At 37.1% G+C, this 72,089-nt stretch overlaps 3 protein-coding genes and 1 long non-coding RNA gene across 6 annotated transcripts; all 4 read right to left on the bottom strand.

Annotated features, from left to right (window-relative positions):
* Window positions 1-43,154: 43,154 nt before the first annotated feature.
* Window positions 43,155-43,571, bottom strand: LOC143623226 (uncharacterized). The gene has a single exon (XM_077094182.1). The coding sequence runs from the start codon at window positions 43,569-43,571 to the stop codon at window positions 43,155-43,157; it is 417 nt and encodes a 138-aa protein (XP_076950297.1).
* Window positions 43,572-43,615: 44 nt separating this feature from the next.
* Window positions 43,616-44,356, bottom strand: LOC143623215 (uncharacterized). Its single transcript, XM_077094174.1, has one exon. The coding sequence runs from the start codon at window positions 44,354-44,356 to the stop codon at window positions 43,616-43,618; it is 741 nt and encodes a 246-aa protein (XP_076950289.1).
* Window positions 44,357-50,203: 5,847 nt separating this feature from the next.
* LOC143624472 (uncharacterized) lies at window positions 50,204-58,294 on the bottom strand. Its single transcript, XM_077095118.1, has 15 exons — window positions 58,195-58,294; window positions 57,819-57,936; window positions 54,690-54,893; window positions 54,437-54,618; window positions 54,227-54,353; window positions 53,930-54,127; window positions 53,736-53,831; window positions 52,680-53,645; window positions 52,484-52,594; window positions 52,335-52,408; window positions 52,218-52,269; window positions 52,055-52,144; window positions 51,934-51,980; window positions 51,785-51,859; window positions 50,204-50,714 (listed from the first exon to the last, which is right to left on the bottom strand). The coding sequence occupies exons 2-15, from the start codon at window positions 57,918-57,920 to the stop codon at window positions 50,408-50,410; spliced, it is 2,631 nt and encodes an 876-aa protein (XP_076951233.1). The 5' UTR covers window positions 57,921-57,936; window positions 58,195-58,294; the 3' UTR covers window positions 50,204-50,407.
* A 3,996-nt stretch (window positions 58,295-62,290) lies between these two features.
* On the bottom strand, window positions 62,291-63,986 carry LOC143624004 (uncharacterized). 3 transcript variants are annotated; one of them, XR_013152014.1, is made up of 5 exons: window positions 63,647-63,986; window positions 63,342-63,415; window positions 63,212-63,255; window positions 62,503-63,109; window positions 62,291-62,377 (listed from the first exon to the last, which is right to left on the bottom strand). It is a non-coding gene; the product is annotated as an uncharacterized LOC143624004 (long non-coding RNA). The 3 variants fall into 3 exon arrangements; XR_013152016.1 differs by lacking the exon at window positions 62,291-62,377 and having other exon boundaries at window positions 62,421-63,109; window positions 63,212-63,276; XR_013152011.1 differs by lacking the exon at window positions 62,291-62,377 and having other exon boundaries at window positions 62,421-63,109.
* Window positions 63,987-72,089: the final 8,103 nt, after the last annotated feature.

The following is a 72,089-nucleotide window of genomic DNA, read 5'->3' as shown; positions in this document are numbered from 1 at the left end:
TCGGACGATGACATTCTCGAATGGTTCCCGTTGTTATATAACGAACTTGAAGGCCCGATCCGTCCAAAGAAAAAAATGGTGGAGCGTAATCGTATACATGCCCACGAAGTGCTAATGAACGACTATTTTGTGGAGGAACCGAAATACAATGACGAGACGTTTAGTGAACGCTTTCGTTTGCCGAAATCTTTATTTTTAAATATTGTAGCCGACGTCGAAGCAAACGAAGAATGGTTTCAAGAATCTTACGACACGAGGGGCAAACGAAGTTTTACGGCGCTTCAAAAATGCACATCTGCTATTCGTCAATTAGCGACAGGTAACCCACCCGACCAATTCGATGAATACTTACAAATGTCTGAGAGAAGTTCATGTGAATGTCTACAATTCTTTTGTAACGCGATTATAAAATTGTATGCCAAAGAGTTTCTACGAAAACCAACAAGACACGACATTACACGTCTTTACTTCACGCACGAGGCTAGATGACATTTTCCAGGAATGCTCGGTAACATCGATTGTACACATATCGAATGGAGGACTTGTCCACGGGAGTTGCGAGGGGCGTATCTTAGGGGTGATATCAAACGACCGACCATCTCACTAGAAGTGGTTGCGTCAAATGATTTATGGTTTTGGCATTCATATTTTGGTGTTCCCGGCTCAAACAACGACATCATTGTTCTGTACACATCACCGTAGCGTAATAGATGGTACCGCACCTTTCTATCCGTATTTTGTCAACGGGAGATATTACAGATGTGGCTACTATCTTGTCGATGGTATCTACCCACAATGGTCTGTTTTTGTGAAAGCCTTTTCGTTTCCTGTCGAGGAAAATGAAAAAGCGTTCAAAAAGTTGCATGAATCGGCAATAAAAGATGTCGAGAGAGCTTTCGGTGTTTTAAAGGGTAGATGGTGCATACTTAGTCGACTTATTCGTGCAATGAAAAAAACCACGATCTCTAGCTACGTGTATGCATGCATCATATTACACAATATGTTAATAAAAGAATATGGAAATGCAATTTCTCTAGATTGGGTACCAGATCCTCCTACTCAAGTTCCCATTCCCGATGATGTGCAATTAGACTTGCAGGATGAAGATATTCACCATTGGTTGAGATGGGATCTAGTTGAGCTTATAGGTTCTTTAGGTTTGGAATTTCCGGATTCAGACGAGCAGTAGACGTTAATTGTAACTTTTATTTTTTAATTCTAATTTTTAAGTTGAATTATGTTCCAGTAAACTATTGTTTTTATTTTTTAAGTTCTAGTAAAATATTGTTTTCATTTTTTAAGTTTCAAAAAAAAACAAAAAAATTCCTATCACACCACACCACACCACCACCCGTACCAAATTCCATCAAAATGTGATGGATTTGGGGTTGGTGATGTGGCACATCACCATTGGGTTTGGTGTGTGAGGAGAATACCACCACCCCCTCCCCCCTAAGCATGCATTTGTGTAATTTGTTTTGCAAGCGGATGATATTAGAAAAAAGGGAAAAGATATTATGTAGTCAAGATTCGAATCAATTAAGAAGCGGGTTACCCATCAAGAACTTGGCTATGTTAAGTTAAAATAATTTAATTTGAGATTTTAATAAGGTGATTTGAGTGGGTGCAATCTTGATGCAGCGGTAAAACGATAACAGAGATCGGGTCACGTTGATTCAGCGAATTCCCGTGATGATATTCCAAAAACCCCCAAATCTCACCCAAAGGTCAGGGAAAATGAATAGAAAAATAATTATTATCAAATTCAAGTCTAACTTTTCATATTACATTACCAGCATATAAAAAGACTTCCAAATACGAAATGGGCCCTAAAAAGGTCATGGGCCAAACACAAACCCAAAATAAAAAATGCAAAAACTGACAAAAAAACATAAAAAGGCTCATAACTTTATTTAGGATGCGTTTTTGGGCTTAGGATGGGGGCCAAACCGCCGTAGACATTTGTTACAATGTGCTCTTCGTCTCAAGCTTCGATTTGACTGGTAATGGGCTTGAAACGGACCTTCGTGTGCCAATTTATGCCCATTTTCATGGGCCACCTTTGGAAGCATGATCTTGGGCCTCCAAATACAACATGACACGTTCTTCAATACTTGGGCCTCCATCATTCCCTCCTGGATAGACAAAATTTAACCTCGAATCTGCAGTGACCTCATCATCAGACGAATACCCATGAAATGGCAGCAAGTTTTTGACATTTAAAACATCCGAACAATTAATATGACTTGGTAACTTCAAACGGTAGGCATTCGAATTTATTTTCTGCATAATCTCCACTGGCCCGATTTTCTTGGCTGGCAATTTATTATACTCCCCAACTGGAAAACGATCTTTAGTCAAAACAGCCCACTCAAAATCACCCACTTTAGAATCAACTTGCCTAAGATTTTGGTCTACAGCTCGCTTGTACTTTGAATTAGCGTTGGCCAAGTTTTCCTGCACAGCTGCATAAACTTCATGTAACCCCATAACAAAATCTTGTACCTTCTTGGGAACAGAACCCGGAAAAGGAAGTGACATCAAATCGAGAGGACCCCGGGGCTTAGCAGAATAGACCACCTCAAACGGGCTAAAACCAATACTCCAATTAATCGCGTGATTATGAGAAAACTCCGCCTGACATAACTTTTGATCCCAAGACTTCACATAATCACCCACAAGACATCGTAAAATATTACCAAGTGGCCGATTAACGACCTCCGTTTGCCCATCCATTTGAGGATGGTAGGCACTGCTGAAGTTAAGCTGAGTGTTCACCATCTTCCACAGGTTGCGCCAAAAATGACTCAAGAAACGAGTGTCCCGATCAGAAACAATAGAAGATGGTAAACCATGTAAACGATAGACATCCTAAAATAATAACTGAGCCACATTAACTGCATTAGTCGTCTTCTTGCAAGGAATAAAGTGCACCATCTTAGAAAACCGATCAACCACAACAAAGATCGAATCATTTCCCCTCTGATTCCGAGGCAACCCCAACACAAAATCCATACTAATATCAGTCCAAGGCTGTGAAGGGACAGGCAAAGGCATATAAAGACCAGCATTAGTAGACGTGCCCTTGAGACTTGGCAAATTCGACACCTTTTAACATAACAATCTACCTCTTTCCTCATAGTAGGCCAAAAGTAGGAAGACTGCAGCAAATGTAAAGTACGGTCACGACCAACATGACCCTCCCCATGTAACTCCTGAATGATTTTCAACCGAAGAATGGAGTCAAGATTACATAGTTGATTCCCTTTGAACAAGAACCGTCATGCAAAAGAAAGTCTGACTTTTGACCCGCTTGCACATCCTGCAACACAGCTGAAAAATATAGGTCAGTGGATAACTGCTCATGAATAACTTCCAACCCCATCACATTGACTCTCACAGAAACAAGCAGATTCCCCTCCTGCTCAAGGTATCAACAACTCGGTTTGAAACACCACTCATTTGTTTAACCACAAAAGTAAACTTTTCAAGAAATGCTAACCAACGTTCGTGTTTATGAGATATCTTGTCTTGCGTGCGAATATGCCTTAGAGAATCATGATCAGTGAATAAAACAAACTCTTTATGAAACAAATAGTGACGCCAATTATTTACAGCTTGGACCACTGCATAAAGCTCCAGGTCATAAGTACTATATCTCAATTTTGCCCCTGTTAACTTCTCGCTAAAATAAGCAACAGGTCAACCCCCTTGACTGATAACCCCGCCAATCCCAACCTTCGAGGCATCAGTTGAAGTTCAAAAACTTGCGAAAGGTCAGGCAATACCAAAATTGGTGCGGTGGTGAGCTTTTCCTTTATAACATGAAAAGCTAACTCTGCCCCCTCTGTCCATACAAACGTCTTTCCCTTCATTCAATCTGTAATAGGGGCCATAATGGAACTGAAGTGTGGAATGAACCGTCTATAAAAAGAAGCAAGCCCATGAAAACTGTGGACTTCAGTGATGGTGGTAGGAGTTGGCCAGTTTTGAACAGCTGCAACTTTAGACGCATCCATCTGTATCCCGTCACCAGAAATAACATACCCCAAGAACAAAACTTTAGGGGTCATGAACACACATTTCTTTGTTGCTGCATAGAAATTGTCTCAACAGAGTAAGGCCAAAACCTTCCTGACATGCACGACGTGCTCACTAAAAGAAGCACTATAAATAAGAATATCATCAAATATACCACCACAAACTTCCCAATAAAAGGCCTGAGTAACTGATTCATCACAAACATAAAAGTAATAGGCGCATTTGATAAACCAAAAGGCATCACCAACCATTTGTACAACCCTTCACGAGTCTTGAAGGCAGTTTTCCATTCATCCCCAGGTCTAAGACGAATCTGGTAATAACCACTCTTCAAATCCAACTTTGTGAAAATAGCAGCACCACTAATCTGGTCAAGCAAATCATCAAGTCGAGGAATAGGAAACATGTTCCTCACAGTAATCTTGTTGATGGCTCGACTATCAACACACATCTGCCAGGTGCCATACATCTTTGGAGTTAACAAAGCAGGAACCGCACAAGGGCTCATACTTTCACGAACATGACCCTTAGAAATCAACTCCTCAACCTGTCTACGCAACTCTTCATGCTTTCTCAGGCTAATCCTGTAATGTGTCCTATTGGGCAATTGTGAACAGGCTCCAAATCAATATGATGTTGGATGTCATGCAAAGGTGGCAGCCCATCCAGCAACTCATCAGGGAAAACATTAGAAAATTCCTCAAGTAAAGGAATCATAGCTTTAGGAATCTCAACCTCCTCGGGCACCAGCTTCCCTAAAAAAACAAAAAAAAAACACTTTATGCCTCCACCAACTCATCTTCAAACTGACTAATGGTCAACAGGTTACCCAAATGCTTTGAGGCTAACTGCTTGGGCTTGCTAGGAACAAGAGTTATCTTCACCCCACCAAACAGGAAGCTATAAGAATTGGACCGCCCGTTATGTTCTATATGTCGTTCATACTCCCAAGGTCTACCCAAAAACAAGTGACACGCATCCATAGGAACCACATCACATCATATATCATCTTTATATGTTGTACCAACAGAAAAAGAAACAAGGGCCCTCTTAGAGACCGTTACCTCACCACCCTTTTTAAGCCATTGAAGCTTATAAGGTTTCGGGTGACTCTCCGTCTTCAAGGCTAACTTTTGGACTGCCTCTTCAGAAATCAGATTGTCACAACTTCTAGAATCGATAACAAACGTGCAACCTTACCCAGAATGGTACATGTGGAGTGGAAGATGTTATGCTTAAGCCATTCGTCCCCATCAGCCTTTGGTGTATAGCATGAGCGCTTGGCCACCAAGTTCACCCCCACATCACCGGTCACAACCTCCTCCTCATACTCGGGTTCATCATCATATTCTGGGGCCTTTTCATATTCTTCATACTGTTCATCCTCATATTCAGCAAACAAATGCATCTTACCCGCTTGTTTATAGTCAACTTGTCGATGGCATGTCTCACCACACTTGAAACACTTAACCCCGCTGCTAGTAGCCCCTTTAGAAGTTGACCCGGTTTGTTAACCCCCGGACTCTGCTGACTAGGCCCGCCACGAGGTCCTCCACCACTCGACCCTGAATTTCCTTCAGCAAGGGCTGGTGAATACGAACCGCCCACCCGACGGTTTTATTTTTCAAAAGCCAAGGCCCGTTGGTGCACCTCGGAGACTGATAACGGATCAAAAAGATTTACAGAGTCCATGATCTGAACCCTTAAACCCTCAATATACCGGGCAACGATTTGCTCATCGGTTTCTTGAATATCATTTCGAGCAACCAAATGGTAAAACTTGGTCGTATATTCTTTGATCGATCTGGATCCCTGCTTCAGATTCTGCAACCGTTGATACATCAACCGTTGAAAGTTGTGAGGCAAAAAGTTGGTCCGCAAACACTTTTTCATCTTGGCCTATGTCACGATCCGTGACTTCCCGATTCTATTTCTTGTCAACTTCAATTGTTGTCACCATGCTGACGCCCTCCCACGTAGTCTGGTAGCGATCAAAGGTACCCCGCTTATTTTTAGGAACCTCTCGGAATTCAAACACCTCTTCCACAATAACCAACTAATCAATGAACTCTTCCGGATCCAAACTAGTCCCATCAAATTCTTGGATATCAGTTCGGATAGTTCGGGTCCCAGCATCCCAACGTCAGTTGCCATCTCCATGTTCTTGCCTTGGTCCCCTCTCATACCCCTCTTCGGAAGACGAACCATCATGACCAAAAAATGGATAATCAAAGTCACACCCCTCCCTGTTTTCAGGGGCCTGTTTTCTACGATTCATCAAGTCAGCCATTCGATCAGTGAGTTGATCAACCACTTGATCCAATCATTGCACCACTCGTGCCATAAATCGTTGTTCCAACTCTCGTTTGTAAACCTCATCGAGCGGTCTCTATCTCCTTGGAGGCATTTTGAGCCAGGAATTCGACTTTGATACCAACTGATACAACGGTAAAACGATAACAGAGATCGGATCACGTTGATTCAGCGAATTCCCGTGATGATCTTCCAAAAACCCCAAAATCCCACCCAAAGGTCAGGGAAAGTGAAGAGAAAAATAATTATTATTCAAGTCTAACTTTTCAGATTACATTATCAGCGTATAAAAAAACTTCCAAATACGAAATGGGCCCTAAAAAGTCCATGGGCCAAACCCAAAATGAAAAATGCAAAAACTGACAAAAAAACATAAAAAGGCCCATAAATTTATTTAGGAGGCGTTTTTGGGCTTCGGACAGGGGCCAAATAGCCATAGGCTTTTGCCACAATGTGCTCCTCGTCTCAAGCTTCGATTTGACTGGTAATGAGCTTGAAACGGAGCTTCGTGGCCAAGTTATGCCCATTTTCTGAGCCACATTTGGAAGCACAATTTTGGGCCTTCAAATACAACATAGCACGTTCTTCAATACTTGGGCCTCCATCAAATCTGAAGTGGTTCATTAAATAGTAGGCAGATAGTGTAGCTAACAATGGCTTAAGTATTGGGTGTTAAGAGATGTACGCAACTAACAAAGCCAAAATTCACATTGTTTTTCATGATGTTATGTATGTGTGTGTAAATTAATAAAATGAATAAACAGTCTTAAAATAAATTAACAAATTTAACGACCGATAGGATCAACGCGTATAAACGTGTAAGAATGATATCTACTCTCAAAGTCTCAATGATATGTGCGGAATCCATAATCAAGATGAAAAACATAATATATCTCTTTAACTCTTCTTTTAATCATTGATAGCAGTGATAGTACATCATGATATGAAAATATAAGAACAGGTATAAAATGGACTAAAGTCAAATGAACGAATAAGCCTACCAAACTATTTATAGACATGACAAAGCACATATATGGCGTGTATGTGTATACGGCACATAACTTATGCGACCATGTATAATGTATTACAAGTTTACATTTTATTAGAAAACTTTCTTTTTTTACTTTCAGATTATGGGTTACTTTTGAAATAAGTCAAAACTTTGGTTAGTGTTGTTAAAACCTTCGGGTTGATTTAAGTGTATATAAGTGCGGATTATTTGGCCAACAAAAATTTTGTATATTTCAATGCGGGTGCTTTATGTATTTAGAGAGCCAACGCCACAGCAAGAAAACAAAGGTCTAACCACTGCAGCATAATGGGCCCAATCACTATTTTTTAACTATCACAAGCCGACACCAAAACGCACAAAAGACTTCACAAAGACTTTTTTTTAACAGAGTTAGGCACACTTGTCAAACAACTATGGGAAGCAAGATTCAGTCACAAACCACTCAAGACCGTCCAAATAAAAACATGCACCAGCGAAAACATCTTGAAACTAAGCCATGTAGGCTTTAACTGCAAGTAACAAGATGAAAAAAAAAACATGTATGCTTCAAGTACGTACCAATCAACTACGTAGGTTCATCAAACAGTTTGAAATGAAAATTTATATATACTTTTGATACTTTCTTGTAACACCAACTCACAACTGCATGCCCCAGCGATAGAGTGCGGGCAGGGGCGAAGCTCTTTGGGGACCCGGGTGGCCCCGGTCACTGCCGTTTTCTCCGTTAGTAAGGTAAATTTCGCGATTTTCCCGAAACTTTTTATAGGTATATAGCGCGGTCACCCCCAATGTATTTTTCCAAAATGCTACCGGTCACCACTGATTTTTTTAAGAAATATAATACCCTATCGTGTGGTTTTTTTATGAAACCTCGCAGTATTTATAAACAAAAGTGACAATTTAAAGTAGTAGCCGAATAGTAAAAAAAATGTTTTTATAAATATTTTAGGTCTTTGCAATTCTTCTTCTAGGTACTCACCCTTAGGGATGAGATCGGTACCGTTCCGGTACCGGCACCGAAATCCTGATCCTTAAAATCACAAATTTTTGGTATCGGTACCGATACCAAAATATCCGGTTCGGTACCGGTATTGAAAGTAAAATTTGGGAAATACGGTACTGAAACTCAAACCTTTGGTACCTATTCAGTACCAACGGTACCAAATCAGTACCACTTTTGATACCGGTACCAATACCGAATTTGTTAATCCTTACGCATCTTTCCTCTCACATTATCCGAATAGTTTAGGTCTTTGTTGGTTAAATTTTCTGTTTTTGTTTTTTTATTGTAAGAACAATCGTTTGAATAAATGAAGAAAAAATAGATATATAGATATCATATTATTTGACCCTACCCGATCGACCCGACCCGAATCACCGACACGAACCGAATCGTCGACCCGAAAATTTTTTAGTCCGTGACTTCGTTAACCCCCGTGGTTAAGCCCAAGCTTCGCCACTGAGCGCGGTTACACAGTCTAATTCTCATGAAAATAAATCTTTTATAAACCACCATTATTAAATTTACAAAAGGTTTCTTACATAAAGATAGCTAAGTTATCAAACATTCAAACTCCATACAAAAACTTTAAACAAATTTTCATGTTTTTCTCTTTTCAAACAAACTCTTTAATTGTCGGTTCGCTATATAACAATGTTTTCAAGCTTCACAGTTAGGATGAAGGACTGTTTAAATTCCAATATCATTTGTTTCAACAAAACACTAAGAAAGATGTATGATCGATAATAACTGTAGGTTCCCAGCCGGATCTACACGGAAGTATCTTGTAGTACGTAGGTGCGGAATCCCTACGTAAGACGATACGAGCGTAGGAAGCGATATACGTTAATACCGACCACAAACACACGTTACAATACTCAAAAGACACGTTGTATTGCAACTCTTAACACGTGACTTTCAAATCACAATTACACGTACTGGAAAACTTACTTACAAACAAGCCGTAACCTAACACTTATATCATTCGACAACTTCGCCTAACATACTAGGCGAAGTTGTCAATAACTTCGCTTGTCCACAAGTTCGCTTATATCAGGCGAACTTGTGAGACAACTTAACTAAAACAAAACAACACCAACTAACACAATTACAGACACTAGATATTAAACTACTGACATCATGTACCAACAGACTCCCCCTTGGCAGTAGCTTCATATCTCTATCTTCAATCACGTGTCTTGTAAGCCAAAAATCTTGTCTCTCCCGTCTTCAAGCATGAACTCCCTGTCTTACACAGACAGAGACAACTCTCTGGTATTTCTTGGCTTCTTCTTTCCATGCAGGAATATAGAATATCTTTTTCTCGTTCAGCACCTGCAAGTCAGCTTGAGACAAATTCACCAAGTGCATAGGATCATACACTCTCAGCACCTCTTGTTCATCCTCATCCTCCATAACCGCTTCAGCTGTTTGATTGTCAACATACCACCATTTCAGATCCTTTAGAACATCCTTGGGCATTTGTTTCATCGGCACTTCTTTTAAACACCGGATCGGCTTATACTTCATTATCATCCAAGGTTTGCCATCAGCTCTCATACCTCTGTCTTTATCTTTAACGAGCTTTCCTTTCTGCGGTTTTAACAATTCTAACTTTTTATCTTTTATACTTTCTTTCCAAACGATCTTCCCAATAATCCTAGCCATATTATCATCACTCCTGTTTATCAACCCCAACTTGGCTAAATCCTTCACCTCACACTCCGGCAAGGTATTCAATGATCTCAACAACCTTTTGACGTACTGAACTCCGTCAAAATGTTTAATCACAAACAGTCTCAACTGCTCATCATATAACCAGCATATAATCCCCTTCTTCGATTCAGCATACCCTTTGATATTATAACTCTTCTTAAACATAGTTGGGACCGCTGATTTCTTTGTCTTTACGAACCATTGAGCGTAGCCTTCTTTCCATCTCGGCTGCTCTTCCCATTCAGTCTCATCACTTCCCATATCATGACCCACATTTGTCTTATCAACTTCCGGAATCTCATGCTCAACATTTTCCTCCACAATATCTCCCTCTTCAATCTCACTATCAATCACAATCTCAGCTCCTATTTTCTCAATCTCTTCAAACGGTAACACATCGTCGTCACCCACAGTATCATCATTCAACATCTCCTCATCCTCCACTACCACTACATCATCACCCCCTGATCCACCTGTTGCACCAGCTGACTACCCGTGAGATGTGGAAGTCCCAAGACTTTGTTCAGTTCTTGGAAACTCACCACCTGCATCTTTCGATGCATTGGGATCATCGTCTCCTCGATCATTTCTCTTCTTCGTCCTCAACTCATCGCCCTTGCAGCTCGTCTCCCCCTGAGATGCTAAGAACTGTTTTAAAGCATCAAAAAGTTTACCGTGCTCAATCAGGAGGGACGACTGAATCTGATTTTCTGCAACAAGGCGCTGGATAGCATGAGTCTGGATCAGGTTGATTCTTGACTGTTCTGCCATGACCCTTTCAAGAGCTGCTATCCTGTCTGAGTCAGATAAAGTTGCATCAAAATCAAACCTCATATGAGAAGTGTCTTGAGCATACAGTGGAGGGATTTCCAAGGTAGCCGGAACATCAGAAACAGGTTGAAAAGTAACCGCAGGTGGTATTGTAACAGATAACCCTGCAGTGGCAACCAGTGTCGACTCAACGAATCTTGCAACAACCTCCGATGGAGTAAGTGTAGGAGGTGGAAAGGAAACAATTTCTGGAGCCGAAAGTTGAAATGTGGTAGGTGGAATGCCAAAAGAAGATGATGTTGTCAACACGGGGGCACCTGAGATGATCGGTCCTGACACAGACAACGATGCAGGGACCATAGTCATACCAGATAAAGCGGGTGGAGAGAACGAACCACCCTTGAGCTTTCACCAGCTCCCGATCCTTCACCAGTTCTAACCCTTTTAGATCGACGAACCAACCGATCTAACTCCTCCTCAAAATCAGATTCACTGTCATCTGTATCTTTCTTTATTTTTCCATGAATCCTTTCTTGAGCGACCAGTATCTGTCTTGCTTCAGCAACATCATCAGCTGAGGAGTCAGAGTCGGTTCTTCCAGAATCAGCTACCGACGTAGCTACCAACGGCACATCAGCACTATAAACCTCTGCTACTGAGACCTGAACCTCTGCCTCAGGATCAACTCATTCCATATCAAAAAATCCTTGGCCACCAAAAGCAGCTTCAAGGTCTACTTGATCCTCCGGCGCCACAACAGGAGCAACAGGCAATGCTTGTTGTACCACAGGTGGTGGTTGAGAGACAACAGCCTGTTGCGGTGTCGGATCCCGAAACTCGTCTCCACGAGGAGCAACATACGCCGGGTTTATCAAATACCCAAATAGCGGAGTATGGCGTGGACGAAGCTCTGGTTTACTTCGAGCACTCGATGATCTGCATTGTGCGGATATCCTCTTGCTGACACTCTCTACATAACGAATCGGACGGCGCTGAGGTAGCGTAGGAGCTACATGATTCAAGATCATTTGTAAAAACCTTGGATACATCAAGAATCTTTCACGAGCCACCGCTCGTCTCTGACGGTCTATCTCATAAAACACCATCTGACTGAAGCTGTAAGGCTTGTTGTAAGTCAGTGTTGTCATTGCCGATTGCATCGTGGCACCCATACCGTCCGTTCCAGCCTTACGACCCGACATGCATACGATCATCACATGCATGAGAAAACGCCATTGATCTAACAGAAATCCCTTACGTCTCTGAGTGTCACCCAATGGACCAGAATAGCCCATTCTTAAAAATGCACCATCTCTGAATGGAGCAACAAAGTCTGTAGGATCATCTCTCGTTTCATTCCCGAACTGCAAAGCGACCCTTATCTATTCCGATGAGAACTGCACTTGCTGATTGTTGACTGTGGCGCGCATGACTGGGAGCTCTACTCTGCAATCATACTCAACCGTTTGCCAGAAGTCTTCTATGTTTGGCAGAGAAATGGGCAGAGTTGTAGTAATAGCATGGAAGATACGCGAGCGAATAAGAAAAGTGATGATTTTGCGATAATCATCAACACCGCTAGCATCTGGGTCCAGTGTTATATACATATTGTGCCCCGGAAAGAATTGGCGGTTGTTATCACCACCTTCGTCACCACCAGCACCACCGGCTCCTGCTACAGCTGCCATATCTGCACCACAAACGGTCTAAGTTAGAGAATCGTCAAAGCAGATCATAACTTCGCCTACTACCATGAGTGAAGTTAAGATAAACATTAGTGTGCAGGCGAAGTTAGACATAGGGCGAAGTTGAGCACAACTTCGCCTATACAATAACTTCGCCTGACAGCAGATTAACTTTTAAATAAGATGTAAAGCATCAGGCGAAGTTAAGCCTAAGGCGAAGTTAAGGATAACTTCGCCTAACCATAACTTCGCCCCTGATTAATTAAAAATTAAAGCAGCAAGCGAAGTTAAGCCTTAGGCGAAGTTGAGAACAACTTCGCCTAAACGATAACTTCGCCTGAACTGAAACGGAAAAGGTTTAGAAGGCCAGACGAGATGTCTTTTGGAGAATTTGATGATTGTGGACTCTAAAAAACATGTTTTTATGGAGATCTAGACGATCAAGTTGGTTACGACCACGTTAAAACGAGTTTGAAAAGTGGGTGTTTAAGGTTTGCATGAACGAGGTCTCAAATCGGACCAAAATGACATCTGATTTACACCATTGACACTAATTATATGTCATCACGACCCTACACACCTTTAACACGGATTAAAACGGAGATTAACAACAAGAAATGATTCGAGAGGTAACTTCGCCGAGGGTTTAATTTTATAAGTTCGCCGGTATAACTTCGCTGGGTTTTTGAAAATTATAAAGAGTTTGACCAAAACATCCTTTATATATGTTTAACTTATACAGGAGAAGTTAGGGTTAACTTCGCTTACCCCTTAACTTCGCCTGTTAAACAACTTCGCTTAATATGGGAATTTACATATCAGTCCCTTATAAAATTGAACATTATACGATTGTCTTCTAAAACTTCCTTTAAAGATTTAAATGTTACGATCCAAGAACCAAGTAACCAAGTTTTCAACCATAAAACAAAATATGCAATGAAAATTTTAAAATTAAGTAAACGGGATCAAATTTCAGTCTCGACGGGGACCAGCATGTTTTAGAAAAGATCCGAACAGGAATCATACTGATTAAATGACTGTCACATAGATCCATGTTCAGCGGTATTATGACATAAAGAAACAGGTTGTAAGCAGGTATACAACTTAGTATGGTTTTCATCGCTTCTGTGATACGGATTAGGTTCAATTTAGCTCAAAATTTAAATAGACAACACATCAGAGAAGAGATGTCTCCTATCTATTCTCAAAGCATATTCGGCTTTCCCCAAGTCACCCCGAGTTGACCTCGACCCGTAGTGTCTGATTAAACTGTAATTACATCTTGATCTTTTAGAGTCTTCATCCCATTCTCTTTCTTGCCTCTTGATTGATAAGTATAACATAATAGGCTTCAGAAGGCTTAACATCATCATTTTTTTTACATAGCTTCAAACAGTAGAGTACTGCAAGTCCCGAATCTGGATCACTGCAGGTACTTGACACACTATCTTCTCGGAAATCAGAACACTCACGGGCTCGTGTATAACTGGGTAATCATTTTTCTACCTATCATTCGGAAAGACGTATATGGAGACAAACACAACTCTTAATGAGTCGTCCCTTTAAATCGAGAAGATTTAGTTAGCATCACTTTAACTTTTACGCACCATAAAAAACTACCATAACATACAATGACTGTTCTAGAGTCTTTTAGGTCTAATAACTTCACTAGTTAAGCACACAGAAATAGTTTCTGTATCACTTTCCAAGGTTGGATCAATTTTCTTAGAAACATTGGATTGAAACTTCTTACAAAGTTGTAGACTTGAAAAATTATATCATCTCCCTAAAAAAAAAATTTAAATTCTATCGCCCCGATCAAGTCAAAGTCTTCAGGTAAACGGCTATCCTGAAGATCCAATGGATCAGCTGGACCGACCACATACGAGTATGTGTCCTTCTAACTAAGTGTGAACGACTATCTTTCAGCGAAAGAATAAAAACACATCATAAACCGCCCCGGTCACTTTCAGTCATCTGGTTAATGGCTATCCTCATAATCTACTGGTAGAAGTGAGGACCAAACACATCCGAAGATATGTCCTTCAAACTGAAGCAACCGACATAATTTTAAGCGATAGTGACGTTTTTTTTTTATTATTGTTGCTCAAGACGAGAAACACGGTTACTCGGGATTGATCATCCCATTTAGCTCAACAAGGTTTTGAAAACGAGTTCGGTCAAACGCTTTAGTAAATAGATCAGCGAAATTATCTAACGAATCAACCTTTTCGAGCACTATTAATTTCTTCTCAGCACAATCCCGTATAAAATGATGACGAATGTCAATGTGTTTAGTTTTGCTATGTTTTATGGGATTATTAGTTACTGAGATTGCTGCAGTGTTATCAATGCAAATAGGAGTTAGAGTAAAATTCAGACCGTAATCGCGCAATTGCTGTTGTATCCAAAGAACCTGGGAGCAGCAGTTCGATGCTGCCATGTACTCTGCTTCGCAGGTGGAAATGGCTACAGAGGTCTGCTTCTTGCACTGCCATGAAACCAATCTTCCTCCCAGAAACTGACATCCACCGGTTGTCGATTTCCTGTTCTGATTGCAACCTCCATAGTCAGAATCTGTGTAAACGACCAAATCCAAGTCTCCCCCTTTCGTGTACTACAATCCCAGCTTAGGCTTGCCTTTGAGATACCGCAGTATTCTCTTCACTCCCTTCATGTGAGATTACCTTGGGCTTGCCTGAAATCGAGCACAGAGACAAACTGCAAACATAATATCAGGTCTAGATGCAGTTAAATACATTAAAGAACCTATGATTGCTCGATATTGGGTGAGGTCCACGTCTTCATCACTATCCGAGTCAGCACCCAGTTTGTGATTGACGCAAACCGGAGTATCAAATGGAGTGTTGTCCTCCATCTTGAAGCGTTTGAGAACGTCTTGGACATATTTAGTTTGATGGATGAACATCCCATCTTTCTTCTGATCAACCTGCAATCCTAAAAAGAAATTTAATTCACCCATTGCACTCATTTCAAACCTCTTTTTCATGACTTCTTTAAACTCCTGACACATGACGACTTTTGATGCAGCAAATATGATGTCGTCCACGTAGACTTGAACTAGTAGAAAATCTCGCCCTTTTCTCTTGACAAACAGCGTGTTGTCGATCTTTCCTCTTTCGAACCCATTTTCAAGCAGATAATCAGACAAGGTTGAGTACCAGGCACGGGGGGCCTGATGTAGACCATATAGCGCTTTACTCAGCTTGTACACATGATCAGGAAAATCAGGGTCAGGGAAACCCGGAGGCTGTTCAACGTACACTACCTCATCGACTTTACCATTCAAAAAGGCACTTTTTACATCTAACTGGAACACCTTCATCTGATTGTGTGCAGCAAATGCCAAAAATAGTCGGATTGCCTCCAATCTTGCCACAGGAGCAAACACTTCATTGTAGTCGATTCCTTCTTGCTGATTAAACCCTTTTACGACCAGCCTTGCCTTGTTCCTTATGATTATCCCTTTCTCATCTCTCTTACAATTGAAGACCCACTTTGTACCAATAGCATGTACATTCTTCGGTTTTGCTACCAACTTCCAGACTTCCATCTTCTCGAACTGAGCTAACTCTTCTTGCATGGCTTCGACCCACGAGCTATCCTTGAGAGCCATTTGATAATTCTTTGGTTCAATCTGGCTGATGAAGCAGGTGTACAAGCATTCATTTAAGATACCCGTTTCTTTAATGCTTGCGAAAACACAAGTGTGCTCATTCAAGCTTCGTCTTGTTTGTACACCGTCAGACAGATCACCTATCACATTCTCCAAAGGTTGATTTTTGTGAACTCCAGTAGTCGGAACCGTACTGACTTCCAGATTGTTTTCCAAGTTCGAAGAGAGTTCATCAATGGGTGAGTGGTGTTGAGAGTGAAAAGGATTGTAGAATTCTTCCTCAGTAGAGGCAGCAGGAATATCAGCGGTTCTTGACGAGGAAGGATGACACTCATCGTATCGCGGACGTTGCACAATATTTTCTTCCTCATCATACAGAAACTGTGAAGCAATTTTCTCATCAACTTCTGCAAAATCCAAGTAAGGCACATTAAAAGATTTGAACAGTTTATCATAGTCAAAAGCTTCAGAGGGTCCCGTGCTGGGCATTGGTGGTTTGTAACTCGTGATGTCGGTGTTACATACCACTTCAACCTTGCTGTTCGATAAATTAAAAACTCTTCTGTTGGGTGTCCCAACAACATATCCTACTAAAATACCTTCGTCGGCTTTCTCACCAAATTTAGAGTTTGTCTTTAATATCGTACATGGGGACCCGAATGGTTCGAGACCATTCAAGTTTGGCTTTCGACCATGCATAAGTTCATAACAAGTTTTATTCAATCTTTTAACAGTTAAAACACGATTAAGGATGTAGCAGGCTGTGGCAACAGCTTCAGCCCAGAACACCGCGGTAAGTTTAGCATCAGCCAGCATAGTTCTGGCTCCTTCAATTAGCGTCCTGTTCTTCCTCTCAGCCACTCCATTTGCTGTACTGGTGGTCTATCCCTTTCTGTAAGCAGAACAGCTTCATCTGGTAGTTCTTGAACTCTGTCCCATTATCACTCCTGATGTACTTAACCTTTCTCCCCACAATATTTTCAACCTTGGTAATAAGGCTAATTACCAACTGAACCGTCTCATTTTTTGCCTTCAGAAAATACACCCAAGAGTATCGAGAGTAATCATCAGTTACTACCAAGCAATATGACGTTCCACCTAGACTCTTTACATTCACGGGACCAAAGAGATCCATGTGAAGCAGGTCTAGTGCACTGACGATTGAGTTAACCTTCTTGGAGTGATGAGGTTTCTTGTGTTGCTTTCTCTTCTTGCACGATAAGCATTGATCTTCAAAGTTGAAATTCTTCAGGGGAACACCAAGTACCAGCCCATTCTTGACAATGTAGTTCATTTTTCGAAGATGTATATGCCCCATTCTTCGATGCCATAACTCAGACTCTGATTCAGTTGCCTTTGACAGAAGACATGATTCTTCTGTTGCCATCTCAGTTGACCTCATATCCATTACGTATGTGTTCTTTTCTCTTGGAGCTTTCATCACCACCCATGCCTCTGGTATCTTGAAACCAGGATACAGAACAATTGCTTCATTTTTAGTAAAGTGCACTGTGTACTCTTTGTCACAAATCTGAGACACGCTCAACAAATTATGCTTCAACTCCTCAACAAAATTCACCTTCTCTAACTTCATTTTACCATTTGTCACAGTACCAATACCAGTAATTCTACCACCACTCTCTCCAGCAAAACTTACCCTACCTCCTTGAACAGGTTTCCATTCGTGTAACAAATTCTTGTTACCAGTCATGTGTCGGGAACAGCCACTATCCACAACCCAACGATTGTTTACAGTCCTGTTCAACGTTTCCTGCACAGTTGGTGAAAAGATTAAAATCTGGGGACCCAAGACCTACTGCTCTTGGGTCGATTAAATCTGTTAAACGGCATCCCGTACTTTGACTGCCCAAAGGCAGTTTGAGAGTGATTTTTTGTAAGATCTGAAAGGATACCTTCTTGAGAATTGACTATGAGGCCATCCAAACCTTAGTGGATTAACTGAGTTATAATTGTTGGTTTGGTTGTCAACTGGGAAAAACTGAGATCGATTTCTTTGAAATCTTGGATTAGTCCAATATCTGAACTTTGGTGAGTAAGCATTCTTACCATTATAGTAATTACTATTCATTTTATTCTCAGTTTTCGGAGGCCTCATACCTCTGAATCTTTGATTCAGAGGACAATCTGCAATCAGGTGTCCTATTTGATTGCATCTGAAACAACTCCTGTGTTCAACCTTCGTCTCAACAGTTGTTTCAGATGTTGAGGTTGCATTACTATTCGTTTGTCTAACATATGGTGGGACAAACGGGTTTAGGGGAGAGTTCTTTTCAGTTGGCTTATATTCCTCCCCACGTTTTAGTAACACTACCTCTTCTTTTATCTCACTAGATTCGGATGTCTTGTCCAAATTTGATGAGACAGAACTAGGAACAGAAATCTTAACATTCGAAACAGGCTTACTCATTTCGCTTTTACTAAATTCAGGTTCTTTAATCGAAACTTTGACAGGAACTGTCTGACAAATTTCAACATCGACAGATTTCTGATTACTAGGATCATATGTATAGTTATGGTTATATGGTGGTGGAACTTCAGAATATCCAATTCCCCCTTTGTTAACTGGGGAACGTTGAACACTTACGATGTGATCAAGCATTGCTGAGGAATTTCTAAACTGTTCAATTTTTCTGTTTAGTTCCACCACTTTTACCTGGTAATCAGCTATCTGTTTATCCCTTTCAGCAATTAGTTTGGTTTTCTCTTCTAACGCTTCATAACTAAGATCAATTACTTGTATTTTTTCAGCTAGACTGGCTTTAAGACTTCTGATATCTTTTTCACTAGCTTTTATTTTTACAGAGTAACTATTTTCTCTAGTTTTAGTATAGTGATGATATTTTTTTAACGTTTTAAATTGAGCGTCCAAACTAACAAACTGATCAGTTATTGTTTTCAATTGTTTAGACAGTTTTTCACATTGTATACAAGGGAGTTCAGAACTTACCTCAGAAAGCTGATCGTTCACTTCTGCCATGTAAGCTTGATTTTCCCCCGTCTCTTTCTTGCTTCCTCCAGTTTCGATGTTAACTAAGTTAGCCTGTTCGAACACTTCCTCAACTTGCAGATTCCAGTCGTATCCTTCATTCTGTCTAGCTACCATATCCCAATTCTCACTACCTCCCCCATTCTGTTGTGCAGGCCTGTTCTGACTACGTTCGACTCTCTCATTTGTACATTCCTTGGGAAAGTGACCATTTTGTTGACAGCTGTAACATCTAACCTTTGATTTGTCAAAACCTGGTCTTTCGCCAACGAACTTTCTACCCGTTTTCTTCATGAATCTTTTAACCCGTCTTACTATCATAGCCATCTGCCACTGCAGATCCATCTCTTCTAGATCATCAGCATCAATCTGATCATAGTCTTCATCCAAAGTTGCGGGATCGACTATTTTACCTTTGATGTAATTCTCATAAGATGCAATGAAAGATGCATAGAGAGCAAACTGTTGTTCAGCTGATTTAACACTCATGGGCATCTGTGAGTAGTTGTTGATTGGAACATTTGATGGACAGTTACCAGTTGTGGCTTGAGGTTTTGAAGAATTATTTCCTGCAGCTACGAAACATACATCTCCATCCATGTTGAGAGTCACATGACCATCCTGAGTTGAATTTGAGTGTGAGTCTCCCTTTGAGTAATAAGCAAAGGATTCTGACTTTGAACTTGAACTTGAAGTAACTTTCGCACCATACATTCCCGGATCCTGAACCTGATCAGTTGGTGTCTCTTTCCGAACCATGTTAAGTTCAAAGGTTCATAATTTTTTAACTGCTGTTTTCAAATCAATGTTGGCAAACTCCTTATCTTCTCTCATCAAAACCGTGTACATTTCCCATTACGGTGGAAGAGCATCGAGAAGTTTCTCGACTATCTCCTCTTCTTTGTATACAATGGAGTAATTGCTGAGTTCGGTCATCAGGTGATAATATCTTGTGATGATATCATCAAGTGATTCATTTTTCAAATATTTGAACACAGAGAATTGGGTTTTTAGTAGCTTAATCTTGGATGCACGTATCCCCACATTACCTTCATATCGGTTTTCTAGAGCTTCCCATAGCTCTCTAGCGGTTTTGTATTTCTTGAAAGTGTGTAGAATCTCTTGTGGAAGAGCCATGGTGATTGCTGCATGAGCTTTACTCTCTGCCTCATACATCTTCTTTTCTTCCTCTTCCATCTTATTGTACTTCTTAACCTGACCACGACCCTCAAACAAGGCCGTTGGTGGAATGTATCCATCTTGAATGCATACCCACATCTTAGCATCTTGATATTTAACATACTGCTCAAACCGATCTTTCCAAGCCACGAAATCGTTAGCATTTTTGGGGCCTTAGTTGCTGAACCGGCTTCAACTTCTATTTTCACCAGTTTCGTAATGTTTATCGAGGTCATCTCTAAAAGAAACGCGACTTGAAAACACACAAAAAGTTTTTTTTTTATTTTATTTCTGAACAGTGACCAGTAGGCGAAGTTATGCTTAACTTCGCTTAAGCTTAACTTCGCTTCCTAACTTCGCGTCTTTCTTAACTTCGCCATATGTTAACTTCGCTTAATTCAAGCGAACTTGTGAGACAAGCGAAGTTAATGATAACTTCGCTTAAACTAATATCTTCGCCTAAACCCTACGAACAGTGACGGCAACTTCGCCTGATGAACACAAGGTTTTTGCAGGTTTTAATATAACGTATTGCGAGGTATGCGAAGGTGTAATGGGTTATATATGATAGTGGGAGATGGGTAGGACACAAAAACTCGGTATTTCAACGTAAAATCGTCCCGCGAATAGTCGAACGGAACGATTTCTACACTCGTGTGATAATCCCGAACCACACAATCACGAGCAAAAGCTCTGATACCAATTGTAGGTTCCCAGCCGGATCTACACGGAAGTATCTTGTAGTACGTAGGTGCGGAATCCCTACGTAAGACGATACGAGCGTAGGAAGCGATATACGTTAATACCGAACACGAACACACGTTACAATACTCAAAAGACACGTTGTATTGCAACTCTTAACACGTGACGTTCAAATCACAATTACACGTACTGGAAAACTTACTTACAAACAAGCCGTAACCTAACACTTATATCATTCGACAACTTCGCCTAACATACTAGGCGAAGTTGTCAATAACTTCGCTTGTCCACAAGTTTGCTTATGTCAGGCGAACTTGTGAGACAACTTAACTAAAACAAAACAAAACCAACTAACACAATTACAGACACTAGATACTGAACTACTGACATCATGTACAAACAATAACTCCTCCCAAAACACGCTCAAACAATGCCGGCTATATTTGAAATACATCAAGGGTGTCATTTTTAAAAATTTAATACAAAAACTTTAAGGCTTTAATCGGTTTGTTATCTATAATACCATATAGAACCAACGAATTTTCGACAAAATACCCTCAGGCCTAGGCAAAAGGCTCCACCCTAACATTTGCCTGAAAAACTCTGTGATATCCTAACCCTCGCACAATGTTGCGCGTTGAAACATGAAAAGGATTTATGTATGTACATAAGTTTTTACTAGTAAGAGTAGTATGGTAAAAGAAATTGATCACAAGGAAGATGGTGTCCTGTTTATTCCTTCTATGAATGATAAATCGTATATCTCCAAGTACAAAACAAAAGCTCCCTTTTATAAAATAAGGGGTCAAAGCAAATGAAAAAGAAAACAGAAAAATGGAGGCGTATGTTTTGCCATTTGGGATCACAATAATAAAACCTTTAAAGAGAATAACAAGAATTAAGGAAAATAAATACTTCCCGTTCTGTAACATCCTGGCTTTAAGCGGAATACGCCAGGACAGACTGCTCACAAGCTCATAAATGCTATTAACGTGACACGTATAATTATTTTATTTCATTAAATCACAAGTGCACAATTTGTCATAAATCAAATAACAATACAAGAAATTTAAATTGCATTATATGTTTCTAATAACCTGAAAGTCCACCTAACTAGTCTTTAAAATAATATATTTTTGTCAACATGCACGTTGATGATATTTCATTAGTTGATACATAAATAATATTAAAATGATTATCGATTGACTCGATTCACATGTCACAATGTAACATATATTTAATCATAAAGTAAATGGAATGCAACCAAAAATAACGCCCCAACCTAGGGGAATGATAATGAAACCACCATTCATTTCAATCGAAGTTAAAGAATAGATAGCACATGTACGTCATGTCGAACTCTCTCACTTTGTGTTTGAGTTTGAATAATCACCATAAAAATAGTAAACACGATGCACATAGTCACATATAGTCATCATAAACAATATGAAAGAAATATTATTAAAATGCATTACATCATTGTGATTCGGTTGATAAACAAAGAGTACGAACTAATAAAACATGGAAAAGGGGGTTATGAAACTCATTTGGTAGAGTTAAGTGAGTGAAAGACAAGTTAAACGTTTAAGCGAGCTGAACCAAACGAGTTCGGTTAGACGAGCGATCCTAGAAAATATTTCTAGGTTCAATATAGGATTCAAGAAAATAAACAAAAATGAAAGACTTAGAATAATTCAGTTCATGATTTAGTGTTTTAAACTTTTGAAAACAAAAATATATATTTACTCTATAACTGTCTTTTTAGACTTTCCGTCATAAAATTTACGAGTTGGTTAATTTTAATTGTTTTATAAAAAGTGGGGTTACAATGATTCTTAGTTAATTAAGCAGGTTCATTCGTTTCAAGGAACATCCGAAACGGGAAATAAACGAGCTTAAGTGACTGGTTTGTTTCCGGTCGGACCCAAACTCAATTTTTATGTCAAGTTCATTTCCGACATGGTAAAACAGATATACTTTGATTAAGACTTGAACATGTCGGTTTTGACAAACTATCCAAACTTTGACCAAAATGAAACATAAGCAAGCCAAGTTTGTTTTTATGAACTAACACCGTTGTCAAATTACTTGCAACCCGACATTAAGTTTTATACAAAGGAAACTTGCAAAAAATCATACAATATAACCTGAGGATTGATTACAAGACAAAAGAAGAAAAACTTGAATCTTTGACGATTTGACTTTTAGAAGTCAAAGTTGAGCAACAACACCAAATTGTGAGAATAACAAATAATTTTTAGTAAATTGAGTTGCGGAAAGTTGGATGAGAATAAAAGAAGCTAAATTTATAGGAAAATTGTAGAAATGGTGTTTCATTTGGTAAGTGAATATCGGGGAGCGTTCAATTGGTAATGGTAAAAAACTTAATAGTTTTTTTGGGTGGCGTCGCTGGGGATGGTTAGATTTTGGTGTGACCCTTGGCTCTTAGAATTTCCATTACGTTGTATGGATCCTAATATTTTTATATTGGAATCTCAAAAATGGTGCAGCGTGGCGGATAGAGTGAGTTTCCAAAATAATGACCGGGTCATGAGATGGGCTTGGCATCATGATCCAAGATCATCGGTGGAGCTGATTGAGTCATTTGGCTTTTGTACAATTTATTTGAGTACAACTGGACCGCCGGGTGTAATAAATGGATTTGGGCTAGGTCCGAAGATGGCATGTTCTCGGTTTCTGCTGCAACAAAACTTATTATTTATAGCCGACAATATGAACCCTTTTTTTTAATTTAAATGGGATGGATGGATGCCGATCAAGTGCAATGTTTTGGCGTGGCGAGTGGAGTATGATATGATTCCTACTAAAATAGCTTTAAATAAGCGAGGGATGGGTCTTAGCAAGGACAGTTGTTCATTTGTGACTCGCATCAGGAATCCACTAATATTTTCACAGGTTGTATTTTTGCAGCTGAGATTTGGGACAGGATTGCCGTGTGGTGTCGTTTGGATCCTATTTTTTGTGTCTGAAGTTCGGGATATTCTTGTTTTAGCGAAAGTTTTAAAGAAGCCGAAACTCGACAAAAGGGTGGCTCATTGTATAGTTTTAAAGAAGCCAAAACTCGACAGGATAAAGAGGCCAAAGCTTTCGAGGTGGTGTCCAAGATTAAATCTTGCTCGCCTTTTTGGATTCGAAATAGGTCAAGATTTAAATCTGTAGTATGGAGCGATTGGTGTAAATATTCTTTTGGTTTGATGTAACTTGGTATTCCTTGCGGCCCTCGTTTTGAGGACTTGCAAGTCATTTTTTGTGGTGAATAAAGTTTATTTTTCAAAAAAAAATTGTTCAAAAGAATTTAATTGCGTTGAATAACATTCAAAATGAGAAATTAATGAAGCTATAGCATAGAAAATGTTATCAATATTTTTTATGATCAACATATAATGCTCACACGAAACATAAATCGATTAAAATGGCCCAAAATTGGGGGTAATTGCATGATTTGAATCAAACCACGAAATAGACAGGCGCATTGCACATCGCAAAGGGAAAGACAAAATTACTTCGCGACGCGCGAGGTGCTGGAAAATAATGAAACTTTAGTCTTTGACAGATTTTACAATGGACTCGAATTAAATGCAATAAAGGTACAAAAATACATAAAATGGAATTCGCGATCAAATTGTGATAACGAAATTTAGCATCACATATATAATAACATAATTAACATAAAAAATCCAACTTTTATTAATAATTGCGCATCCGAATTATAACGAAATTTTAAAATGGGTTGGGTTTCGGGTTTGAAAATTGACTAATGTCACACATTCCATTAGAATTGGAAGGTAGAATCGGTTCATTACTCGCCCTCAAGTTGGCGCATAGAGGTTAATAATTCCCAACTTGTCAAGATAAGTTTGAAGTTTTGAGTCCCTAACGGTTTGGTGAAAACATCTACAATTTGATACTTTGTGTTTATTGTCATGGGTAAAATTTCTTTAGCTTCAATCCTTTCTCTAAAAAAACAGCAGTCCGTCTCAACGTGTTTGGTCCATTTGTTGAAAACGGGATTGTTGGCAATGTGTCTATGTCACACCCCAACCTAAGGCGGAAATGTCGAGGCGTGAGCTGATTGCTCACAGCTCTCAAGGTACTATTATGCAATAATAAAGGTGACTATATCTATTAAATTTAATTAAATATTAAAATAATCAAATACAAAATACAACTCATTAAACAAACAAAAATACAAATTCTTGATTATATCTCTTCTAACATAATTCTTCACTAAATCTTGCAACTAGTTCAAACAATAACCTGCATATGCGTATAAAATAGAAAAGTCTGTCAACAACACATGTTGAGTGAGTAAAACACAAGTTTAAGACACAACAGTAATAATATATAATAAATAAAGAAAAATTCAAGTTGTTACTAGTGAGATAAGCAACTTAACCAATGTGCAAGTAAATAATGTTTTCGGTAAGCTTGATGTCAGATGAAACTGAACGATGGCTAACACAACGGACATACGATCATACTAGACTTAGAATACGTTGGACCTCTCCGACATGTATTCAAGAAAAAACATATAAGCATATAAAACGTTAGATATAAATCGTTAAACACACAAGACGAACAGCTGCAAGTTGAGTATTAAATAATAGGTAATAAATAAAGTACGCATATGTCCCCAAAATATTTAAAATAAGTAAAAAAGGGGAGTGATGACTCACCTTAGCGATTAAGCAAGAGATAATGATTAAATAAGAAACCGGTAAGTCAAGCTCTTCGGGATTTACCGATAAGAATCCTATTCAAAATAATTGAGGAAATAATATTTAAAAAACGACGAAAAGAACAAGGCATAATGCAAGGGCTGGATCACCAGCTTCGAACAAGAAAATTTAAACATATAGCATTTTTTATGAATTTCATAAATGAAGTAGTTAATGGTAGTTAATGGTGGGGTTACCATTATCCTTTTTGTAGTGACGAATCCTGCATGTGTTCCTAAGAAAAGGAATTTGTTCATTTTTCGGGGTCTCAAAGGAGCGTGGAAACACATAAGAACTCTTGAATGGAAATGGAAAAGAGATGGGACTCCAGTTCCTTCGGAAAGATAACACTAGATAAAGGTTCGGGATTCGATGATCGGGTACATTCTAACGAAAGTTTAATATTACAAAGATAACGGTTTATCACAAATAATATATTTTAATTATACAAAATTACATTAAAATACTCAAGTAAATATTTATAGGATTTGGGGTAAATTATATAAAGAGATTGGTTTTAAATAATTACTTTAAACTAAAAATACATTTAAATATTCTTATCATTAATAAAGATAGCTTTTAAATAAGTATTGTAAATGATCAATAAATAATATTTGAATAAAATGAAATCTTTTATACAATACTTGGATTTTCATATTTGAACACGTTAATTTACAAAACTATATTAAATATATTTTAGATTAAAACTCTTTTTAAATATTAAAACATTTATTAATTTTAATAACAATAAATATACATAGTTATATATATATGTGTGTGTGTGTGTGTGATTTTAACCAAGATTCGGAAACATGATTAGTTAAATGATAGGAATCATAGTCTAGTTTTAGTCCTATTTGTCATTTGTCTATTTTGAGAGGGGGTTAAGTGTAATTATACTTTTATAAATAGGTATCAATAGCCAATAGAGTAAGGAGGGTATATTAATGTGGAATATGGCATGGCCATGGCTCCTGCTTATGCAGTGAGATAAGGCTAGGCCCGGAACTTGTAACCTTTACATTTTCGTTAATACAATCAGTCTTCCATCTTATCCCTATTATCTTCTCTATTGGCTATTGATACATGTTTATAAAAGTATAAGGACAATTAGGACCAAAACTAGAATATGATTCCTATCATTAACATGCCGGTTTTATAAAAATATTGATTCATTATTATATATATATACTATTAGTAATATAATTAAATTGATTTAGAAGCTTTAAATATAACAAAGAATTAACTAAAAAAAGTAAACTAAAATTTCGGGCGGGGGGAGGCTCGAACCTACGCCCCCAGCCACTCAAACACTTACGCACACACCCCTAGCCCAGATAGAACAAAACAAATATAACCGGACACTCTGAAGGCGCAGCTCTAAAACAAACCCTAGCAATCAAAATCCATTAATCCGATAAATTTTGATTCAATTAACATTAGGGCTTATGATCCTTGATCAATGACAACCAGAAGCCACCAAACAATTACCGTAATAGACGAAGGATGACCGTTTAATGACGAACGGGCAGCGACGGCTAAAACGAGGTGCAAAATCAATAACAGCAGGTAATGAAAACATGATTAAGCATAGCGGTTTTATTGGTGATATAATGAGGATGTTGTGGGCATGTTTAATTGAGTTATAATCCTTACTATGTTACAATTGATTGACGTATATAGACGGGCTGTATATTAAGCATTCCGCATCACATTTGATCGTTTTAACATATATAAAATCGTCGGTGGGCCGTAAAAGGTCAGGTGAATTATATTGTTAATCTAATTCCAAGATTACAACGAATATTAAGGTGCAAGGCAACCATTGGGTCATGGATTAATGGTTTGGATCTTGAATACGGGTTTGGGTCAAAGAGTAAATAGGTTTCTGGATAAAATATAACAGAAATTGCAAATCAGTCCCTGAACTATCAAGGTGGAAACAGAAATAGGTTAAAGTATAGTTAAGGGTACAAAATGCATATCTTCGAAAGTTATATATATATATATATATATATATATATATATACACACACATTACTATTAAATAATAATATAAGAAATTAATAATAAAATAATTATTCGATAAACACGATATTTTATCGGTGAAATTTATCGAATGTAAAACGGATCGGATTTAAATAAATATATTAATTATGAAAAGTCCGAGTTGTTACAGTCTCCCCTGCTTTAGGGAATTTCGTCTCGAAATCAAAGGATATTATAACAAAACCATTAGATTTTGAAGAAATGAAAATTTTTAAATATAAATTTTAAAATTAATCATAATACAAAACTTTGAATAGTTTAAAACAACACTCCAAACGAAAATCCGATAAGGACACTTATATATAGGATATGCCAGCGGCATATCAACCATATCCTTATCATCTTTAAATTTGTACCGTTATCCCAACTACTTTCGATTTTATATTATGACACACAATTTTACGCATCATGATTTCCATGCGATGACTTCGATAATTATGTTCCAGGCCATAACTATTGTTATCGTTGGATGGTCCACCTGATTCGTCCCATCGTGTGGATTTACAAAACTTTTGAAAATATAATTTTAAAAATAGAAGTCCCTTAGGGAAAGGAGTTTTAAGTGAGACGTCTTTAAATAGACAAAAGTTTATAGTTTGGTTTAAAATGGAAATTTTTTTATAAAACCACCCTTCGATAATTTTAAACTTTACTCGAGGGACATAATAATAGAAAATATTAGTTAGTACTTCAATAATTCATAAAAAATTAATTCAAAATTTATTAAATAGTCGATACATGGCAGAAAAGTCAAATTCAGGTAAGATAGAATACGACGAGCGGCAAAGTTTTCTAGTAGTTTAAATATTCAGTTGCGCATGACTTAGAACCTTTAAACTTAAGCGTCTTGAGTGATTTGATCCATGAGGGCTTGATCAGTCATGGTAAATTGATCCGACATTGCTCGGGTAACTGGAGCTCGAACGATTTGCAAGAAGGTTGATTGGTTAGAGTAGGTTTGGTAAACTTGAGCTTGCGGAATCTGATAAGTTTTGGTTAAGTATGAATGATCTTGCTTGACGAGAGGAGCTTGAAGGACGTGGGACTGATAGGTTTGGACTTGGTGGGAAGTGTAATAGGGTGTAGTTATAGTTTGAACTTGATTGGCATGGATAATCTGAGGGCACATATCGCTGAGAGGATTAGGGTCTCCTGAATGATAGCAAGCACGGGTAGTAGTGGCATCAAATTGAGCATGAGGGGTACGCTGTTGCGGAAAAACTTGTGCATTAGGCGGTGTAGGGCAAGTATATACAAGGATGATCGAAGCGATTTCATTGGGTGTAAATAGGACATGAGGATTGAGTCGGATGATAAGAGTTACTAGTTGGGCATAACGAGTGAAATATCGATGAAGAGTTTCTTGCTCGGGATACTTTGATTTTGTCGAGGCTGATGATTGATTTGATTAATTAGACTTGTGCTTGTTGTTGTCGTCGTTGTTGTTGCGAGGATGAGTGGGGTAAATTAATTAAAATTTTCATCACGGAAGTTAATGAACAAGTTTGAATTGGTTGTATTAGTGTTTTGAATTTGAGTTTAAATTTAAAGGTTGCAGCAGTTAACTCCTTGGTTGCACACGCGGTGGTCATGAGAACTAGACTATTAATGTCGAGGACGACGGTGGTTTCTTAGGTGAGACATTATAGGAGGACCAAAAATAAAGAATATAAGATGAAGGATAAGTTGAGGAACTAATTAAATATTAAAATTTTAATTATCTTGGATAAGTTATAATAACCTTACTTTTAAGGAAATTGGGGATTTGCGTCAGATCATGAGGAATAAAAGTAAAACATTATAAGATAGGGGGTATATTGCGTAAATAGTTATTAGATGATGTAGTCAATATGATTAATGTGTGATGACTACACGAGGAGATAAGATTAGCTTAAACTTTAGATTTTTATTTGATTAAGTTAACTTTACAATAAACTCAATGAAATATATTTGTGGATGTTCGCCTCCCATGAGCTTTCCATGGCAATTTGAATGGCCTAACAAAACTAACAAACAAAAGAGATGGAGTTGGACGGCCCATGAGCGTTACATGGTATTTAACCGTCCCAACTAATTAATGAATTAGCAATACAATAGAGTTTGTCGGCCAATGAGCGTTACATGGCGTTTTAACCGACCAAACTAAATAACGAATAAACGAGATAAAAATATGAGTAGTTGGAGCATCCCGTGTAGGGATGTAAACGAGCCGAGCCAGAGTGTGCTCGAGCTCGAGCTCGAACTTAATCGAGCTCGGCTCGTATTCTTTATTGAGCTGAAAAATCGAGCTCGAGCTTGGCTCGTTTAAAGCTCGAGCCGAGCTCGAGCTCGTCGAGCCGGTCTCCTTTAATTTTTTTGAATTTTTTTATTTTTTATTTTTTAATTTTTTAGTTTCTTATTTTACAAATTTTGATATATAAAAGATAAAAATATATAATTTTAACATACATATTATAAAAAATTAATCATTAGAACTTTATATGTTTTATTTTAGTTATTCTTTTATAAGGTTTTAGGTACCGAGTGACATAATATATGTATAAGTATGATATTATTATATATAGATATTAAAATTTAGGGTTTAATTTAAACGAGCCAACGAGCCGAGCTAGCGAGTCGAGCCAAAACCGAGCCACGAGCCGAGCTGGGCTCGAGCGCAGCTCGTTCAAAAATCGAGCCGAGTCGAGCCGAGGTCATTTAGAATCGAGCTTTTTCGAGCCGAGCTTTTTCCGAGCTATTTTCGAGCGAGTTTCGAAGGAGCCACGAGCCGCGAGCTTTTTGAACACCCCTAATCCCGTGAACCACCACGTATGATGAACTCCAACAAAATAACATTCAAAACAAGATGAGGAATGGACAGTATGAGTGCCCATGGATACCAAGGATTTTTCACCCCACTACCCATTTAAACAACAAAACACAATAATTGGAATTTACCGAATTTTTCCACGAACCACCGTAAATTCGGTTTAAAAACAACCTAAGGTGTTGGTCGTATGACAGGTGTGTTCCTCTTTGGCCGAGAGGAACTTGTCATGCTACCTAGCCTTAAGATGAAGGCGTAAAAACAAAAGTAGGGAATTCTTAAGAAATTTCCCAAACATAAAAGGCAATCTGATTTAATTTAAAATATTTATGAAAAATTTTCTTTGAAGGTTGAAGCATAACCTCGAAGTTTGTGTGTGTGTGCATAACAATACAATAATAGATAATAAATAATTAATTATCTAAGAAAGTTGTAAACAATTAATTTGAACACATAAGGCAAACAGATAAGCACGTATGAGGCTCCTAAGCATGTTACTAAGGCACCACTAACGACATATCTTAAACCTTCGGCTTAAATGCCAATCTGTCATACCCCAACCTAAAGTGGAAATGTCGGGGCGTGAGCTGATTGCTCACGGCTCTCAAGGTACTATTATGCAATAATAAAGGTGACTATATCTATTAAATTTAATTAAATATTCAAATAATCAAATACAAAATACAACTCATTAAACAAACAAAAATACAAATTTAAATCTTGATTATATCTCTTCTAACATAATTCTTCACTAAATCTTCACCAAATCTTGCAACTAGTTCAAACAATAACCTGCATATGCGCATAAAATAGAAAGGTCTGTCAACAACACATGTTGATTGAGTAAAACATCAGTTTAAGACACAACAGTAATAATATATAATAAATAAAGAAAAATGCAAACTGTGTCAAGTGAGATAAACAATTTAACCAATGAGCAAATAAATAATGTTGCCGGTAAGCTCGATGTCAGATGAAACTGAACGATAGCTAACACGACGGACGTATGATCATACTAGACTGAGAATATGTTGGACCTCTTCGACATGTATTCAAGAAAAGCATATAAGCATATAAAACGTTAGGTATAAATCATTAAAAATACAAGACAGACAGCTGCAAGTTGAGTATTAAATTATAGGTAAATAGATAAAGTACGCATATGTTCCCAAAATATTTAAAATAAGTAAAAAGGGGAGTGATGACTCACCTTAGCGATTAAGCAAGAGATAATGATTATATAAGAAACCGGTAAGTCAAGCTCTTCGGGATTTACCGACAAGAATCCTATTTACAATAATTGAGAAAATAAATATGGATAGAATAACGAAGCTAACACTAGATAAAGGTTCGGGATTGATTGACCGAGTACATTCTAACGAAAGTTTAATATTACAAAGATTTATTATCAATTTTATTACTTTTATTTAACAAAGGTTTATCATAAATAATATTATTTTAATTATACAAAACTATATAAAAATACTTAAGTAAATATTTATAGGACTTGGGGTAAATTATATAAAGGGATTGGTTTTAAATAATTATTTTAAACTAAAAATACATTTAATGTTTATATATATTCTTATTATTAATAAAGATAACTTTTAAATAAGTGTTGTAAATGATCAATAAATAATAATATTTGAATAAACTGGAATCTTTTATACAATACTTGGATTTTCATATTTGAACACGTTAATTTACAAAACTATATTAAATATATTTTAAATTAAAACTCTTTTTAAATATTAAAACATTTATTATTTCTAATAGCAATAAATATACATACTTATATGTGTGTGTGTGTGTGTGTGTGTTTGTGTTTGTGTTTGTGTGTGTGATTTTAACCAAGATTCGAAAACATGATTAGTTAATATGTCGGTTTTATAAAAATATTAGAAGGTGTCTTTCAATATGTATTGATGTATTGGTTAAATAAATAGTATTATAATATTATATATGGTGAAATACGTGAGAAGCTAAGAAATTGATCTACTACTTTAAATATCTGGTTATTGTTTAACAACTTTATTTATTAATATTTTAATATGAAAATGTTAATATTTTAATATTTATTTATTTTTTTATAGATGTCAGGAACATTCGATGCGGATGAAGAACAAAGGATTGATCTTGATAGCAATGATGATGAGACTCCACCAACTCAGCCAACTATGAAGAAACCTAAAATTTATCAAACAAGATCCAAAGTATGGAATGATTTTGAAAAGTACAAAGATGCAAACGGGGATCAAAGAGCAAGATGTATGCATTGTAATCGTTCGTACAAGTGTGCGTCAAAATCTCAAGGTACGAGTAATCTTAGCAACCATTTAACAAAATGTGAACCGCACAAAACTAAAAAGAATGGTGGGCAAACACAAATTGCACTTGGGGCTGAAAATAAAATGACCACATGGAAGTTTGATCAAAAACCATTAGGAATGGCCTAGCCTATATGATAATAGTCGATGAATTGCCATTTAGTTTTGTGGAAAGGAAGGGTTTTAGGCATTTTATGAGCCTAAGTCAACCATACTTTAAAGTTCCTTGTAAAAGTACAATTACAAAAGACATATATCATATGTTTCAAGAAGAAAAAACAAAAGTCCGTGATTTTATTAAAAAGATTGTTGGTAGGATTTGTTTGACTACAGACACATGGACTTCTAATCAACAATCTAGTTTCATGTGTATCACCGCCCATTTCGTAGATAACGAGTGGAACTTAAGGAGTAAAGTCTTGACCTTTTGCACCCAAGAGAATCATCGTGGTGTAGATATTGGAAAAACGGTTGAAAACTGTTTAAATGAATGGAGAATAGAAAATATTTTAACAGTTTTGGTTGTAATGCTAGTGCAAATGATGCCGCAGTAGACATTTTGAAAAGGGTATTCCAAAATTCCAATAAGTGTCTTTTAAATGCTAAATGGACACACATTAGGTGTGTTGCACATATTAAAACCTAGTGGTCCAAGAAGGAATTCAACTAGTTAGCAAGTCGGTTGATAAAGTTAGGTGGGCGGTTAAGTGGATTAGGCAATCGCCATCAAGGATTGACAAATTTGATAAGTTTGCTAAGATTGTTAATGCCGATACAACGAATCACCTAGTTTTAGACGTAGCAACTAGATGGAACTCCACTTACCTTATGTTGGAAGTTGCACAGGCTTATGAGAAAACATTTGAGAGATATAATATTGAGGAGTTAGTTTTTAGAATCGAACTTGAAAAAGCGAGTTACGGAGAACTTACAACTGAAGATTGGCAAAGTTGTAAAGATTTATGCCATTTTTTGAAACCATTTTATGATATTACTTTGAGAGTCTCGGGGACACATTATGTAACGTCAAACTCATGCATTGAAGAGATCTATAACATTTGTGGCATATTAGATGAAGCTATTGGTACTGCTAGTCTATGTAAGATTGCAATGGCAGTGAAGGCAAAATTTCAAAAGTATTATGGCAATATACAAAAAATTAACTTATTGTTATACTTTGTGTTGGTTTTAGACCCAAGGAACAAAAAACATTACTTGGATTTACTTTTCGTCGATCGTTATGGAAAAGAGTTGGCGGACGTGAACATAAAATTTGTTATGGATTCTATGCATGAGCTATATAATAAGTATATTAGAATTCATTCCCAAATTTTTACTACCGCCGAGTCTTCAGGCTCATCGGTGTTAGGTAAACGTGATAAACCTGAAGACACGACACCAAACCAACCATTTCGAAACAAACTAAGAGAACAAATGATTACACAAAGAGTTGAACCTATAGGTGAGTTAGACAAATTCTTGAAAGAAGATTTTGAAAAGTATACGGAGAAATTCAATCTTTTAGAATGGTGGAAAGTTAATAGCCCAAGATTCCCGATTTTGTCTTTGATGGCTAGAGACTTATTCGCCATTCCAGTGTCAACAGTGGCTTCTGAATCAGTTTTTAGCACAAGTGGGAGGGTTTTGGACCCGTATAGGAGTTCTTTGACTCCTAGGATTGTTGAGAGTTTAATCTGCACTCAAAACTGGCTCCGGGATAGTTCGACTTCAAGCATGCAACTCTTAAATGAAGAAGATTGGAACATAATTCAAGAAATCGATAAAGGTATTTTATCACTAAATAGTTTTGTAATGCTTGTTCATGTTATGTTATATTCTGAAACTATGATAGTTCTTGCTTTAATTGATATTTATTTTAATGTAGAATTGGAAAAGGAGGAGCAAATTACATGAAGTTAGCAATTGGCAATGTCAAGTTGAAGAATGAAGAATGAACACAAATATGCTATTTATTTAATGCATTGGATTTTTGTTATTTAATTTTGATACGTTTTGGTTTGGGACATGGTATTTCTATTTAACAATTGCTTGTTACGGATTAAGATTTTGATGTTTTTTTTACATTTGAATTATTACTCTTACTGTTTCTTATTGTTTGATATTATTATTGTTAAATGCTAATATGTTCATATATGAGGTGGTGTTTAGTAATACTATTTCATTGGCGTTGTACACTATGATGACCAAAAAAACCCACCTTTTTTGTAAAGCATTTCAGCCCTTTCACAACCTTCACTTAACCCGAAACCCGAATCAAACCGACCCGATCTAACCCGACCCAATAAACCCGAAAACCGTAAAACCCGAAACTAGAATGGTTTGGTTTTCGGGTTATATTTCCACTCATAAAAACCCGAAAAACCCGAAACCCGACAAAAAAAAACCGAAGAACACCCGGGGTGCCCCCTAGAAGTAATACATAACCTGTTTTGGATCTTCGTGTAATGGGGCACCGATCCGATCAGAATCACAATAAGCCATTAGATTTGTTCCCCCATCCGTGGTAAGGAGAATGCCTTGTCCATGTGTAGCTTTCAAATACTAAAGAATGCAATTGGCAGCCTCGAGATGGCTCACCTTGAGATCACTAACAAAATTGACTAAGAATGTTGACAGAATAAGCAATGTCGGGTCGGGTTGGTTGCAAGTAGCATAACCTCCCAACAATACTTCTGTATTGATTTGCATCTTTGCATCCACACGGTCTTCTTGTTCTCGCTTGGCTAATTTTAGATTTTTCTCCATAGGAAATGAACTTGGTCGACAACCTGTCATACATGTGTCTTCTAAGATTCATACGTGTATTTTCTTCGGCAAAGAACTATCCCTTGTGTAGTTCTAGCCACCTCAACTCCAAGAAATTATTTCAATGAACCAAGATCTTTGATACTGAAATTTTTTGTCTAGAAAGTTTTTCATTTCTTGAATTTTCTTCATGTCATTTCCCATGATGATAAGTCGTCAACGTAAATTAGAGCAGCTATAAAAACACCCTCCTTTTTAAATTAAAAATGATTGATAGGCCATTAAAGATTCAAAACCAAGACTTTGCAATGAAGTTTGCAATGAAGTGGTGATTTTTTTATACTGATTACTTGAAGCTTGTTTAAGTTCATAAAGTTGTTTCTTGAGCTTACAAACACAGTTGTTACCCTCTTTTCTAATAGAATACAGAACCTTTATGTAAATGTCTTCATGCAAATCCTCATTCAAAAGGAAAAACACTATTCACGTCAAATTGACATGTATGTCATCCCTTTTAACGGCATCAAACAATGACTAACTTTGCAACGGGTGCAAAAGTGTCGTGGAAAACAATGCCTTCCATTTTGGTGAAACCCTTTGCGATGAAGCGAGCTTTGTATTGTTCTATGTCTTCATAGGTCATTGCCACCAAAGAATTATGACCGTTGCAGGCATCAATGGGACCAGATCCTTTTAAAAAAAATTCATGCATACGGCAATTATGTTTCTTATTTATTTTACTCTTGTATGTACCAAAAGACCAACAGATCAATAGAGTAGTTGAGTAACCGTTCAAACAATTCTGATTATCATTGTCAATAATAAGTACAAAAAGGGAATCAGAGTGGTGAGATTATGACCGATTTAACTGAACTAACCGAATGACACAATTAAATGACGATTTCGTATTCAATTTAGTCTATGATCCAGTAATAGTTCTTTAAAGAGTTTTGAGTTCAGTACATTGATATCCAAAATACATTTTACATGAGAGGTAGAGCATATTCAAGCATCAATCCCAAATCGACAAATAAATGATAATAACACGTTGTCACGTAGGAGTCTCACGTGTGTTACAAATTAAGTGTCATTGATAGTTGTGAATGAGTTTTGTTTAAATGTCTGAAAAGCTTAAACTTGGCTCAAAGCCAAAGAGAACCGCTCGTTTACACCTCCAATAACAATTTACTTGGTGGTTGAAAAAATGAAACCCAAACTTGAAGAGCAAATCTAGTTCACCGATTCCAATCTGAAACAAAATGTATAAATACTAAGCAGGACTAATATCAGAACCTATAAGCTTCTTATTTACTCACCTATGGCATTAGATAACTACATTTCAAAATTCCCATTAAGCACACTGTAACAACACAGATAACCAACCCTTCACTTACAATATACACTGGCAAAATAGTAATAATGATAGCATATGAATGATTTTACACATTAACAAATGAATCGTAACAGCCAAAACAAAAAAGGTAGCTTCTTACACAACTGAAGCTTATCAGCAACACAATGTATGTAATATTTTGATTTATTTTCTTCCAAAATCTTTGCTTTCAAATCAATAAACGCATTGCATATATATTTTTAGCCTTGACCTCTTAATTGTTTCAAACTCAAGTTAAGTTTTACAAAAGAAAATGTCAATGGAATACTTGAGAAGCAAAGAGTAACAAGACTCAAACATGTGTCGGTAATAAGTCTGTACGTGTAACCATGGGCGGATCTAATGTGGGTTCACCGGGTTCACGGGAACCCACTGAGTTTTGGGTTTTTCGTAGAATGTTCATATAAAAAGCCTAGTGAAGAAACACGGATCCACCCCTCAAGGTCTAACACGTTAGTCCGAGGGGTTAAGATAAGTATTTCCCACGATGGGTTATAAAACCTTCCTGGCGCAGATGAGTGTATCCTGCAAAATAGAACACCGTGAGCTCGTTACGAGGAATGGGGGGATTCTCTCGTAACCACCCTCCGGCGTGAGAATCAGTATTTGATAGTATGGAATATATTTAGTGAATATGGGAGAGTGTATATCCTTTACCATTTGGAGATCAACTGGTATTTATAGCCGGAGGAGAGAGAGAGGATGGTCAACCACGTTGTCAAGTCTTTCCACCAATAATATTCTCCATTCGTGTGATTGTGGAGGTTGGTGGAAGTTGGTCGGCATCATGGCCTTTTGACAAGGACGTTCCGTACTATTTTGTACCATCCTTCGTGTGTTGTCCGGTCCCCATTGGTTGGGTGTTTATTCCCATGTAGATTGTACCTTTTTGTCTCATGCTTGTGAGACCTTTGCGGTACCATTCCCTAGTGGCCAGGGGATGTGTATTATTTTAAGGAACCACTTTAGCGCCATGTGTTATCTATGGCGCATGGCAGTTACTCTCGCCGTTTGTTCCGCCCAGCGCTTTGGTTGCGCTTGATTTGGGTATTATACTTGTTAAATGGTGGGTTTAATACCCTACCTCTACAAGTCCCCCTAGTCCATAGTTGTCCTTTTTAAAAAGGGGAGCTGTGGACTTATCATGGACTTTTGTCTTTTATTGTACTTTTCAGCCGTTTGTATTCCGCTCGTTTTTTTTTTACCAATATTGTCTGTTTGGGTATTTGGTTAATGAAAACCATTCTTTCCGACAATTAGGTACTTAACAAGCATCAGTCGATATTTTGAATGTCATAGTTTTGTGCTTTGGCGGGTGATTTTTGAAAATCATCCCCTCGCGGAGCCTATTTTTGGTGGATGATTTTTGAAAATCATCCCCTAACGGAGCCTTGTTTGGGTGATTTTTGAAAATCATCCCCTGGCGGAGCCTTGTTTTGGCGGGTGGTTTTTGAAAATCATCCCTTGGCGGAGCCTTGTTTTGGCGGGTGATTTTTGAAATCATCCCCTCGCGAGGCCTATTTTTGGCGGGTATTTTCGGAAATCATCCCTTAGCGGAGCCTTGTTTTGACGGGTGATTTTTGAAAATCATCCCCTAGCGGAGCCTATTTTTTGGCGGGTGATTTTAGAAAATCATCCCTTGGCGGAGCCTATATTTTGACGGGTGATTTTTGAAAATCATCCCTTGGCGGAGCCTATTTTTTGGCGTGTGAATTTTGAAAATCATCCCTTGGCGGAGCCTATATTTTGGCGGGTGATTTTTGAAAATCATCCCTTGGCGGAGCCATTTTTTTTACGGGTGATTTTTGAAAATCATCCATTGGCGGAGCCTATATTTTGGCGGGTGATTTTTGAAAATCATCCCTTGGCGGAGCCTATTTTTTGGCGGGTGAATTTTGAAAATCATCCCTTGGCGGAGCCTATATTTTGCCAACACTTGTTATTTTCTCATGTGTTGATGATGTGTTATTTGGCGTGAAGGGGTGAATTAAATGCAAGTCAGTGAAGCGACAGTCGGATATGACAGTTTGGCGACAGTTGCTATGCAGTTCAGCTTTTTCGTCTGTGTCAGGCGAGTGGGCGAGAATCCCGGTGATGCGCCCAGCTGTAACACATTTCCACTGGCGTTTTGTTATCGTGGCAGTTTATTATTGGACTGTGTGTCGTCTATCCTTTTTGCATTCCTCCCCTCTGATTAGTATAAAAGGCGGGATTACTCTATTTGGAAATCACTTTTCCCACTTTTTCTGCATATTTTCTTCTCCTTCCATCGTTGAATATTTTCTCCTTTATGGCTGAATCTTCCCAATCGTCTAAGACCAAGAAGAACAACAACATGGAGTTGGTCGGTTGTCGCATGGCTATCAACGACTTCAATAATATAGTCAAGGTTTATAACCTTGGCCTGAATATGAGCCTGAATTGCCTACGTTTGGCAAGACGGCTCGGGAGGCTCCCGCCGGCATTGCCGTCTACAGGGAGTATTTTTTCTTGAGCAATTTTTGATTGCCCCTCACTCGCTTGTTGTTGGATGTTTTGGATGCTTTTGGGCTATATCTCAGCCAGATTCATCCGCTCGGAATGGCTCTTCTTCGCCATTTTGAGTATACATGTTATTGCCTCGATATTACACCTACGGCTGACAAGTTATCGGCCTTTTACCGGTGGCGTTTCTCCCAGGGGTGGTATAATTTATTTACCCACCCTAATGCCAAAGAGATTGCTTTGGATGCACCGCAGAGTTTGCACGAGTGGAAGAGTTTGTTCTTCTACGTCTCTGCGCGCGTGGTGCCTCATTCTATGCATTTTACGGATGTGAAGGAGCTTGCTGAGCCAAAGGTGGCTCCGTATTCTGGTTCGGACTGGTTCACCACTTTACAGGCCAGCCTTTCCCCACTCCGTCACTATTCTGAGCGCGTGCTGGTGTTGTTTCGGATGAGTCGCATCTGGGAGGATGCCCAAATGGTGTCGGTCATCCATTACGGCGGTCAGGGTTAGTATCGTATTTCATTCTTTTCTTAAGTATTTGTATATAATAATAACCCTTATTCCTTTTTTCAGAGGTGGACGATCGCATGCTCCTTTTGCAGCCAGCGGCTAAGGGCGTGAAATTGTTGAGGCGGAGGGAGTTGGGTCCTCGCGTTACCAGAACCGCCCGGAACTTTGTGTTTCCTCTTCCTATGGGGCAATCACTTGCTCCGCGACCTCTGCCGCCTCCTAGCTTTGTTAACCCTCAGGGGGGTTAAGCTTTTTTCTGCCGCTTATTGAACATAGTTCTTTATTTATTTCTTTTGCTAACTTTCCACCTTGTTTTTCAGGTAGACGACCTAACATTGTGCGTGTTCCTAAGTCCAGTAGTAGGAACAACCAACGCAGTGGTGGGGAGGCTGTTGCGTCTCCGATAGATATCGCAGCGAGAGATGTCGTGGATGATGACGACGATGTCGTGCTAATCTCCGCGGTCCCATTTGGGAATCCGATATCTTCGCCCGCATCATTGTTTGAGGCACTCGATCCGAGTGATGCTGCGGTGTCTTCCCCAACCACCTCCGCACAAGTTTCTGTTGGCTTCTCCTTGCCTTCAGTCTTACAGCCTGTGACTGTTGTGTCTGTCTTGGACACAAGTCATTCTATCGCTACTCCAATTTTGGTGGCGACAGATCTTGTGTCTTTTGCAGCCGCAGCTCCTGGAACTGTTGTGGATACGAAGTTCGTATCTACCAGTTCATCTTCCTCTTCTTCTGCAGCAGGTGGGTCGTTCACTGTTCCACATAATGTGGGACCTACCCCTGTGATTAATGAAGATGATGAAGAGGTACATCGCCTCTTCAAAAAACCTCGGCTTTGTAATTTCGTGAAGGGGAGCAGTCTTGTTAAGCTGCCAGGTACGAGTTTTGCAACTGATATTGAAATTATTTCAGCGTGACCCCCTTTAATTTTCCTTTAATTTGTGTTTTAGGGTCTTTGGCGATTTCTTCATCGATTGCTGCTTCTGTCGCTGCATCTTCACTGGCGACAGTTTTCGCTAGTTTTCCGATGATGACAAGTGTTGGCGGCTTGTCGGAGGCGATGCCTTCTATACAGATGCTGAGTTTGCCGATGATGACGGGTGTGGTTGGCCCGTATGAGGTCGAAACCATTGTGACGACTGTACGCACATCGACGGAATCTTCTATTCCGTTCGTTTCTCAGCCGATGTCGTCTGCTGGACCGATGAAGGCGGTCCTGGACGAATCGCCCAAGGTTGGTCTTGAATCGACCGGTATTTCTTTTGCCGATATCATGAAGTCAAGGCAGTCTTCGCCGGACAAGGATTACATTCTTGACGGTGATAAGGTTGTGCCACCGCCGCCATTTACTATCGGGGCGACGGTATAGGGTAAATTTTTTTACTTCCCTGGCGGCAGTAGTGGCGGGTTTAGTGGTGGCTTGAGTGGCGGGGTGTTGAATGTAGATATTCGCGATTCCATGGAGGCGAATTAAGTTTTTCGCCCTCGATAGAAGGTAACTCGCGGCGCCAATTTTGAAGACCCAGCCATTTGTACAGATTTTTTGGAACATGTTGTTCCTCCTGGCGAGCGCATTGCTCGCAAGATCTAGCCTCGGCATATTTTGTATTCTGACGCCGCTTTCCACCAAGTCCAAGCTTTTTCGAGTATCGCTGAGCTGTTTCGCGAGAACCGTGCTCTTCATGAGGAGAAGATCGATGCAAGTGCCCGGATGAGAGAGATGGAGTAGCTGGTGAAAGATGCTGAGGCTACCGCCTGGAAGGCGGGTAAAGAGTCATCGGAGCAACGCTAAGCTCTGATTGATGCTGAAGCGAAATTGGCGAAGGTTGAGGCAGATTTGGCAGAATCTGTCCGAGAGCGGGCTGCTCGTTATAAGGAGTTTGAGGTTGCTTGCAAGAATTCTAACGCTGATCTTGCGGAAGCACGCAACCGTGCTCTTTCTGCCAAAGAGACTTCCGCCAAACTCGAGAGTGAAAACACTGTTTTTCGCAAGCGTATTGAAGAGTTAGAGGCGGAAGCTGAGTCAAGGAAGGCGGATGCGGGCAAGCTGGCTGACATATTGGTCTCTAATGAGGAGACCATTAAAGCCTTATCTACTGAGTGTGCTGTTGCAGCTGCCGACCGCGATTGGTTGTTGAAACACGCCATCTGCAAGGTATGCTGTAAATATGTTTATACTTTTACTTGCATTTTATTGACGTCTTTATTATGTAGGTTGCCCAGCGCATCATCACCGATGATAACTTGACGCGTTGCGTTGGCGCCCTTGTTACCGCTTCCCGGCAACTTGGACATAGGATCGGCTTTCAGGATGCGGTGACGCATCTGCGTGATAATATTCCTTCTGAAGCTTACGTTATTCAAGCTATTGATGTGGAAGCGGAGTATGCCGCCGCCGAGGCGGAGTATGATGCTCTTACCTTTCCCATTCTTTCGGCGGTTGCTGGGTATGCTAAGGAAGAAAATGGCGTGCAATTGTTAAGGAAGCTGTTGGAGCCTTCGTTGGCTGGTCCGTCCGCCACGTCTGATGGCGACCAAGGAGATAGCGCGGTTGCTGTTGACCAGTCCAGAAACAGCATTAACGACGTTGGCTAGGCTATCTCTGTTGTATTGTTGTAACTCTTTTTTTTGCGAGTGTTGGTACCTGCTTGCAATTATTTGTATATAAATGAACTTTTTGTTTTGTGAAAATGCGGAGTATCATTTCCATTCAAACTTGTTTGACCCTTGGCTTGTGTTTACAACTTTGGAATCGATTTACATATAACATTTTTGCTATTGCGATGCATTCCATGTTCTAGGAATTGTTGAGCCATCGAGTTGCATCAGGATATAGGCACATGTTCCTAATACTTTTTTAATTTGATAAGGGCCTTCCCAAGAAGGCACTAACTTGCCATGCGCATGCGCTCTTGATGCTTCGTTGTTGCGAAGGACGTAATCTCCAGCATTGAACTCACAAATTTTGACTTTTGCGTCGTAGCATTTCTGCAGTTGGCGTTCCTAATTTTGCTCTCTGATTGCGGCCAACTCTCGACGCTCCTCTAAGAGCATTAATTCTAGGCGCCTTTCCGCCTCATTGTCTTTTTGCACTGTGACCCTTGGTGATGGAACGCCGATTTCGGCGAGAATCATTGCCTCAGTACCATACGTTAGGCTAAACGACGTTTCTGCATTGCTTGTATTTCTTTGGGTTCGTATGGCCCATAGGATGTGGGGTAGTTGATCAACCCATCCTGACTTGTGCTTTTCTAACCTTTTCTTGATTCTGCCCATAATAGTTCTGTTGGCGCGTTCTACTTCACCATATCCTTGTGGGTGAGCGACGGAAGTAAACGTTTGCGTGATATTGAGCTCTTTTAGCCATCGTTGAATGTGTTGATCCGCAAATTGTGTTGCGTTATCGCTTACCAGATTCATGGGTAGTCCGAAAACGACAGATTATGAACTCCCATATGAACTTTTTAACGCTGACTGCGTTGATATGTTGCTACCGGCTTTGCTTCAACCCATTTTCTGAAGTAATCGATTGCCACAATGAGAAACTTCACCCGCCCTGGCGCCTCTGGAAATGGTCCTGTTATGTTAATTGCCCATTTCTGGAATGGCCAAGAGGTTGTTACTTGGATCATGGCGTTTTTCGGGCGCAGGGTGTTTGGTGCATGACGTTGACACGCGCTGCATTTCTTTAGTTCTTTCTCGGCATCTACATGCATACCCGGCCAATAGTATCCCCTATTCATTTTTTTGGCGACCACCATTCTTAGACCCGCATGTACACCACATATTCCTTCGTGAATTTCTCTCAACAGATAATTTGCGTCTTGCCGATCTACGCATCTGAGAAGTGGTCCTAAGTACGATCGCCTGTACAGGATGCCATCTTGGATTGTGTAGTTCAGGGCTTTGTGGCGGATCTTTCGAGCTTCCGCTTTCTTTTCTGGCAAAGTACCCCTCTCGAGGTAGTGGATGATTGGTGTCATCCAAGTTGTTTCAGCCGCTGAACACACGAAAACATCTCCGTTGATTGTTGAAGGTGTTTTCAGAACTTCTATGCGAACGTCTTTTGCAAGATGTTCGAACCCAACCGACGCCAATTTGCTTAAGGCATCCGTCTGTTTGTTCTCGCTTCGTTTGATGTGCTTCACCTTACATGTAGTGAAGGCCGTCGTTAGCACTTTGGCTTGTGCTAAGTACGACGCCATCTTGTCGTCTTTTGCATCGTAGGATCCTTCAATCTGGTTTGCCACTATCATTGAATCTACATGCGCTTCTAAGTGTTGGGCTCCTAATTTTTTTCGCGATTCTTAACCCTGCCAACAAAGCTTCGTACTCCGCCTCATTGTTTGTACTTTTGAATTCTAAGCGAATCGCGTACGTGAAGTGTTGTCCTTCCGGGTTAGTTATTCTTAGGCCCGCGCCTGCACCTTCGTCATTAGAAGCTCCGTCTGTAAACAACTTCCAGACTTCATCTTTTCTTTGATCAATAGGGGGTTTGATCTCTCTTTTGCACTCTTCCTCTTTTTCTTGAGGAATTTCCGCGATGAAATCAGCCAAAACCTGGCCTTTGATCGTTGGCCTTGGTTTATATTCAATGGCATGTTCTCCCAATTATATCGCCCATTTTACAAGCCTCCCAGACAATTCTGGCTTGCTTAATACATTTTGTAAGCGAAAGTTGGTGAGAACATGTATTGGATGGCCTTGAAAGTACCTTCTCAAACGCCGCGCCGCCTGAACCAGGGATAAGACCAGCTTTTCCAAGGTGGAGTATCTTGTTTCCGCATCTGCTAGGGTGCAACTTATGTAATAAATGGGCGTTTGAATGCCATTTCTTTCCACCATCAAGACTGAGCTGACTGTTCTTTCTGATACTGCTAAGTATACTATCAACGGTTCTCCAGCTTTAGGGGCTTTAGCGTTGGTAGTTCTGCTAGGCGCGACTTGATTTCTTGGAATGTTGTTTATGCTTCTTCCGTCCATCGGAACTGAGATTTCTTGAGGCAGTTTCTCAAGGTTGAGACGAATGGAAAAGATCTTTCAGCATGACTAGACAAAAATCTGTTCAGCGCGACTAATCGGCCATTGAGTGTTTGTACTTACTTGACAGATTTTGGTGAAGGCGTTTTTCGCATGGCTTCTAGTTTTTCTAGGTTGGCTTTGAAGCCACCATTTGTTATGATCACTCCCAGGAATTTCCCTTCTTCCATGCCGAAGGAACATTTTCCTGGGTTGAGCTTCATGCTAATTGACCTTAAAGTTTTGAAGGTCTCCTCAATATCCTTCAACATGGTTGCCTCCGTCTTGCTTTTTATGACCAAATCATCTATGTAGACTTCCAAATTCCTTCTGATTTGAAGCTTGAATTCATTGTCCATCAACCGCTGGTAGGTAGATCTGGCGTTCTTGAGGCCAAATGGCATCATCTTATAACAATACGTTTCGCTGTTTGTTCGGAACGTCGTCTTGTCTTGGTCTTTTACCGCCATGTGGATCTGGTGGTACCCTTTGTATGCGTCTAAAAAACATTTGAACTGAAAGGGTACCAGTGCGTCTACTTTAAGATCGATTTCCGGCAGAGGGTAACAGTCTTTTGGACATGCTTTGTTGAGATCTTTAAAGTCGATGCACATGCGCCATTGACCGTTTGCTTTGGGTACCATCACTGGGTTGGCTACCCATGTTTGGTATTGAATTTCATGGATTATGCCCGCATCTACCAGCTGTTGGACTTGTTCATCGCAGGCTTTCGCTTGATCTGGCCCCATTCTCCTTCTTTTCTGCACTACTGGAACAAAGGCTGAATTAACTTTTAATTCATGTTCCGCCTTGTTTTGCGGAACCCTTGTCATGTCTACTGGAGTCCAAGCGAAGACATCAATGCTTTTGATTAATAGTCTCTTGAGTGCCGCCCGTGCTTCTTCGGAGATGGTCGGTCCAGTGGTTATGCTTTGCTCGGGGAACTCTTTATTGAGCACCCATTTTTCCGCCTCTCGATTTTTGTTGGCTTTGGTATCTTTTGTGACGGTGTCTTCCTTTCTGCCATATTGCATTCTTTGTTGGTGTAGATCATTGCTATCCCCATTGGAGTTTGTACTCCTAATATTCCATGGGCTGTTGAGGGATTAGCGTTGAAATCGCCAATTGCTTCTCTTCCCAAGATTATGTCATAATGTGAGTGGGGTGTTTCCATCACTAGGTAGTTTACGTCTTCCGTTCGTGAATGAACTCCGTCACTCAGTTCAACCTAGAATGTCAGCTGTCCTAGAGGGTATTCGATACTTTGATTGAAACCCGCGATTGGAGCGTTGACTGGCGTTAACTGCTGTCTATCTTTATCTTCTAGTAGGTCAAAACATTGGCGATACATGATATTGGACGTTGCTCCCGCATCGATGAAAAAGCGCGGTGTTCGGTAGTGACCGAATACAGCTATGATTACTAGAGGTGCTTTCTTGTTCGCCCCTCCTTTCACTCTTGGGAAGATGACTTGTTCTTCCTTCCAGGCCGCATATTATGTTTGCCTTCGTTTCTTGGATTGCAGTTGCCTGAAATCATGTTGGCGTGAAGGTCTTTGATTTTATTTTCTGGCCTTCCACCATCTCTTGGAGGTGGGCGCCTGTATTTTCCTTTGATACTTTTTACGAGGTGATCCAGCTTTCCGTTTTTGACATATTCTTCAATGGCATCCTTTAGATTAGAACACTGATTTGTTGTGTGACCATGTTGTTCATGGTAGTCACAATAGCTTTTCATGTCTGTGTTCGGACCCTGCTTGATTGGTGCCGGTTTCTTTAATTGGATCCCTTCTGTATACATGATGTGCACTGCGCTTTTTGTCAACGGAGTCCATCTGGATGCGTTTGTCTGACCTTTCTGTTTAGCTTTGAAAGGTTCATACGCCGCGGGCTCCTTTTCATTATTTAGTCTTGACCATACGGAAGATATTCTTTTGCCCTGGCGGGCTCTGTTGATATCATTTATGGAGTCGTTCTTCGCCATTTCTTTCCCTAGACTTTTTTCCATTCGCGCGTACCATTTGGATGCGGTCATAACATCATCCCATCATTGTGGCATGCCATCTCTGCCCGTAAGGTTCCGAATGAGGTCGTCACACTTTACATTTTGGCGAAAGGCTGTCCGCAGCAATTCTTCACTCACGCCGCCTATGTTCAAACCTTCTTGGTTAAATCTGGTAATGAAATCTTCCAACGTTTCGTTATCTTTTCTGACAAAATTCAGAATGTCTGCTCGGTCGCTGATGTGACGTCGTTGTTGGCTGAATTGTTGGGTGAATTTATTGGCTAAGTCTTCCCAACCTGCAATCTGCCCATCTGGCAACCTTTCGTACCATGCTCTAGCGGCCCCGACTAGCGTCAGTGTAAAAATGTGACACCATAACGGCATGGTCCACCCTAACACTAGTCCAACGGCTGTGAAGGTTTGCAAATGATCATCTGGATCTGAGATGCCATCATACTGTTCGACCGTTGGTGGTATTTTTGGATTTTCTGGCAACTCCGCCTCAGCAATTCTTGTCACAAACTTTAATTTTCCGGCCGACGTTGTTGGTCGGTATGGTTTGGAAAAATCTTCCGCCGCGTCTGGATGATATTTCACCAGTTTCTTAGTGTCTGGACCTTTCCAACTTTCTTCGTAGTCTAGATCGTCCAGGCGTGAGTCTTTTTCGAGACGTGACCGATGTGACTTTTCACCCGCCTTGCTATTTTGTTGAGCAAGCGGTGACTTGTTGGTCGGTGTCTTTGTACGAATTGGCGTTGAATGTTCTTCGTACTCTTCTTCCTCGTAGTTGCTACTAGAGGCTGTGTCGAACAGCGCTCTAGGTTTCACAACGGATGCCATTTTTTCTTTGACCTTGTCCTTTAGTTTTTGTTGTTCTGCTTCTAACCATGCCATGATGTCTGGCAGCATGGTTGTCTTGGGACGTGTTTTGGTTTTTTCTTTGTCTGTGACGGTGGGGTGAATGGTGGACGTATTAACGAAACCTTCACCGGTACCAATGATGTCCAAGGGTTCTACGTTTCCTTCTTGGTTGGCCTTTAGGTTTTGGCCAACCTCTTTTGGTGTGGTCTTGCCACTCATCTGAGTCAAGAACGGAGTGGTTGTTTAGTGACTGTTCTAGCTATATGCACGGATGGCGCCAATGAAGAAACACGGATCCACCCCTCAAGGTCTAACACGTTAGTCCGAGGGGTTAAGATAAGTATTCCCCACGATGGGTTATAAAACCTTCCTGGCACAGATGAGTGTATCCTGCAAAACAGAACACCGTGAGCTCGTTACGAGGAATAGGGGGATTCTCTCGTAACCACCCTCCGGCGTGAGAATCAGTATTTGATAGTATGGAATATATTTAGTGAATATGGGAGAGTGTTTATCCTTTACCATTTGGAGATCAACTGGTATTTATAGCCGGAGGAGAGAGAGAAGATGGCCAACCACGTTGTCATGTCTTTCCACCAATAATATTTTCCATTCGTGTGATTGTGGAGGTTGGTGGAAGTTGGTGGGCATCATGGCCTTTTGACAAGGACGTTTCGTACTATTTTGTACCATCCTTCGTGTGTTGTCCGGTCTCCAATGGTTGGGTGTTTATTCCCATGTAGATTGTACATTTTTGTCCCATGCTTGTGAGACCTTTGCGGTACCATTCCCTAGGAGTCAGGGGATGTGTATTATTTTAAGGAACCACTTTAGCGCCATGTGTTATCTCTGGCGCGTGGCAGTTACTCTCGCCGTTTGTTCCGCCCGGCGCTTTGTTTGCTTTTGATTTAGGTATTATACTTGTTAAATGGTGGGTTTAATACCCTACCTCTACACCTAGAGTGAACTCATATATAAAATACTGAGTGAACCCATAGACATATTGGACAACGCCCTAGTGGTTAAGGTTGTACTTTGTAATTGAAGATACATAGGTTCAATTCTCTCTCGTTGCATGTTTCCTAATATTTTTGTATTGCTGATGCTTTTTTTAATATTTAGGACAAAATTTGTGGTTTAATAATTTATTTATCTATGTATATGCTTTATATATATCTGGAATCTAGATATGGGATGAAAAGATGAAGATGTGACCTAATTAAACAAATAGGATTGTTCTAAGTGTAAAGATGTATGCAATTGAGGTATTTGTATATATGTTTATGAAACTTTATCTGCTTAAGACTTGTGAAATAAAGAGGAAATTCAAGGTAGATTTAACTGTAGAAAAATACAAGGTCATCAGCCCACTCGTAAAGTTACACCAATGGCAAAGGCATGTGGAGACGTTTCTTTTAATTACTGTATCGTATTTTTGTTCTTACAAAATCATGACGAGTTTATACGTGGCAAAGTTAGTAAGATTAAAAGCAAGATACATCCCAACTATCTAAATTCTAAAATCATGGTTTAGGATTCTTAAAAACAAGACTTATAATACAGTGACACCGTAAGATACGGTGCTCCTACTGTAAACTCCGCCATATTTAAGGGCAAAGCACCACAAAATACACCCAAAAATGCAAAATTCCATATTTTCAGGTTTAACTCACCAGTCGTGATTCTGTGCTTCTCGGGCTTGTTTCTAATGATCTAAAAAAAAACTGGAGTTAAACACAACTTAAATCTCGCTTACCGATTAATTTAGTTCTTTGCCTTGCGTAATCATTGACAACCCTAACAGGTCAAAATTCACAATCTATTTTGATGTGCCATTTTGATCCAACCCGTTCAACTAATAACTCTATCCTTCACCACGGTAGAAAAGATGAATTTGCAACTTATATATTGGAGTCATGGTTAGAATTACATTAACGAATTATAACCGTATTCAGTCACAACTCCTCGGTTTAAATACTTCTGAATGACAACTATATACACGAACACGATATAGTGTAACAACAGTATAAATTGTCAGGTAAAGTTAATATTTTTACCTATAACTGATCACTAAGACTTAAAAAGCTATGACAAAGAGTGACTGAAACAAATCTACAATCCAAACACATTGAAACAAGGTTCTAAAAAATAAAATGTCATCAAGAAATAATGCCAACATCTAACTCTTTATAACAAAACCTAACCTACTAATCATAATCATAACAATAAATCATAATTATAACAATACTTACTACCCCTACCAAAAGCCAATAATAAATACTCCTCCTACCAAGCAATAGCATGAAAATCACTAACTTTTAACCCTAACCACTACTGTCAACAAACCCGGACCAAATGACCCTTCTAACCCTCTAGCTCCTCTTCTTTCGTTTCTTTGAGTTCTTTGACCCGCCCTTTGCTGCCTCTGTTGACTTGTCCTTCCCGCTTTCTGGAGTTTTCACATCATCTGATTCTTTCGCGTTTGACGAACTGGTTTTTGCCTTGGTGGGACCATTGGTGTTGGATTTGCTGCCACTTAGGGTTTTACCCTTTGACTTGTTGACCGCATTCGACTTGGTACCGGCTTTTGGTGTGCCTTCGTCCTCCTTTGACTTTCCAGCTTCTTTGGAGGCGGCTTTTGTGCCTGACTTTGACTTGCCAGACGAAGACGCCGCACCTCTGTTATTTATTTGTTTACACAATTATCAAATTTGCTCAAGTTGGGTTTATACAACGTATCTGACGAGTGTAAAAAAATAGGGAAGCACACGAAACCAGAATAACTGACATAACCGAACCGAATGTAAAACCAACGGTTTGGTTTTATGTTTTTTAAGAAACCGGTTTTCCAGTTCGGTTTTGGTTTAACACAACCTTAAACCGAAAAAAACAAACTAAAACAAAACTCAATTAATTGAATCACAATAACCAAACGCAATCAAAAGTCAACCAACTTTTGGTTTTTTGTTTATTAGAAGATCCAACTTTTCAGTTCGGTTTCGGTTTTGCTATAACCATATACCTAAAACACAAAACCACACCAAACCCAACCCAATCAAAGCCAACCGTTTGGTTTTATGTTTTATTAAAAAGTCGATTTTTCGGTTTGGTATTTGCTATAACCATAAACCGAAAAAGTTTAAACCAAACCCATTTAAAGCCAACCGTTTGATTAAAATCAGTTTGGTCTTTGCTATAACCATAACCGAAAAAATCAAACCAAACTTGTAACTGAAAAGACAGAAAAAGAACAATTTTAAGTAATTTATAAGAAACTAAAAAGTGGTGTGGCCTGAAAAATTTAGGTCCAAAAATGTAATAATCAATTCATTATTAAATAACAAAAAAAATTAGACACAAAATTTCAGGCCCAGACTCACTATTTTAAGTCTTTTTCCAGCCCAAATGATAAACCCAAAAAAAATAACAAAACCAAACCCATAGAAAAAATCAAACCGTAACTTAAAAAACCGAAAAAACTAATTTTAAGTAACTTTATAAATAGTGTAGCCCAAAAAGTTTAGGTCCGCATATGTAATAATCAATTAAATTTCATAGTTTCAGGACCAAATTCATTTATTTTGAGTAGAATTTTGGCCAACATTTTCAAGCCCAAATAGTAAAACTGAAAATATTGAAACCGAACCAAATCCATTGTTAAAAAAAACAAACATCGGTTTTTGGTTCCATTTGAGACCAAACCGACCCATGCACACCATAGTTATATAAATAAAGAAATAAAAACACACCTTTTGACTGAATCTTTGGCTTTTTCTTGTGACGCGGATGGTGCAGAATCTGTTTTTGATCTTTTCTTCCGATTTCTGCGTATAACAATCACTTATGTACATGAAACTGCTATAACATTAATAAAGCAAAATACGAAAGTAAAACTTACGTTGCAGGGGAAGCCTCTTCATTTTCAGCCTCAGAGTTTTGCTCCTCCTGTCAACTAAATCATATCAGCACAAATAATAAAAAAAAACATTAACATTAAACACTTATCAACATGTTATAACCTTATCATCTCGTGCAGAAAACTCTTGCAAAATTTCCCATTTTTGTGTTTTTAGATTCAATGTCTCTTCATCCCCATCCACATATGAAACCTGTAAACCACAAAACATGTTAAAAACAATAAAAAGTCACAAAAGATCATATGAAATGTAATAAATAAATGACCTTATGCTTCTTTTTAGCAGGATAAAATTTTTCAACGACGCCTTCATAATACCTACAAACAACACAATATTTAATGTCAGTAAACAATGTGGAATCCTTAAGCGAAGTTGTACTTACATTTTATCTTCAGGCCACCAAACTTTGACTTTTGTACCAACCAAACTGGCATCATATTTTATAGCATCAGATACCTGAAAAGAATACACATTCTAGCACTTAGAAGTTGATCCAAACTGCATTTTAGACTAAAGCTTAATAATATTTACATCATCTTTGACCATGCTGCGCTTTCGTTTTGCACTAGTCATAGGGGTATCTTTGGAATTTCCCTCCCCTTTAGCTGATTTTGTAACCGACTTTGGAGACGAATCCATCTCCTTCAAACCCAAAAAAAAAGACATAGTTTTAGATTATTTTCAAAATAAATCAAAAAGAAAAGATTTAAAATTTTGAATTACTGACATCATCAGACCCTGATTTTGCTTGCTCTTTTTCTGTAATGTTTTTACCGGTCCCACGTTTTTTTCCAGTATCTTTCTTCTTTGGGCTACTTTTTTTAGCAGAAAGTTTAAGCGGTTTATTTTCTGAATCACTTTCATCTTCTTCCTCAACTGTAACCTTGCTTTTATCCCCCTTTTTAACCGACATTTTAAGCGGTTTATCATCTGAATCACTGTCTTCCACTTTTGCATCCACTTTCTTAGCGGTCTGATTTGCCTTCTTACTCGATTGTTTTCTTGATTTTGACTTTGACTTTGACCTTGGTGCTGACTTTTTCAGAGGCTTTGCATCTGAATCGCTAGCAGTTTCATCATCTTCCGACTCGCTTACAGTATCAGAAACTTTAGTCTCTTTTGCAATAACCGCTTTCTTTCCTGCTGCTTTGGCCCGGCCCGTGCTCTTAACAGCCTCACCATTGGACGGAGAAGCAGTTTCGTCTTCTTGTGGGTCAGGTTTCTTTTTGTTACTTTCAATTGCTTTTGGTGAAGAAACTTGAGCATCGCTATCTTTTTCAGTCAGAGTCTGAATAACCGCCTCATTTTCCGACTCTTTAACGTCCTCGTTTTCCGACTTTTTAATGTCATTATCCTTTTCATTTACCGACTCTTTAACATCATCATCCTTTTTACTTACCGACTCTTTAACATCATTATCTTTTTCATTTTCGTTTTCGTTTTCACCTTCAACATGAGAAGAATCAGAGGGTTCGGTTTGTGATTTTGCTTTTGCCAGCTTGTCAGTATCTGCTGACTCATCAGTGTCCTCCTTAGGTTGTTGACTTATGTCTTCCTCTGGTTTCTTTGACTCCTGGTCAACCGAAGCTTCTTCATTAGCAGTCTCGTTTACTCCATTACTCATAACAGATTTTGGGGATTTATCCTCAGTAGGGCCCACCTCTTCTTCAGGAGAAGCATCTTCTTTTACCACCTATTTCACAATTATTTTTCAACTTATCAATATCAGAAATTCAGGATATTACACATTCATAGTAACCATTTAAAATGCTAAATAACATACTTGATCCGTCTGTTCTGATGATGCCGTTGTAAGCTTACTCTCATCAGCCTGCTGTGTCTCGTCTACTGATCCTTGCTCCAAATTGATCTCATCAGCCTGAAATAAAGCGCAATACAAGAAACAAAAACAATTAATTAAATATACAAATAAAAAGATTACAACTTATTAGATAATAAAGAAAATACAAATCATACCGGTTGTATCACAGAAGTATTTTCATCATTACTTTCAAAAGTAGCAGTTGTGCCTTCACATACTGAAGTCACAACTTTAGTGTACATATCTAAAGATTCACCAAGAGACACTAGAGCAGGTTTAAGATACGGTTTTAGCTTATCTGCAGATTTCAAAAGCACCCCTTCACCTAACTTTCTGGCTGTTGGCGATACCCCCTATATACAAATAAATAAATTTGGTCAAAAAACTGTATGGAAAAAAATCCAAACTGAAAAAAAATAATAATAATAAATATTAATTCATAAACCCCATACCTTGGTATCTTTTTTAACACTAGCGAGTAATGGTTTGAGCATCTCGACTGGAATTTCTTCACTTTCTTCTAGAACCAACACCATTATGTTTTCCATCGATGGAAATACGGAGTCCATATGATAGTCCCTGAAATAATGATAATAACAATAATAATAATAATTACATATATTGTTGCTTAAAATGAAGAATACATTAGATTAAACGCATACCTTACTGATTTTAGGAAATGTTCAAACATTTCAACTATCAGCCCGTCACATTCAAGATCAAGCATGATAACACATGATCTGACTTTGGAAACTGTTTCAAGAATTGAAGCTCGTTTGGCATATGATCGGCTTGATTGGTCAGCTAAACCCTCAAATGAAGAAACAATTAACTGAAACACATCCTGTGCACAAAAAAAAGTGATTTAAAATATAAATACATATATCAAATGGTGTGTATCGAGTTATGATGTACCTTCATTTGGTCATCATCATAGGGTGCATCAGGAGCTGTTATTCTTGTTATTTCACTAATACAAGAAGCAACCGCAACTTTCACATCAACATCTGAATGCTTTGAAAGTTTATCATGTATTAACGCCCTCATTGACGGTTTGAGTGCATCGAGCATAGACTTTTTCGGCGACTGGTCAACCTTTGATAAAAGTTTCTCCACTTTCTGAGAAACACAGACAAATAAAACCAACAATTAGATGTACCAAATGCATGTATCAAATATTCATTTAAGAATATGTAAAAGAACTGTCTACAGTCAATTATATATATATATATATATATATATATAAGATGAGTATCATTACAGAACTGTAAAATTATTTATATATATATATATATTGAAAGGCAACATGAAAAGCCCTTTCAACTTTGGCCACCAATCTTTTATACTTTTACATGTTGGCCACAAAACTTTTGCTCTTTCAAGTTGTCACAAAAACCCGGTCACATAAAACTTGTTCACCTTAAATCAGAACACCTTCCCACTTTCAACTTTGGCCACAACAATTTTAAACGTTCAACTTTGACCACAATAATTTTTACTTCTTTTAAATGTGTTTCTGTAACTTTTCATTTTTTTTTTCAAAGCGCGGGTAATTATTATTTTTTTAATGCAAATATTTAGTTATAGTATTCTTAAATTGCTAAACTAGACATGTTACATCTTAGTATAACAAATAACGGTAACACATGGGTACAAATACTTCTTATTTCTCAAAATGAAACTTTACTCAAACCCTATAACTAGTCACCCCACTAACCTATAAATCAAAATTGCAATCTATATCTCAAGTTAATAACATAACCCTAAGTTCAGCTTTGGTCACAACACTTTTAAACATTCAACTTTGGGCACAAATTTTTTTACTTTTTCTGAAATATGTTTCCATAACTTTTCAATTATTTTCAACGCGCATGTATTTTTTTAATGCAAATATTTTAGTTATAGTATTCTTAAAATGCTAAATTAGACATGTACACACACCGTTAACTATAAAAAAAACGCTACCACATGGGTACAACAAATACTTGTTATTTTTAAAAAGATACTTTACTCAAACCCTATAGCCAGTCCCCCCACTACCCTATAAATCAAAAATGCAATCTAAATATCAAATTGTTACACATAACCCTAAATTCAGCACCAAAAATTCAAAACCTTGAGGTCAAATTTCATATTGTAAAATGCAAATTAACGAAATTTAAGGAACAAATTAGCCTTTTTCCCCGAACAAAACTCAAAATTAGGGCTTACATCAAAAAACAGGGAGAAGTTCATCAACGCGCGGGTAACTATTTTTTTATAATGCAAATATTTAGTCATAGTATTCTTACAATGATATACTAGTCATGTTACACGCATCTTTAACTATAAGTATAACAACTAACGGTAACGCACGGGTACAAATACTAGTCACCCCACAAATCTTGAAATCACGAATGCAATCTAAATGTTAAATTGTTACACACAACCCTAAATTTAGCACCAAAAATTCAAAACATTGAGGTCAAATTTCATATTATAAAATGCAGATTAACAAAATTGGAGAGACCAATTAGCTTTTTTCCCAAACCAAACTCAAAATTAGGGCTTACATCAAAAACAGAGAGGATTTCATTAACGTGCGGGCAAGTATTATTTTTCAAGGCGCGGGCAATTATTTTTTCTATAATAGAAATATTTAGTTACAGTATTCTTAAAATGCTAAACTAGATATGTTACACACATCGTTTAGCGTAACAAATAACAGTACCGTAACAAACCGAACAAATACTTGTCATTTTTCAGAATGAAACTTTAATCAAACCCTATAACCAGTCACCCCACAAACCTATAAACCAAGAATGCAATCTAAATCTCAAGATGTTACAAATAACCTTTAATTCAGCACCAAAAATTCAAAACCCTGATGTCAAATTTCACATTATAAAATGCATATTAACAAAATTTAAGAAACAGATTAGCCTTTTTCCCAAACAACACTTTTAAATGTTTAACTTCGCCACAAAATATTTTTCTTTTTTTTAATACGTTTCCATGACATTTCATTTATTATCAAAATGCGTGTAATTATTACTTTTCTTAATGCAAAATTTTAGTTATAGTATTCTTAAAATGCTAAACTAGACATGTTACAAACGTCGTTTTACTATAACAAACAACGGTATCATAACAAGCCAAGCAAATAGTTATTTTATTATTTCTCAAAATGAAACTTCACTCAAACCCTATAACTGGTCACCCCACTAACCTATAAATCAAATATGCAATCTAAATCTCAAGTTATTAAACATAACCCTAAATTCAGCTTTGGCCACAACACTTTTAATCACAAAAATTTTTAATTTTTTCTAAATACGTTTCTGTAAATTCTCATTTATTTTCAGAGCGGGGGTAATTATTATTTTCCTTATTGCAAATATTTAGTCATAGTACTTTTAAAATGCTAAACTAGACATATTACACACATCTTTAATTATCACAAATAACGGTAACACATGGCCACAAATACTTGTTATTTCTCAAAATGAAACTTTACTCAAACCCTATAACTAGTCACCCCACTAATCTATAAATCACAAAAGCAATCTAAATCTCAAACTGTTACACATAACCCAAAATTCAGCACCAAAAATTAAAAACCTTGAGGTCAAATTTCACATTATAAAATGCAAATTAACAAAATTTAAGAAACAAATTAGCCTTTTTCCCAAACAACACTTTTAAACGTTCAACTTTGGCCACAAAACGTTTCAATCTTATTAAATAGGTTCAACGCGCGGGTAATTATTACTTTTTTAATGCAATTATTTAGTTATAGTATTCTTAAAATGCTAAACTAGACACGTTACGCACATCTTTAACTATAACATTTAACGGTAACGCATGGGTACAAATACTTGTTATTTCTCAAAATGAAACTTTACTCAAACCCTATAACCAGTCACCCCACTACCCTATAAATCAAAAATGCAATCTAAACACCAAAAATTCAAAACCTTGATGTCAAATTTCAAATCACAAATTACCAAAATTTTAAAAATTTAATAAACAAATCATTTTTTTTATTTCAAAATTAGGGCTTACATCAAGAAGAGGCAGCAGGTCATCAACGGAATCCGGTGGATGCAATAAGTGCTTCCCAGTTTCCTTAAGCTGTTGTTCTAACTCAGCCTCTGTAGACGCCATCTTCAATTTCGAAACCCTAACAAAAATTAGCGTTAATTCGACTCGTCAGCTCGAACCATTCAAAACCCACAAAAATTAAACGAAATCTGACATGGGTTTGTGAAAAAGGTTGGAAATTTAACGAAATCTTGAAAAGAAACTGACGAATCCAAGAAGACTATATTATTATTAATATTATTATTGTTACAATGAATGAATAAAGTGTTTGATTGTGAGTCTATAGAAAGAGAACCCAGAAACGCATCTGGAAGAGAGAGAGAGAGAGGGGGGGTACCAGCAGATAGATAGATGGATAGATACAGAGGGTGTGCTTGTTTTTTTGTGTGTGTGTGTGTGAAATTTGAAGAGAGATTGAGAGAATTGAGGAAATCTAAATGGAATAGGTATGCATATTTGAGCTATTTTCTGGGTATTTTTATTTTTATATAAAATATATTTTATTATTATTATTATTATTATATCATCATATGCTTGACTGCTATTGCTACCACCTATTTGACATCATTTTCACAAAAATGGCACTCTTATGTCTCCTAGCAATTAATATCAATCGTATATTCCTATCAACTTTACAGTTGAATACCTGGAAAGCTAGCAATCCGGAGCTTGAACATGACGCATGTAACTCATTATATAAACAAGTTAAATGGGTTGTAAAAGGGTTGTTAGGTTGACCTTATATGTTAAAGTGATTGTAAACGGGTTAATAGGTTGATCTTATAAATTACTTTATTTATTTTTTACTCTATTTTGAAATGGGTTGACGGGTTTAGGCTCGGTGTTATGATTTAACGGACTAAAATTTAAACCTGAACACATTCCGTTTGGTAAAACGGGTCAACTATGTCAACTCGGACACAATTTGTTTATTAGAAAGGCTAAATATGAAAACCCAAATTGTGTTTGTTTTTTTTTAATCATATTTTGGGCCGTGTTAAGAATTGTTGCCCTAATTACATATAGTCTTTGCCTTTTTTTACTGATAATGGTTCCATTTGTGTGTTGAATGGGTTTGTGTTTACGGATTGATAGTTCGAACCTGACAGTCTAACACAAGCTTGAGAATCGTGTCAAATCTAACATTTTCATATAACAACAAACCAAACATACAAGTCGCTTAAGCCGACTAGTGTGACCAATCTAACGATTATTTTTTAACGATTTAACGATTTAAATCAAACATTATTTCAAATATGTATTTACATTAATTAAAAGAAATTAAAGTGGCGTAGATGAATGTTATTTAATACATATACACAATAGCATATTCCAAAAATAAGAAGAAAAATAATATAAATAGTAAAAGTTAAAACGGTTAAATAACATAATACCCTAATAATATGAAATCATGTGTGTTATGTTTCGGGGAATATAAGTCGAAAGAAGGTCAATCTAATTCCTTATTTGTGGGTCGGAAACAATAAATAGCCAAATACGTATATCACATCATATCATATCTTAAATCATAACACGAACCCCTTAAAAATCAAACAAAATTACATAAGCTATTACATTCCAAAGAATTAAGTTCCAAGGTTTACTAGCCATGGTATACGAAAGGGATTTTGGTCATCATGTTGATTTTATTGGTCACTCCATGTGAACCAATCCAATCCAATTTTGACTTTTTTACGGGCAAATAGATTCATCACAATTTTGACTTTTAATTACGAATTTGTGTGAACCTATAATTACGTGATTCGTGTTTGAATTCATATGTTTGACAAGATTTTTAGGTTTTCGTATGATGTTCGAGTTTGTGTAAATATTCATACTTAATATGGTTCTACCCATCAAACAATAAACAACAAAAACGAACAACGAACAAGATTAAGCAGCCTTGAATTCTAGTTAATAGGATAAATTAGAATTTAATTAAAGTTGAATATATTATATTAGCTATTTAGTTGACCTGATAAGTGAAGCTAAAGTTGTTTAAAATGCATAAAACATTTTCTAAGTCAAACCTACTTTGTTGATAATAATATCTTTGTATTCATACTTTAATCAAACATTTATAACTTAAAAATCATTCCTTTTTTTTCATGTCATCCCAGCCGATAAATCTGAATCACAATAAAGAAAAACTAGTTTTCTCCGTAATCGTTATTTTTAATCTTTTTTAATTAGTAATTCAAATAAGAACATTATTAGACATGTAGAATCACCACCGCATAACATTTCTCACCATGACACGTTTAATTAGCTCCAATTTGTGATGTTATCAAGAATTGAACTTATATGCTTCGATTTAAAGAAGTAAAATATAACTGGGATTTTCTAACATGTGCGCTAAGGGCACATGTAAGAAATGTTAGTTAAGGATATATTTTATATTAACTACATTTATCTTTTAATAACTACCATATTTAAAATTATATTTTTCTTTTTAAATCTTGCCTCCATCGATTACTACTAAATAAAATATTTCAAATTCTCTCTAAAATTATTATTTGATCTCCCATCATTTTTATATTCATTTATACGTAAAGGATATTTAAATATAAAAGTGATTTTTTTTGTACACTCAAACTGATATTGACTTTTTAATATTAAAATATAAAAGTTAAAAAACCAAAATAAGAAGTAATTGTTATGAATTAGTATGGTGACTCTCCACCATTATATTGTGACTCCTCATGTACTTAACTTATCTTTGTGTTTATTATGTAATCAATGTAATGAGCATATAAATAGAGAGCTCATGCTCCATGTTGAGATATCAATAAGAATCCATTCTCCAATATTCTCTATATTGCTAATAGGTTTATAACACGTTATCAGCACGACCTGCTTTTAAAGTTAGTTCGAACCATAATACCGTAAGTACTTTTTATTGGTTTTATAGTCATTATGTTTTTCGTCAATTGTAATTCATCGATTTTGTTTTGAGTTCTCGACAATGCATGTATGTTATCATGTTCACATTTTCTAGATTAACTTTTTATGAATTGTAGCATAAATAGTTGGTACTAAAATAAATGAAGCACTTTTTATGTGCAAACCGAATAGAAAGTAATTGTAAACGTTGCGCACATGACATATATATGATCTATTGGAAATTCTTTCACACCGTTGTTATCATCTTGATCTCCTACTCTGACTATATTTCTTTTAGCCATGCTTATAATAAAGTTTGAAATGCAATTGTAATAATCATAATAATAATCAACTTGTGATTTGATGGTAGCTTTATTTTAATGTATTGTTCAGTGCTATTAAATTTTATAAGACAGTTTGTTGTGTTATTGGGTGTTATCTAATTCTATGAGATAGTTTGATGAGTTAATGTATATATATTTTATGGGTGATACAATCAATATATGTGTAATATCTATGTTTTCATTCTATAATAATAGTAATAATGATGTTTATTGCTTAATTTTTATAAAGAGCATAATAAAAATAAGATCATTTGATTTCAAAATATTTAAGATTTAAAAAGAAAGGTTTTAGAATATTATAGAGGTTAAGATTATTTTGTGGGTTTCAAAATGTTAGTGGAGGACAAAGGTTTAAAATATAATATTTAAGGTTGATAAAACGTTTTGTGTTCTAAACGTAAACAAAATAATGTTGTTACTGCAATTGTTTGAAAAGAAGACGTAAATTATCATTTTAATATAATTGCTCGTTTTAGAATGTTATGGGGTTTATGAATTAACTCTTGAGTACTTTTATTTTCTTTTATTATACCATGAAGGGATTTCATCGTTTTTCTAACACGTTAAGATAATTTTTCTTTATACACCATACTTATTATTGCATATAGTTGTATATATATTGTCATCTTATTGTTATGATTTTCCTTCACAATAATTATATTAGCAACCAATGTTGTTTAAAGATTGATGTCGATATAATTTGAGTCACTACAAAAAAAATGCCATGTAGTGTCATCCAAAAATTGTCACTAAAAAGGCAAAAAGTGCCACAAAAGGCGTCTATAAGAATGTGTGGCACACAATAAAAGTGTCACTAGAAGCGGTGACGCTAAAGCCTTTAGTGGCACTTTTATGATCTGCCACACAAAGTGGTTGGGTTTTTTGTGGCACTTTTTATTTTGGCACAATATGAAAAAAGGACTTTTGTGACACAATTCTTGTGCTATTAAAAACTAAACCTTGTCATACATCCATGCTTTTTTTAGTGGCGCTTTTTTTTGCACAATAAAAAAATCTATTAAATATATGCACTATTTTAATTAGTGTCATAAAGTTGCCACATAAATAACATAATTTATAATATAAAAACAGAAGTTCAATAAAATTATAAAAGAATAAATCATAATATTATAATTTCAATAATAAGTCAATCAAAAACATATTCCAAATGATAAACAACATTGTGTAATAAATAAAAAATTCCAAATGTTCACACAATGAATCTAAACATTATTTTGGGTGAAAATTTCATTTCCATAAAAATTAGTTCCAAAGCTTCTCATAACATCTACCCTGTCATTATCAACAATATAAACAAGCATTGAAAATGCTCAAACACCTAAGACAAAAAACCAACATATAAGATGCGACTATTTATAATTGACATGAACACCTAACAAAAAAAATCACCATATTACCCTAACTGCTAATGTCAAGAAAAATTTGAAAATCAATTATCCAAACGTCTTTCTTGCCCTGTAAGATAGAAACTTTTGGTTGATCAATTTCATACCAAGATTACAACATAAATACGTCCATTTAACCCTGCAAAAAAGTTAATGTGTAACAGGTTAAAAGTAATTACCAAATTTACAAAGGGCACAAGTTGATTCTTGATAGACAACCCTGCAACTTTTAAAGTTTTTAAAGTAGAGCTTTGACTTAATGATCAAAGCAAAATAATAATCAGTATAACATGCTAATATAATTACTATTAACCTAAATATAAATTCAATGTCATATCAAACTAAGGACTTACAAAATATAACGACAACGAATTTTAAGTGGCGTGTTAGGGTGTGGCTTAAAGGCTACATACATGATACAAACAATAGGTAAACATAGACTATAATCATATACCTTAACGAGTGAATACATGTCCTCTTTGCCTTGTATGGGAACCTTTCTCCAGTGAGAATACTCTATCGAATTACGGACACATGATCCGCCATCCTCACAAGCGTCCCAAAGAAATGAAAAGGTTCATTAACTTCATCCCAGAAACACCTAAGGTGAGCATGTCGCCTAGGTAATAACCAACATATTCAGTTTAATCTTATTAACCTAAGTGCGTGATCGTTCTTTTGGGATTCAAATATATCTCTTTTTTAAAAGTAAAAACCATACCTTTGAAAAAATTCAATAAGTACTCTAGAGATTGATGGATAAACCTGAATATCAAAGTATATGTCCTAAAACAAATAACAACATACAATAGGTACAACTTCAAAATCAGTAACTATTCATGATAACTTACGAGGGATGTTTGCAGTTTGTAGTTTGATGAATAATAGTTCATTGGGTCCGATGAGGAAGATGAGCATCCAAACTCTATATAAAAAAATAAAATGTAAAATAAATATAGTCAATAGTAAAATAAATGTATGAATTGTCAATGATTTCACATCTTAATTACTCTTACTAACAGAATATCAAGCAGCACAAATGATCAAAATATGAATTAACATTAGCATTAAAGCCTCCCAACAAAGAATACAATTTGACTTTACAAATGAGCATCTCATAGGTGAACTCCTAATTAATCAATGAATGAAAACTCACGAATTTAAAAGATCAAAGCTTCTCTAGCACAAAATCCACATCTTTTGGTTATTCCATCTTCAAAACTCTTAATAGAAACAAAAATCAGGGTAAGTATAATGACTTAGTTTGATAAATATGTTCAATTGATTTAGGCTTTTTATTGTATTTCTCATAAATTTGATTCGAATACTTTCGGTTATTAATCTTCGTAAGTTGAAATCTGATAAGAATAAATGCAAAAATACTGAAATCAAAATCAAAGTCTCGCGATGGTTGATCAGTTAGGCTAATTTAACGATTGAAGAGGCATAAACAATCAAGGGGGTACGATTGATACCTGATAACATAAATCAAACACGAGGAAATCTGTAGGTCAGCGGGTGTTCAACTCTTGATGCCCTTTGTACGGCGTTCATCTTTGAAGCAATCGATAACAAACAAACAAACAAACCTAAGTGTATTATTTTTAGACTATCGAAATTTGATTTTCTTAGTAATTTCATATTCTAATTCTATATTTGTCTTCTATTCTACTCAAAATACATGTGACTTGTACGTATGATAATTCAACCACTCAATATATCAAAATATTAACTGATTCAAATTTCAAAAGTTATTATCATTATTAATGTTATTTATATATATCTTACTCTTACATTTTTTCCATATATTAAGTGGTTCAAATTTCAAAAATTAATTTTATACAAAGGCGTTGAACGGGTGATGTTATACATGTCAAAAATTAGGCGCATGTAACCATGAAAAATGTTAAAATGCACAGAGAAATAAAAATAAACAGTGTGAGAATGATTGGTAATTCAAGAAAAATAATAAAAAAAGATTATAACTCAAAATATAAATAAAAAAGTATAAAAGCTAAAATGATTCTCGTGTCTTTCTTGTTAAAAAAATACACAATGACGGAAATAAATATATAACATAGTTATAAATACAAAAACACATAACATAAAACAAAATATAACACAATGTTGAGTAAAACATGAAACAATGTCGAGTAACACAACACAAATCATGAATAAAAAAAGACAATTCAATTACAAAAAAACACAATCAAAGATGAAATAACAAAAAGCGCAAAGATGAATACAAACACACGGTGATTTTTCCCCAAATTTATGTCCTTTTTTTAACGAGGACAACGAGGAAACATTTTAGTTATTTTATTTATTGTGTGAGTTATGATTTTCTTTATTGTTTTTTTAAAAGGTTTTTATGTCATGAATCATTCTCATTCTTCTAATTTGTGTTCCTATTAGTATACTAACTTGACCCATATAACAATTATAAGTTATAACTGATGAAATTTATTGCTTAAAATAGCACCTTATGTCGAGAATAGCATACGTAGGCCATACTTTGCAATCACGACGATTTATGTAGAAACATAGTAAATGCATGTCAAATACTAGTTAGGGGGTGTTTGAGTGGGCTTTTAAATTTGCTTATTTCCTTTTGAAAACAAAAATATTTTTTGAAAAACTCCAAATTAAAGCTTTTGAAGGAACTTTGTCAAACACATTTTGTTTTTCAACAAACAAATAAGCAAATAATCTAGTTTTAGAAGTTCACCCAAACATCCCTACAATGATATTGACCATGAACAAATATGGTCAATAAAAGCTTGGAGGGTACCATTCGACCGGATAACAACTTATGTAAACTTGGATTCTAAAAGGGCTTGACATTCTTTCGGTGTTGTGCCGTTTTGTGTGATATGCTGCAAGAGTCTTCATATGATATTTTTGATGTTTGTTATATGCGAACTCAACACTTGGACTACAACTGCTAGATGGTTAGAGGTCACTCTTTCTTCTTCTAGAAAGTATTTGGTGATAATTGCACAAATCCAAAAAGGAGATGATTAAGGCTCTTTGTTTTATCTACGTGGCGGGCATTATGGAGAGTTTAAAATGATTTTGTGTTTAAAAGCTAAGAGCATCCATAACGAAGTGGGCTGCCTGAGGTCTGGATACAAGGGGCGGACTAGGATCAAATGTATGGTCACTGTTGTAGCGCCAAAGTCCGGTGAAAAAGTTTGGCTCTGCAGACATGAGATGTACGGGAAGGTGTGGGCTCGTTAACATTTTTAAACATTGCTGGTTTTTAGAGAACAATTCAAAAACTTCTCAAAGTGCAACAATTGCAAATTAAAACTACCATCTAATTGTCCTTCTTAATGTGGTGTAGTGATAATGAGTTTGAGTTTATAAATGGAGACCCAAGTTTAATTCTCACTTAAAACATTTTGAGGGTTGTGTGTGGCTCAATGAAGGAAGACTGTGAACCTTGTGATATCCAGTTCGATCGTGAGGGTACCCAGGTTTTTCCACCAGTGGGCCTTCGGGCGGGTGAGTTTTCCTCGGAACTTAAGATAACTTGGAGGCGTTTAAGGGCTCCGTACGGCTAGGTAGGGCCAGCTGGCGGTAGCCTTTAGCCATTGGGTCACCCCGTATGAAGTACTTTGACTTTATATGTTATTGACCGTTAAAAAAAACAACTGCCACCTACTTGTTTCGAGATAATCCAGTTATTAAAAACTAATTCAATTTTAATATTTCAAAAAAAAAAAAATTATAAAATCGATTATTCTCCTACACATACAAAAATCCCCTCCTAACTAAATTACACAATTTTCCCTCCACAAATTTGGAAGCCATTAAACTCCTCCCTCCCTCCCTCCCTCCCAAACTAATAATTTTCCCGCTTAACTTCCTGACTCTAAACTAATCAATACCGCTAAGATCACCCTGCTTCAATTCCTTTCCCTAAATCAGTATGCAGCGATGGTGTTAGCCATTAAACACTACCAATCGCCTCACATGTTTTGACTATGGTCTACAAGTATCCATTGCTTCGACTATATCCAGGGGACGGAAGTTCAGTTTAGCCTGTTAAGTAAACTCTAAAGTTTGTAAATCCTATTTTAGAGTAAAATTGTTTGAATCTTCTAGTGGGTAGGTACTGTTAGAGTACTATGATGTGATATTGTGTCAAAAGTTACAAGAAACAATTCCATCATTAACAGAGGTGGTGTTTCTGTTCATTGATTTTCAGTAGAGAAAATTATATGAATAAATATATAAATTTTATGAGTTATCTTATTTTCACATATTGCTATAAATATAGTTGGGTTAATCGGAAAATTTATCATAGATACATATTATTAGTGAAAGTCATTCTTAGTGCATCAGTTCATTTGGTTATGTTACTAGAGGAACAATCCAATCATGATAGGTGTTAACTCTTTATGATAATTAAGGCCCGTGTAATTTGTTTATGATAAAAATATCATTTACGTTTTTATTGGATTTCTTTTAATCTTTGTAACTTTTTATATTGGTATATTTGCACGACCGATGCCTTTTTAACATAATTAAAACTTATTATATTGTCAAATGCAGTAGTATCGATTCGGTATTGTGATGAATGCATCTCCATCATCATTTCATTTGCACCAACCACTTTTTATTATTAAAGAGGTTAGTTGTTGAAGTGAGCTTTGTTTTCGAATTATTAGTTAAATTGCTTATTCGGTATCATTGATTCATTATCTCTAGCAAGATATGAGAATATTTGTTTTATATCAAATAAACTTTATTTTTCCCGTTTGAGATACAACGCAACCCAAAGTTTAATGGACCAGTTTGACAAACCGTCAGTGATGTCACTCATGCTACCTACACAGGTACACATTTCTTGGTATCATTCATGTTTACTTACTAATCATTATTTATTTGCTAACGGGTCATTGATCATTCAAATTATGAGTCTACTGGGTCACCAAAAGTCCAAAAGAGAATCACTTTGTTGTGTTTCAATTTAGTAATCAACAGGTTAGTATGGGGCATTTCTTATTTTGAACAAATGGTATTTTGGTGTTTCTGCAGTATTGGGGCTCAAAAAATTACAAGTCGCGGGTGCATTATGGGTTCATTTTGATAACTGGCTGTTTGATTTGTTCAGAAATTAAAGAAAGCATGCTCAAATTTATGTTTTATGTGTTTTTTTAACATTGTAATAGCAAATTAGCAACTATGGTTTCAGCAGTTCATGTTTTCTACACTAGGACATTAAAGCAAATTTTCCTCTCTTAATTGTGTCATGTTAAAAGCATTTTTGTCCATGCTTGAAAAAAGAAGTCTATGAGCAGAAGGGGAATATAAATTTTGCATATGGCCTTGAGATCTTTCGAACATTGCAGCATCAAATATTTATCTAGTTTTTGTCACAAATCCTTGAATATTAATTTAAATATTAACCCTACTAATTTTAACTTGAGTATAAGAAGCATTTAATAAAAACGAATCGTGGCTGTATAAAATTATTTGGCTCAATGCTGCAGACAGCAACAAGTTTCTCAAAAATTCCAATAATACCCTTGTACCAAATGTGTGATCTCAATTGGTTTGACATCAATATGACCCGTATTCCCTACTGAGTTGAGCAACTAAATAAAATATTTGAATTGGCATTGTGAAATCTAAAATCAGACTAATCACCAAATGTGTACTTTTCTCATATTCTTTTATTTTTTATGTTTTATTTGATTAATAAAAATGTGTGTTAATGAAAGATGGCACACATAAAGTGACATTGAAAACCTAACTTTACGGTACATGAATGTTAAATGTCGCTATAAATATTGTCAAGAATATATGACATATACAAGATGCCGTTAAATACTTAGATTTTAGTGACATGGGTGCTAAATGCCACAAAAGTGTGTCCCAGACAAATATGGCATATACAATGTGCCACTAAAATCTAAATTTTAGTCTCACAAACACTAAATGCCACTAAAGGTGTGTGCCAGGCAAATGTGGCATGCGTAAAGTGCCATTAAAACCTAAAATAGTGGCATAAAACCTAAATGTCATAAAAAACGTGTGCCACTAAATGACATTTTTTTTGTAGTGAGTGACATATTAATTCACATATTTTGTATTATAGCGTTCATCATGTCAAACCTAGTAAAACTAGAATTTTTAGCTTTGGACGTTACCGGAAAGAATTATTTATCATGGGTGTGGATGCGGAAATACATTTAAATGCCAACAATATTGGTGACACAACTAAAGAAGGTAATACAACATCCACCCAAGATAAGGCAAAGGCGATGATTTTCCTTCGCCATCATATCCACGCCGACTTAAAAACCGAGTACTTAACGGTTAAGGGTCCACTTGACTTGTGGACCAAATTAATAGAAAGATATGACCACCAAAAAATAGTAATATTACCAAGAGCTCGTTATGACTGGGTCAACTTAAGGTTACAAGATTTTAAATCAATAAGTGAGTATAACTCGGCTATGTTTAAAATAACCTCACAATTGATTTTATGTGGGCAAAATATTACTGATGAGGATATGATGGAAAAAACATTCTCCACATTTTACGCATCAAATGTGATATTGCAGCAGCAATATCGTGAAAGGGGTTTTACAAAATATTGTGACCTTATTTCATATTTACTTGTGGCCGAACAAAACAATGAGCTCTTGATGAAAAATCATGAGACCCGACCGGAAGTCGTGGCCCTTAAGCGAATGTGGCAGCATATAACGATCAAAGTGGAAGTCGTGGTCGTGGTTACCATCGGGGCCGTGGTCGTGGACATGGATATAACCGGGGAAGTTATCATGGTGTTCAATTTAAGAACACAAGATCCCATCATAAAGGGCAAGAAAATGGAAAGAATCCCAAGTATGAAAGTGATAAAAAGACAAATGTAACCACATCAAATGCATGTCACCGATGTGGACGTAATAACCATTGGGCACGTACTTGTCGTACACCAAAACACTTGGTGACACTCTACCAACAATCAGTCAAAAATAAAGGAAGGGGAATAGAAACAAACTTTGCATATGGCAACACTGATATCCCCAATTATCACAATGAGCATACTAATACAACTGCTCTTGATGTGGATGATTTCATTATTGATCCAATCGATATGAATTCCGGTGATATCATGGATGATACACCCAAGTTGGATGCTTCCAATTTCCATTACATATGAATGATTGGACTTTAATAAATGTTTTCCTTTATGTTATGTCTATGTTATGTCTGTATGTTTTGGTTATCTTTATGTTATGTCTGGACATTTATTTTGAAATAATATTTTCATTTTAAGCATATGTGATATTTTGAACTTGTTGTGTTTGAAACGCGTAAGCCATTTTAATTATGTATTTTTTTTGTTATTGTTTTGAAGTATATGGAGCATTTAAAACGTCCTATTAATGATGAAGACATATGTCTAATCGACAATGCAACCACGCATACAATTTTCAAGAAGTGACATTTTTTCTCCAGTTTAATTATAAAAGAGGCAAACGTTGGTGCTATATTGGGTAGTTCAAAATTAATTGAAGGCTTTGGAGAAGCAAATGTTGTATTTCCGGGTGGAACACGTTTCAAATTTAATAATGCATTGTTTGCCCCATTGTCTCAAAGAAATTTAACAAGTTTTAAAGATATTCGTCTAAATGGATATCATCTTGAGACAACATGTGAGGGACATGATGAGTATCTTCAAATCACAAGTACGATTTCGGGTGAAAAACATGTATTAGAAAAGTTACCCGCACTTGCCTCTGGTTTGTACTATACTAAAATTAATATAATTGAATCAAATATGGTCATAAACCAGAAGTTTATGGACCGGGAAAAAATTATTATTTGACATGATCGGTTAGGCCATCCCGGATTAATTATGATGCGAAAAATTATTGAAAATACATGCGGGCATCCTTTGAATAAGCAAAATGTTCTTCAGCCTAAGGACTTTACATGTGCTGCATGCTCGCAAGGAAAATTAATTACTCGTCCATCACCGGCTAAGGTGGGGACCGAATCTCTTAGTTTTTTAGAAAGAATACATGGTGATATATGCGGGCCTATAAATCCCCCTAGCGGACCATTTAGATACTTTATGGTCCTAATTGATGCATCAACTAGATGGTCTCATGTGTGCTTATTATCAAGTCGTAATATGGCATTTGCACGACTACTTGCTCAATTAATAAGGTTAAGAGCACATTTCCCAGATTACCCCATTAAGAAAATTCAGTTAGCCAATGCTGGTGAATTTACATCCCAAACATTTAATGATTATTGCATGCCTATTGGGATAAGTGTGGAGCATCCTGTACCTCATGTCCATACACAAAATGGGCTTGCTGAATTGCTTATTAAGCGACTTCAAATGATTGCAAGACAAATGATTATGAAATCAAAGTTACCAGTTACTGCTTGGGGGCATGCAATTTTACTTGCAGCAACACTAATTCGCATCAGACCAACGAGTTACCATACTTCCTCCCCATTAAAGAAGGTTTTTGGTCAGGAACCAAATATCTCCCATTTAAGGATTTTTGGTTGTGCTGTATATGTTCCAATAGCTCCACCACAACGTACAAAGATGGGACCTCAAGTGGTAACCATCAAACGTGTTATGTATCGATTGTGATCATTTGTGCATATTCACTGACAACATATCCGAGGTGTGTTTGTGAATCAGTTGCTGTCAAAGAACACAAATTTGACAAATTAGACGAAATCTCAAGTTAGATTATGTTTGAACGTATAGGAATGAAACAAGCTAACCTCCAATTTGCGGGAGTTTTCAGCAAGTTGACTGTATTATCTTCTAGAGCTCTGAGCCGGCTTATTTTGACTAATCATCTCTGGCATTTCACTCAAGAAATCAACCAGATTCAAGTTTCAAGATAATTAAGTGAATGCCATAACTTTATAAGTATGAAGTTTTTAATTTTGTTTTCCTAATATGGTTTATATATATAGATTTGAATTCGAGTACGCTTATTCAAATCGAATTATTTGAGTACCCAAATTTGACTGAAATTTGAGTACACTTATTCGAATAAGTTTATTCGAGTTCCACAAAGACCGCAAATTTGACCATAGAAAGGCAAATTTCACTTTTGAATATAATTTAAACATATATGATTATAGGTTAAGAAATGAAAAGCCATACCCTTTTGTTTGGCCAATATACGCTGCATTTAGATCAATCACTTTTTCATCAAGTTACCTGGGAAAATCCATCAAACTTTTATTTACCTTTTCCTTTAAATTAAACTTATTCCCAACATTGCTTAAACCATAAAACCCATTTCTTGCATCTATGTATCTAAAGGCATTCCACATAGGTTAAGGATACGATTGCAACTTCTCAAGCTATCTTTAAAACAATAAGCGCGAAGAAAACAATAATAAGAATAAAAAAAACATAATCCGCTGCTTCGATCTACGAAACGGATCACTCGATGTACTGGTTGAATTTAAAACCGGACAGCTCTTTAAGTGACGGTTTAAAGCGGGTAAACCAAACCATCTATGTAAGCTAGTCCTAGCCCGACTAATTGACTTTTTGGTTTAAGCAATGTAAACGGTATTATCTGCATAAA

The sequence above is a fragment of the Bidens hawaiensis genome, unplaced genomic scaffold (genome assembly GCF_021521415.1).
Source record: "Bidens hawaiensis isolate Kalapana, Puna unplaced genomic scaffold, B.hawaiensis_p1.1 tig00000369_1, whole genome shotgun sequence".
In the NCBI taxonomy this organism is placed as follows: Eukaryota; Viridiplantae; Streptophyta; class Magnoliopsida; order Asterales; family Asteraceae; genus Bidens; species Bidens hawaiensis.
This window is presented reverse-complemented; position numbering and strand designations above follow the sequence as displayed.

Bases quoted from the DNA above. Each gene is read 5' to 3' on its own strand.
- LOC143624472 (XM_077095118.1), bottom strand. From the start codon at position 57,920: ATGGCGTCTACAGAGGCTGAGTTAGAACAACAGCTTAAGGAAACTGGG. The intron at 54,354-54,436 runs GTATGCGTTTAA...TCATTATTTCAG, and splicing joins CATTTCCTAAAATCAGTAAG to GGACTATCATATGGACTCCG. The intron at 53,832-53,929 runs GTATGATTTGTA...GCTTTATTTCAG, and splicing joins ATACTTCTGTGATACAACCG to GCTGATGAGATCAATTTGGA.
- LOC143623226 (XM_077094182.1), bottom strand. From the start codon at position 43,571: ATGAATCTGGTAAGCGATAACGCAACACAATTTGCGGATCAACACATT.
- LOC143623215 (XM_077094174.1), bottom strand. From the start codon at position 44,356: ATGGCGTCGTACTTAGCACAAGCCAAAGTGCTAACGACGGCCTTCACT.